We start from the raw sequence: 72,089 nt of genomic DNA, 5'->3' as shown, positions 1-72,089 counted from the left end.
TAAGTTTATTAAAATCACATTTTGCTAATAAAATAAGTAATTTAAAAAAATTATGTGTTTGTCTAAATTAATTTGTTTACTATTTTTAATCCCTACTTAAAAAAAAAACTTTTTTTAAAAAACATTTTTTTTTTAAAATCAAACAAATTGGCCCTAACGTAACATATATGTTAATGCCACACACTCCTACAACTTAAATGCACCTGGCTATGGCAATTTCAATTACCTTTACATGCACTTGTCATATCAAAGGGTTACTAACATACTATTCCAACAGCAATACACATCAAATTTCCCAATTTTGCTTTAAACCAAACCAAGCTATATGAGAGAGATTTAATGGAGTCCAATAACAAACACAAACATTATTTCTTATTTTTTGCCCGATCATATTTTTCTTTTCATTAACTAGCTAGGCAAGGAAGAAATGAAGTAAAATAAAATTTTATTATTACAGTCTATACTAATGAATTCTTTGTTGCTGATAAAAAAAATAATAAAAATTTATTAAACTCAAATTGAATTGTTTTTTACATATATAAAAAATTAAATTATTATCATTATAACAACTAATCTGTGGACACGATCATTTCCACACTGCTTGCTTAGCCCTAGCAATTAGTGTGGTACTGTGTAATCCAAGCCAAACAGCGATTTCCATGAGTCTTGTCGTTTGACCCTTTCATGAAAGAAAACTCCCTGCCGACTTCACATGGAAATGCAAACTAATATTGACTTGTATTCTTTGTAAGCAAAACCTTATTAAGGTTGCAAGGAAGCTTCTATATTAATTAGCATGATCTTTGAAATTTAATTCAACACATCATGAAAATTACCCACAGCATGTGTCTTATGTAAGCAGCTTCGTAATTAACCTAGTGTTTTAAATGCACTTAGACATATTCATGTGCACCCTTGTATACAAAGACAAACACTAACAATATACTAGTATACTACCTATTTTTGAAGCACACATTTTTGTCATTGGTTTATTTTATTCTTTAAAAACTTAATACTACCTTACAACTAAATTGGCTTTTTAAAAATGAATTAAAAAAATAGAGTATGAAAAAGCATGTTATCAATGTTACTAATTTTGTGGAAATAAAATAATATATTAGTTGTTATTTAATACACAAAGAAAACACAAAAAGGACACGTACGTTACTACTAATTTACTAGTATGTACAGATGAGTATCACCAGTTATGACACATACGTTCAAAGGCTGTGGGGCAAGGTATGGTTGCCTACTCTTTCAAATGCCATTCATGGAATTTATTATGAATGCCACAAAGTAAAACCAGTTTGAGATGGATTTGGTTTTCCATCACGAAATTGCTTGAAACAATTGCTCACAATCGCCATTTATGGCCATGCATTATATTCATGGCCCGGGGCAGGATCCACGTACGAAGGTCAGATTGATTGGCCAAGCACCAACTCGATCTTGACTCTTGAGTACCGATCATATATATTCATTCATCATGCACAATTGTTTAATATTCTGAACACCTATCATAATAAATGAACTTATACAGGACTTCGGCATTTGAAAATTGTGCACAAATAAAATTTCATAAATATAAATGAACTAATTCCGTGAACAAGGTAATATATAGTTACAATACCTAACAAACAACAAAAAGTTATAATTATACTATTAGTGTTGGCCTGAGGACCATCGAGGTGGACGAGCCCTCAGGATCTCATTTTTAGAGGAGCACCAAATTTTTTACTTACTCTATATAAATATTAAAACATCTTTTTATATATGACGTTACAATGTAGCAATGGTAATGTGGGCTGAAGAAATGCTTTTGTTCAGTTGGTTGTAAAATGTAAAGGGATTAAGTTCAGAACATTAGAAAATAATAAAAGTTGAAACTTCTCTATAATATAATAATTTATGATCTTTATGGTGAAATTTTATTTAAAGAATTAAAAGTCATTAGAGAAGTTTTAATAATTAAATCAAAATCAAGCTTTATAATATTTGGTTCTTTTAAAATATTTAATTCTTTCCTAATGCATATTTAACTTATAAAATAATATTAACTATTTATGTTATCGTTGCATCTACTAAAATAAGTTTATCTAAATTAAAAATGTTAATATCCAATTTGCAATCTATGCCACAAGATAGATTAAAAAAATTTACTATCAAAAGTGATTTTTTAAATTGATTATGAACAGATTATAATAATTTTTTACAAAAAGAAGAACAATATATTAATACTTATAAGGGCATAATTTTTTCAACAGGACACTAAAAATCTCGAGGCCAACACTGTATATTATTGTCCCAAAAAAAAAAACCCTTCACATTAAGCACATACAGAGAAGAAAAAAATTATGATTAATGTCAAAGACTTAGAAATATATATCGAATTGAACGTATCAACACAATTAATTGATGAACTTATTGATAAGTATTTTGAAAGAGAAAGGGGTGATTCATTCAGATGGATCACATTTGACTACTGTTCACAAGCATACAAAGAAGGGCATAATGATAATAGTAGTAGTATGTGAAAGCTTTGGGTTTGCTAGAGTCACCAACAGCTTTATCTAATTAACATTAATGTTTGCTGAGGTTAGAGACTTTAAACTATAAGCAGTAGATCATAATAGAGGTTTCCCAGTCCATCCACATTGAATGCCCCCACGCGGTTTTGAGAAGCACGAAGAGAGATAATAGAGTGTTGGCTCCGAAGCTGATGAGCTGACTTTGGCCTTCAAGAGAAGTTAATGCTTTTGCTGTCAACTTTTGACTATTTGCCTTCCCTCTCTCTTCCTTCAGTCAGCGACCCTTCACACACTCTCTTGCTTTTTTTGCCCTATTTATACACCCTTCATTTTGACTCTTTGCCTTAGAGCAAAATTGCAATTAGTAAGAGGAAAACCAAAAGAGATAAAAGAAGAGAGGGAGATAGATATTATAGCTAGCTAGATAGAGATTAGAAGCTATATAATATACATAAAATTGTATTATAGTGAACTAAAAGAAAAGGGTACAAGGGAAGATGGGAAGGCCACCATGTTGTGATAAAGAAGGTGTAAAGAAAGGACCTTGGACTCCTGAAGAAGACATCATTTTGGTGTCTTATATTCAGGAACATGGTCCTAGCAATTGGAAAGCTGTTCCTGCCAATACTGGTAATTAGTGAATCTTCTTCCACTCATGTTTTGTCTTGTTTTTAGCTAGTTAGGGAAGAAAATTCTGAATTATTGTTTCAGCTGTGATCTGATATTAATAGTACTCTCTTTTTGGTTTGATTTTCAGGGTTGTCAAGGTGCAGTAAGAGTTGTAGACTTAGATGGACTAATTACCTGAGACCAGGAATCAAAAGGGGTAACTTCACAGACCAAGAGGAGAAGATGATAATCCATCTTCAAGCACTTTTAGGGAACAGGTAAATTCATCTTATAGCTTCTTAAACTTCTTTTTTTGCCATAAACACCTAGTTATTGAATTTGGTACCATATATATAATACTAATAATATATTTATTTATAATAATTTTTGAGTTTTTTGTGGGAATTTAATTAAGTTCTTTGGTTTTTATTTTTGGACTCACATGCTAAACTGAAGCACATTGATTATGGTGCAGATGGGCTGCAATAGCTGCTTACCTACCACAAAGAACAGATAATGACATAAAAAACTATTGGAACACCTATTTGAAAAAGAAGCTGAACAAATTGGAAGCAGGTTCTGATCAGGGACATAATATTGGGGTTTCAGTTTCTCAGCCAATGTCAAGAGGCCAGTGGGAAAGAAGGCTTCAAACAGATATCCGCATGGCTAAAAGAGCACTTATTGAAGCACTCTCATCAAACAAGGCATCATCATCATCTACCTTGTTATTAGCTGAATCAAATTCAAACCTCTCCAGTGAAAATAGCATCTTCTATAATAGTAACACTAATAAACCCACAACACAATCTATGTGCTATGCTTCAAGTGCTGACAACATAGCTCGTTTGTTGAAAGGGTGGATGAAAAATACACCAAAATTAGCCTCATGTGCTGCCTCAGCTGTGACTCAAAATTCCTTTAACAACTTGGCTGGTGCTGACACTGCTTTTAGTGAAGGAATTACAACAACAAAGGGAAGCACAAGCACTAGTACTGTTGAGTTGTCTGAGACTTTTGACTCCTTGTTTGGTTATGAGTCTTTGGATTATTCTTCAAATTCTGAGTTCTCACCATCTCTTTCTCCCGAGGCTACTCCTTTCCAAGATGAGAGCAAGCCAGATATAACTGCAGATGGAATAGACATGCCTTTCTCTTTGCTTGAGAAATGGCTTCTAGATGATGCTGCTTGTCAAGAGAAACTTGGCTTCTAGATTATTAGTTCAATTTGATATGCTTTTTCTCAGTTATAGGAGACTAAGTTGAATCTCTGACTTTGGCCTTCAACCCCCTTTTGGTTTCTAGAAGTGTATATTCCAATCCAATGTTAACATTATTATATTATAATACTACTATCCTATATTAAATGCCCCACTGGGAAAGTTTGTTTCTCTTTATGATAAAGTTCAATGGAGTTAGATTTTGCTTTTGAATTGGTTTGTTTCATTCTTTAATTTGATCAGGAAGTAAAAGTTTAAGTTGACTAATTCTTCCTTATTTTAATTATGAGTGTGAGCCAGTAGATTATTGTTTAATTAAGCTATTAATTGATCAGATGAAAAAGAATGAAATGATCCCTGAATGCTTTACGGCAAAATCAGATAAGTCAACCTAATAAGTCAACCTAATAATCCAAACTTAAAAGTATAACTAATTAACAATAAATTTAATTAGTTTATGATGCGACTTGAGAGTGTACGTTCTCTATTCATCCCAATAAGACAAATAGTATTTTTTTTTTTCATATCTACTTAGCAGAAAATATTCGAATTTTGTTTGTTTTTGCTTATAAGAAGAGTTTGTTTCGTAAATCAAATGGGATTGGAATAAATCGTTTCATGTTAGCTTCTTTAATTTTTAAGGTTAAATTGCAGATTTTTTTAAATAAGAGAGTCAAATATCTTTATTTTAAAATAAAGAAAATAAAATTGTAGATTGAATAAAATAGAAAGAAAAAAATTACATATAAGTCAAATTTTAATTTTGTATAATTTTTTTTTTTGAAAATTTGGTCTCCTTTAAATTTTTAATCCGTTATTTTGTTCACCTTCGTTGAAAAATTAAGAATTTTTTTTTAATTTTCGATTTTACCTACATTTTATTTTTTTTATTTGGATCTAATTAAACCCTAGACCTAATACATTTAAAGTATCATAAAAATAATTTAATTAATTAAAATATAAAAATAAAATAAATAAACATATACAAATTGAGGATTAAATCAAAATTATATTTTTTTTCTAAAATAAGAGGAAAAAACAAATAAAAAGACTAAAATCACAAATAAGAAATTAAAGGTGGACCAAAATATGAATTTGCCTTTTTTTTTTATAAGTAAAATAAGATTATAAGGGTATCTTAGTCTTGATACATGTCAAACTAAAGGAAAGTGTCGTCACATGCAAAATTCTATAACAAACTGTAAAGTTTGTTTTGTTCATCCACAAACCAATCAAGTTGTTCATAATTTAGCTAGGGTAGTTAGATTTTATGTTGGTCTTCATTGATTTTCATCATTTATCATCTTGTATTGCTGAACAAGTTTCTTTGAAAATAATATGAGCTCATTCTTTTCGGAAAAGAACATCTTAATTAACTGAATTAAATCCCATTTATATAAGAAAAAAAACATTGAACATTATTTATTTGGATTTATATCTTGTCCACGAATTAATTTGATCGAGTTTAAAACACCATTAAAGTTCGAAGAAAACTCTTTAAAATACAATTTTGTTACACCTAATGCAAGTAGACCATATCATAGCATGCCAAAAATAATGTTAAACAGACACAACTTTTTCCTTCTTTAAAGATAGCTAAATTATCCATTTGTTGTTAAAAAAAAATAGCTAAATTGAATATAATGAGTAGAATATCATTACCCAAGTCATGCATAAACTGCATACCAAAATTTGGATTGTCATCAAGCAAGATAGCAATTAGTGACTATTAGCTTCCTCAACGAAAAATAACATATGTTTTTGCTTGAGATAAAAAATTTCTTTTACCTAAGTTAACTTGAGTATCTAAAATAAACCGCTAATATATCATTAATTAGCACTTTAATTTGAGAGGTACAAAACTCTTCCAAAAGTTTTTAAAAATAATATGGAAAAATTCCTAATAGTAGCTGAGTTTGTAAAAAAGAATAAGTTGATTTAATGGTAAAAAAAGTTGGAAAAATCCTCCTTCCGCACCCATTGATTTGGCAAGTCGCTACATAAAGAAAAAAGAACCCAAGACATTTACTAGATCTACCAACAATAACTCTTCTTCCTACAATCCTACACATAAAATCTCCCCTTCACCTCCAAATTCAACTCTAGTAATTATAATACCACTCTCTCATTTCAACAACATATATATACAACCTATCAAGTGAGACTTGATAAAAGTGAGAAAAAGGAATGTTTCAGGCTAGAATTGTCAATTCAAATGTGTTGCCAAAATGAAGCCTCTTCCCCATTTATGACCTTTCTTGTTACGCTTTATATAAACCATGAAGTTTGAACATGATCAATTAGCAATATATTCTCTATTGAGCACAAATTCCTCTACCGAACCGAACTTATAGAAGAATCTTATTAAGAATTCCCTACATGCTAAATTCCTATGTTACCATACTTATGAACTAAAATTGGATACCCAACAATGACAAAATCTACTACAAGTTGCTACCTCCATTTAGCTAATAAACATAGGTTAACAAGTTTTAATCAAGTCCTTTCCTATTAAATCACTACAATATTTTAAATAAGAAATTTTGCCCCATCTAATTCCCATGCAATTTCAGGACGACCATCTCCATGGACCACAAGAAAGTTCTATGTAACTCTTTTAAAACACTCAAGACATCTTTTAACATTTTGTAAAATGAAAGACAAAATAAAGGTAAAATAGATAATATAAAATTTACTAGTACAATGAGGTCACCTAAAGACAATTTCTTTCATTTCCATTGTATCGAAGCTTCATTTACTCTATAATCGATGACAAAATACAATCTTTTTTGGATTTGCACCTATCGGTAATCCAAGAAACTTAAAAGGAAGGTTTTCTTTTTGTACCGTAGTAAAGAAATTAGCGTTGCTTCCAGAAAAAACACTCAAATAAACTATATTTTAAGCATAAAATATGTTTTTAATTTTTTAAAAATTTGAAAGTTCAATTTTAGTCTTTCTAAAAAATTTTATCCATTTTTTATCGTTTTAATTTTAAAATATATCACTTTTTATCTTTCAAGTACTATTTAAATCATTTTCGTCTATTTATAAAAAAAATACTATTTAAATTAGTTTGAAGATCAAAAGAGGTGTATTTCAAAATTAGTGGAACAAAAAGTAACAATTTTTTTATAGAAAGTAAAACTGAACTTCAAAAAGAGAAGTTAAAAATATATTTTACCAAAAAAATTCTTTAGCCCAGAATAAGTTTAAATCCTTGAAAAATAGCCTTTAAGCCCTTAAATTTTCCATTGGTGGCTCTTCAACCAACAATGTATCATCTTCATACAGTGACAATGAAATTAATATTGACCGCCCCATTAATCGAGAATCTAGAAACAGTAGGAAAAAAAGGTGGGTAAGGATCCTCTTACCTTAATTAAGCCCCTAAACATAATTATTTTCTTCATTGAACAACCATTAACGAGCATAAAAAAAGTGCCACATGGAACACACATGTTCATATATATTCAAGTTCTCCATCTCTCACAAAGGTCTAGCTAGCCTCCATAAGTTTTATACAATTTGTTATATGAATATTTTGGGACAATTTTTTTAATATATATAAAATCTTACAGATTTTATTCAAAACACAATTATTTAATGTCTACAGAAAAAAGATATAAATTTTTCTCATGACTACAATGTAAAAATCTCACATGGAAATGTCCATTTTTAATATATACAGGATGGTTAAGCCAACGCCACACCTTAAACTTCTTGTAGTTGATTTTATCTTTGGTTGTAGCTAGTGTTCAACTTTGCATTAGCGTAGAAAACTATCAGAAGCATACCAACTATTTTCTTATAATAGTGTGTCGTATGCAACTTTCAGGATCAAATTGGTGTATTTTAAAAAAGAATTATAGACCAAAATGAATTTTTTAAAATTTTAGACACCAAATCAAATGTTTTAAAATAACTTAGGAATTAAATTGATAATTAAGTCTTTAATAAACTTTTCACATATGGCCTGATCTTTATTAATTAGGGTCTAATTTTGTCATATACGTGCATGTTGAGTTTTAATGAGTTTAAATTTCATTACCACCTGACCCCTGTGTGTCTTTTTTCAGTCATTATTTCCAGTAACAATGATTTAAAAGTATAGTTACTTTCTAAATAATTGATATTGATGAAAATTACAAGCTCATTTAACTCTGTAAAGGCCAAAACAACTTATCAGCTCTATCAATAGTCATAACCAACACCAATTATTATCAAACCACTCTTGCATATCAGTCATATAAGCACCCTATTAAGTGAGACTTGGTATATACGCAACGAAAAGAAAGTTCTCATCTAGCATTGTTGATTGTGACAAAATCAAACATGTTCTCGTTTTTTACATTTTTAGACACACGTTGGGAAAACCAAAAGCAGTACCACATGATTAATATCATCCACCAAGTTGAAGTAGAAGAAGTTTCAATCAGACTCTACATTCTTATATTACAGTATTTTTAGGATAAAAGTGAAAGTAAAAAAAAAACCATTAGAATCTACGAGAATTAACCACCTACATTTAATTAATAAGCTCAAATAAATTTTTTTTAAAAAACCTTTTATCTCTAAACCACCACAAGAATTTGGTTCACCAATTTTGTCCCACTCAACACATGCAATTTTAGGAGAATCATCTCCACCAGATCATGGAAATTTTGTTAAAACTCTTAAAAATAATAAAAACATTTTGAACATTATGCAAAATAAGCTAAGATAATATAGAATATATAATATCTATAAATAACTATTAACACAAGTAATAACGACTTATATCTCATAATCAAATCATTTAGGATTCGAATCCTAATTAACCCTTAGGTGACAATTTCATATCAATACTATGATCATAAAAAAATATATACAAATGTTGAATACCTTTGTAAGAAATTAATAGACAACAAATCCTTATTTCTATATTTATAGATAAAAAATTGGTGTTGCCTATCTATTTATAGTAAATAATAGATGAACAAATGTTCTCAAAAGATTTAAAAGCTATTCTATAACTGTTAAAGTATATCATAAACAACAACAAAATTAAAAGTGAGCACCTAAGTATCCGCATACTCTTTATTAGATATTTTCAATATTTTTTTTATCTTTTTTAAATATGCATTTTACACTTTCTACAACTATTTAAAATCTTTTTCTTAATCGTCTCAAATTACATTTCTTTTATCCTTCTCAATATATCCGATTGTACATTTTAACGGATTATACCTTTCAATCTCCTATCTTCAATTTCTATCTCAAATTAAATTTTTATATTTTTAAAATGATAAATAATTAAAAATAACATTATATCACAATTTTATTGTCCAGTTAAATCTAAAATCTAAAATATATGAATGTACCCGCATTTGCGTGCATGTAATAAATGTAAAAAAAAAATACAAGAGATATTTTTTATGTTGATTTAATTATGCTTGCAACCATTTACACCACGATCTCATATAAACATTTATCAATTTTACAACCGTGTCAACAAAACACATCTATCAAAGAAAAAAAAACCACAAATAAAATGCAAATATAACACCATCCATTTCACTCTCTCACCTTCTTTAACTTCTAACTATCTATATTCATATAATATTTCACTAGTCCACTCAATTTTGTGGATAACATTGTAAGAATTGATTTGTCACAAATAGTCACGCGTGGTGTATTTCCTCTATGATTTTTTTGCCCGTGCAATTAGCATTCATGCTGTAATGGGATAAGAAAAAATCTTAATTCCCTCTTCTTCATTCCTTAAGACTCATGTGCACGGTTAAGGGAAGGAAAAAAAAATAGAAATTGAATGTGTCTTTTTTACTATAGTACATATTATGTCTTTTTTCCAGTCCTACCATCCTACCCCTATGATGCCAAGACCTATTCAAGATGAAGAGCATTACCAAGTAAAAGAAAAGAAATTTTCTTGTATTTTAACACATGATCATGTAACAATATTAACATTAAATATACATATGTATAATGTCTCTTGGCATACACCTTGCTTCTTGCATAGGAACAGAAAAACCTAGAATTATTGTTTGTAACTTTTGATTTTTCATTCACCTAATGTTACTTAGTAATTACACAAAAATAGCAAGCTAGAGAGCTAGGAAGTTTCTTTTCCATCTTATATATATATATATATATCTAGGTATTTTTCAATAAAAAATTATAGACTAATTCTATAAAATATTATTTTTTTTAACTGCAACAACTCCTCTCCCCCCTTCTACACCACCCAAAGTTTCCTTGTTATCAATTTCCCGATTTGTCCCTCCTTCACGTCTCTCCCACACTCAATCTCCTTTAAGGACATATCAATCTTTTCACATCCAAACCACAACACATGGAGTGACGGACACACTGCAATGCTCGCAAGGTGACATGTGAAGTGGGACTTCAATTTATCAAACCCATTCTTTCCTTTGTTCACACCCTCATCAACGATCATCGTTACTTGCCTCGTCCTTCACCAATGCTTGTCAATTGATTTCATTTTCTCTTTCTTGTTATTTTTTTTATCTTCTGTATGTATGGATCATTTTACATTTCTTACAACTATTTAAAATCTTTTACTAAATCCTCTCAAATTACATTTCATTTATCTTTATCAATACATGTGATAGTCTTAATTATACCTTTCAATATACTTTCTATCTCAAATTAAATTTTAACAATTTTTAAAATGATCAATAATTAAAAATAACATTATATCAATTTTAATTTTCTAGTTTAAATCTATAATAATATACATATGTATGTGTAAGTGTGCATGTGCGTGCGCACTCATGCATGTGTAATAAAAATATTTTTTAATGTTGTTTTCATTATGCTTGTAACTATTTTACACCATGATCTCATATAAAAATTGATCAATTTCACAATCTTTCCATCAAAACACATCGATAATAGAAAAACAAAACTAGAAATGAAATGCAAACATAACACTGTCAATTTCAGTCTCTCACCTGTTGTAACTCCTAACAATACTCCTAACAATATTCATATAATATTCCTTCCGTCCACTCAATTTTGTGGATAACATTGTAAGAATTGATTTGTCATAAATGTTCATGTGTGGTGCATTTTCTCTATTGTTTTTCTTTTTTCAAGTTAATTGTTTAATTTTAGAAGAAATTGAAGGTGTCTTTCTTACACGGACCATTTTATACTAGAGTACATATTATGTCTTTTTTTCCAACCCCACCTTCCTACTCATTTGATTTCAATGCCCTATTCAGGATAAATAAAATTACCAAGTAAAAAAATTGAAATTTCTCATATTCAAACACATCATTGCATGTCATTATTAACATGAAATATAAATTTATTGCAAAGGAGCAAATAATTCAAGAATTATTGTTAGTAACTTTTGATTTTTTAGTCACCTAATGTTACTTAGTTACGCAAAAATAGCTAGCTAGAGAGAGCTAGGAAGTTTCTTTTCCAATTTTTTTTATAAATCCAGGTATTTTTCTTAAAATAAAATTATAGACTAATTCTATAACATATTAAAATATATTTTTTTGACTGCGACAACTCTCCCCCTCCACGCCACCCAAAGCTTCTTTGTTACATCAATTCCCTGATTCTCCCCTCCCTCTATCACCCCTTTCCCACACTCAATCTCCTTCAAGGGCAGACCCCATTTTTTCACATCCAGATCACAACACATATAGCAGAGGATACACTGCAACTCTCACAAGGTCGTGTGTGAAGTGGGGTTACAAGTTTATCGAGACTCATTGGCCCTTCCATATCGATGGTCATCCTTCACCAATGTCCGTCGGTTGGTTCCATTTTGTCTTTCTCAATATTTTATTTAACAATGAGGGCAAAAAAATAGTTATAATTCAGTTTTAAAAAAAGGATTAAATATGTTTTTGGTCCTTGATAAATTAATGAATCTTGTTGGGGGTACTTAATATATTTTTTGTATTGAATCTCTAATAAAATAAAATAATTATTTTTAGCCCTTGTTATTTTATTTTAGTTCTTCTAATATATCTATTTTTTTCATTTTTGTTCTTATAAAATTTTGTTCATTTTATATTAGTCCCTTTGAAAAATATATTATAGTGACAAAAATGAAAAATTAGATATATTAGGAGGACTAAAACAAAATAACAAGATCAAAAATAAATTTTTTGTTTTTTATAGACTCACTGCAAAAAATAAATTTATTAGGGACCCAAAATAAAAATTTATTAATTTATCAAGTACCAAAAGCATATTTAAGCCCACTATAAAAGTTCTAATTTGGTTGATAAATTTTCCTTAATTTATTTATTAGGTTCAATTTGGTCAATTTATTTTTAATTTTTCTAATTAGATCCTTTTTTTAAATGGATTAAATTTTGTGTCATCTAAAATCAATTTTGGTCTCATTTTTCCCAAAGAAAAATGGAATGAAACTGAACTAATTTTAAAAAATAAATTATCTAATTGAACCTTTTCAAAAATAAAGAGATCAAATTGAACCTAAAAAATAAATTAGATAACCAAAATAATAATTAAACCTAAAAATTAAAAGGATAAAGTATCAATTCATTTTCTCTTTTTTATTTTTTAAATTCATTTTTAAAAAAATTACCTTATGGGGACAATACCTACTTTTTAATGGGGGAAAATAATTTTTTTTACACATATACAAATAAAAAAAAATCTTGTGGAACACACTCACACATCATCCCCCTATTTGTATATGCATTTTACACTTAGAACTATTTAAAATCTTTTACCTAATTGTCTCAAATTATATTTCATTTATAATCTTTATCCATCTATGTGATGGTCTTAACTGTTTGTACCTTTCAATCTACTCTCTTCAATTTCTATCTCAAATAGATTTTAATATTTTTTTAAATGATAAATAATTAAAAATAACATTATATCATAATTTTAATTTGCTACTTTAAATCTAAAATAATATACATATGTGTGTGTGCGTGTACATGCAATAACATGCATGCGCCCATGTGCACGCATGTGTAATAAACATATTTTTTTTCAAGAGATGTTTTTAATGTTATTTTCATCTTGCTTGCAATTATTTTGCACCATAATCTCATATAAAAATTAATCAATTTCACAACCTTATTAACAAAACACATCTATAAGAGAAAAACAAAACTACAAATGAAATGCAAATATAACACCATCAATTTCACCATTCCACCTTTTGTAACTTCTAACAATATTCATATAATATTTTCCCAATCCTCTCAATTTTGTGGATAACATTGTAAGAATTGATTTGTCATATATGCTCATGTGTAGTTAGTGACAGATTCATAAATTTTTTTTAGTGGGAACAAGAAATAATTTCTAATATTTTTACAAAAAGTAAAATATCACAAGGTACTGCAAAATATGTAATATCATGATAAAAGAAATCTAAAGTACTTAAGCTTTTACATATTATAATTGTGGTCTATGTATTTTCATACTTGAAAAATGTTCTGAGTTTTTCATTGTAAATACTAATTTAGTATGTGAAATGTCACACTCTTCATTAAAATAACCAACGCTAGAACACCATTAATCCGAATTTCTTTATATCAAGAACACAATAAAAGAAAAATGCTCATAGAAGATTATACCATAGAAGTTTTTAAAAAGTACGTGTTTTACTCACCCCTTAAAGCAAGTAACTCGAGTTCCTTATTTTTGCCTCAGCAAAATTTATTCGCTTTCCTTCCTCTCAATCATTGAGCAACCCACTAATGTCAAGAAAGATTTATTTGTATGATTTTAAGAAAATGAATTGTCTATTCTTATATCAACGTTATACGTAATTTGAAATTATATTTTTTGATATTTGTTTAACTAATCTTTCTTAATTTATCTCTTATTTTTATTTAATCAAATATATTATTATTCTAATATCTTTTCAAAAAATATAATAATCTAATATATTAAAATAATTTAATCTATCTTTTCTTTCACTAAAAGATATATTTAGATAATCTTTATCTAAATAATTATTGGATTATTTTTGTGATGTTACATGAAACGTGTGCTCTATATAATGTGTAGTATTTTTTTATTTTTTTTGTGTTACTATAACAATTATGAGAATTGGGCTAAATGATTTAGACATGTAAGTTTTGTATTGAATGTGTTACGTTTGTTTGGACTTTGGGTTAAAAAAATCTTATGGGGACAATATATAATTTTTTTTATGGAGGCTATTTTCTTTAACAAATAAGGTGCATCCACCACTGTGTGTGGTGCATTTTCTCGATTGTTTTTCTTTTTTTAAGTTAATTATTTAATTTTATAGTTTCATCTTGACAATGGAAGTAACATCCTTGTTGTAAAGGGATAAGAAAAACATTGAGTTCATCTTCCTCATTCCTCAAGACTAGTGCATTATTATGGGCTCATGCATTATTACGGGAAGAAAAATTAGAAATTGAATGTGTATGTCTTTCTTACACATGATCATTTTTAACTATAGTACATAATGTCTTTTTTCCAACCCTACCTTCGTACCCCTATTATGTCTTTTTTCCAACCCTACTTTCCTACTCCTATAATGCCAAGAACCTATTCGGGATGAAGAGCATTAAAAGAAATGAAATTCTCTTGTATTCAAACACATCATTTTGTGCAATTATTAAAATGAAATATAAATTTATACAAAGTCTTTTGGAGTGTACCTTGTTTCTTGTAAAGGAGTACAAAAATCTAGAATTATTGTTAGAAACTTTTATTTTTCAGTTACCTATTGTTACTTAATAATTATTCAAAAAATAGCTAGCTTGGAAGACTAATTCTATGAAATATTAAAATTTATTTATAAAATCAACATCTCTTAACAAATATTCTTTCATATAAATAGACTTAGCTTGAAAATTAAAGTTTTTACCATATATGTAAAAGATATAATTATCTGTCTATTTTGTTATAAGGAAGTTTCCATTGCAGTCCTTAAATTAGGTGAATATCAGATTTGGTTACCTTTGGCCCCCACTAAAATGACTTGAACTTTAATTACATTGGAGGTATGGCATCCTGCAAAATAATAAAGTTCCACCTAGCATTATTGGTTTTGACCATTATTGGTTTTAAGTGAGATGAGGTTTTCCTATACACATATATTGTGTATATTGTACCCTTTGAACCATAGAATATGTACAACTACTTATATATCCGTGGCTAGTAGAAATAGAAAAAGAAGAAAAAAAATGTTTATATATCATGAGAAATCCTTGAGCATCTTTTTCAAGTTGCCAGCAAGAGCTAACTTGTTAACGACAGAATCATGTGCCTCTCAAGCATGACCTTTCTGAGCCCAACGATCATTTTGCATTTAGTGCACCATGTGGATGCATGCTGCTTTGACAGCTTGCATTGCCACTCACCTAACTATAGAAGAAAAAGACACATAGTATACACAATTAAATGAAATAATCGTTCCACATAAATTCTCTGGGCATTAAGAATTGAAATATTAAGTAGAAAATGTGTTAATCTTGTAATTATTCCATGTTCAATTAATTGCTTAGGTACCCGCAATTGTGTGAACCTTTCTTCATAATTTTTAAGTTGTTATTAGCTTATTGTTTGTGGTCTGTTTTAATTTGCTTTTCTAAATAATTCCTTGAAGCATGTGCAACAACACAAGGACCAAGTCTTATTGTTAGATGTAAGATCATTAATAAATATTCATTAATAAGTTTGATCATATTAGGATAATTGTACGTACTTTGATATGGTATTAATGCTTCTATCTATAAGTAAGTCGGAGTTCGATTCTTACTACATATTTTTCTTATAAGTAAAACAACATTAAGAAACATGGTACGCATTCTATTCTAATATTCATAAATAAAAGTCTACAATATCAAATTAAAAAGATAAAAGAGCACTACTCATCTTGACTTTAAAACACGTCTACAATCTATCCTCAACTATACAGTAGAGAATTGACGACTAAAACTTAATTATTATATTAATTCTATTAAGTTTAACACAAATTAAATTTCTCACATATTTTTCACCGGATTTTGGAAACCACGATTAGAGAGATTGCAATGGGCCAAGCCTGGACATGCAAATGCCATTGCCTACCCTTCATTTGGGCATTGCTACGCCCACCCAGAAAAGTTTTTGGTACACCCAGCAATTGCGAGATTTTCCCATTTTATCCTTCAGATAAAGATTAGCTAATCCGTAAGTTTTTTTTTAATTTTATTCAAAAATATGCTTTACAAATTAATTTAAAATTAATGACTCAAGTAGGAGTTGAACCAATGACTTTTGCATTATTAGTATGACGCTCTAACCAATTGAGCTAATAAGTCAATTATATTATAAAGTAAATAATATTACTATATATAATACTAAAATTTATAATGTATATTTACTATACATGTGAATTTGAATAATAAATTTTTTGACAATTAATATATTATCCCAATCCATAAGGCTCATACGAATTACAAATTAGTCAATCTGTATCCCTTTTACGAAAGGGCAAAACAGGAAAATCACATAATTGCTAGATGTACCAATAATTTTGTTGGGTGCACATAACAACGCTCCCTTCTTTTACATTATCAATGCATCCCCAACTACTTTTGTCTTCTTGAATAATCACATAGGCACAACATCAATTTTATTTGTTTAAATATTTTTTAGACTCATGATAAATGATTGATTTTTATTATGAATTTATAATAATTTTTTTGTTACATTAAATTTTTTATATATTTAAATTTTTGTTTTGAATACTTATAATTAATTAAGTAATGGTGTAATAATATCTCATATGCTTATTATATTAGAAAGATATGTTCATGGCGTGTCATATCATCATTTAACTAAAATCTAAAATTGAATGCAACAAAAAAATTATTAAAAATCTAAAATAAGAATTTATCATTTATCAAAGAACTAAAATATATTTTAATCTATTTTATTTAACAATAAATACATAAGTTTCGCTATCACTAGTCAAGTCATGCATTAACTTCGTTCCTTAGCAAGTGCAACCATTAGAGTTCTCTCTGTTCCTCCTTTTGCTGCTTCTAGATACTGATATAACAACTATAAGGCATGAAATTCCAACACATGGCTGCATTTTGAAAAGAAAAAAAAAACGATTCAAAACAGACATGCGTGGTTGTACTTTCTTTTGTGCCTAGCCTGAACCAAATTAGTCTGTCTTGCGGTGTCGTTCTAGTCAAAAAGCCAATCTGTCATTACAAATATACATAAAGGGTCGATTATTATGCTTAAATTATAGTATTTCTTTTGCTTTTATTTTAATGAAATACTATTTTAACTCTATATATATGTGGTTATTATGAAAAATCAGAATTATCAACCCTACAACATCTTTGCAAAATGGTCAATTTGTGTTGGCCTCGACATTGATCACTAATGCAAATTAAGTAACACCAATCGTGATTTTTTTTTATAAAAGAAATTATATATTTCAACTTGCGACAACTAAGCTGATGCTACCTAATTTTTCCTTTTTTTTTCAGAATAAATCTAAAAGTGTCAACCTAGGCAACGCTACTTCATAAGCTTGAGAAATTGGATGCGAAGATTGTTTTCCTATGGTGAACTTGAGGAGAACATGTGTAATAGAAAGGCTCTGAGGTATTAGGTAAAAAAGATTATGTGTACTTGTTGAAACTATGTCCAAAGCAATGGTGAAAGAGATATTTGACTCATTTATAATTTCTTACAATTCTAAGAAATGCAACTATGATAGTTACATTTACTTCTTAAATTAGTGTGTTGATGTGTCATTTATTTATCACTTTTATATGTTGAATGCAATCCAGGATAAAGAAGAAATATAAAGTGTCAAAACTCATCTCTGTATACATTGTGGTCTACAATTGCACTACCCACTATTAACACTAACCTTGTGTTTGGATTAGGAATTTTAAGGAATTTGAAATGTCTAGAATTTGAATTACTTTGATTTTAATTTCTTTCATTTTTCAAATGCTTTGTTTGGATAAATCAATTCAAATTTCTTTCATTTTAAATTCTTTGTTTGGATAGGACAATTCAATTTCCTCCATATGCAAAATTTCAATTTTATATTTTAAATAGATGAAATTTTAATATTAAACTTTATAGAAAATAAACACAATCTAATTTTGAAATATTAATTAAAATAATTTAAATTTTTAATAATTTATAAATATAAAATATTGATAATTTTAACTAGGATTGTTTTGTCTGACCACAAACAGTGATATTTTTAAACCGACATCAACAAAGGCTATTTTTCGGTCGACATCAAATAAGATTTTTTTTTTGTCAAAGTATGCCGGGAATATTTGTCAGCTGACGTCAGCAGGAGTCATTTTTTGTCTAACGTTGGTTGAGTCTATTTTTCAGCCGATGTTGCTAGATTTTTTTTACCAACGTTGACTAGGGTTTTTTTGGCCGACACCGGCTAGGGTCTTTTCGAACGACATTGACCAAGGCTATTTTTAGTCAATGATTTCTTGGTTGTCTAAATTATGTAGGAGAATTTGTCCCATATTTAAACAACATTATCAAACCATTGCATGATAGGCTAAAGAAAAATTCGTCTTCTTGGTCTGACCTCCATACTCAAACTGTGAAAAATGTCAAACTCAAAGTCCAATCTATAAAATGTTTGTATCTCCCTATCCCATAGGCATTCAAAATTGTTGAAATTGATGTATCCGACATAGGTTATGGTGGTATCCTTAAACAAAGAGTCCATGACCAAGAACATGTCATTGCATACACATCAAAGCATTGGAATTCTACACAATTATAATATTCAACTGTTAAAAAAGAAGTTTTAGCATTTGTTTTGTGCATTTCCAAATTTCAATCAGATTTGTTAAATCAAATTTTTTTAATCCCGATTAATTGTAAGTCGGCTAAAGATATTTTATAGAAAGATGTCAAAAACCCTGCCTCAAAACAAATTTTTGCAAGATGGAAAGCAATCTTAAGTGTCTTTGATTTTGAGATAGAATATATCAAGGGCACCTCAAACTCTCTACCTGACTACCTTACCCGTGAATTCTTACAGAAAAATGGCGATGCCTCCTAAGGCAACAGGAACCTCCTAGAGAGGAGGTCGGAGTACAGGCAAAGGTTTCAAATTGGCTCTACCAGAGCCAAAAAATATCAAGAAAAGTTCTTCAATATCCTCTAGGTCACCAACCCAGGCTGGGTCTTCCATCCAGAAAATTAAAATTGAAGGGTCATTGACCCAAATCATCTCCATCAAACCTGAGTCATCCACTCAGGATTCTCCCAAACCGACAACCGCCAAACAGACATTGGTCGACTATGCTTGGTCAATTCAAACACTTCAGGCCCTTCAAGAAATGGGTCTGACCAAAAGTTCCTAAATTAAACAAAAAGACCTGGGCAGACATTGCCTCAGAATCCGATGATGATTCTTAAACAAACTTACAAGACACTATTCAAAATGCAAAAATTTCCAAAACGACCATCAGTTCCAAAGGGAAACAAGCCTTAACCCAAACCCAAACACCATCTACCAAACACACTAATAGTTACATTTATAAAAACAAATTTTCAACTGTTTTGCAGATGGAACCTGAATTTTGGGACAAAAACCCATTCAAGGCGACAGCCAAGGCTTTTCCGTCAGGATTTTATTTCAAACCAACCGCAATCAATAAGACAAGAACCTTTTATGAACTTATACTGGTAGACTCAAATTCAGTGTCTATCAAACACTTCAAGGACTCAAAGGACCAATCGTTGAATACTCACTCAACGATCCAAATCTTTAAAGTTCTTCAACCAAGGCATTTTGGCCCAGACCTAAACAAAGGCAAAAAAAATTCAGTACCATTTGATCCTGTAGGATATACCTACTGGGATTATGTTGATGCTTGGACCAAGGTATTTTGGCACCAGAATAATCGCTACAAGCACTTATGGCTGATATACTTCATGACTAACGTAGTCTACAACTTCCCAAACTGGTTTTTTCAATGGAGGGATTTCTTTGGCCCAATACCAGAGATCTTCCCAGAGCAGGTTCAACAAGGATTTGCTCAATTCAAAAAACAATACAATTCTCAAGAATCACGCATTCCAACAGATCTTAAGTATTTGTCCAATTTTGCTCTGTCATGGATTTTTTCATGGTAATATCGATATAGTAAAACTGAAAAAACAAATCAATTTCCATCGCTATAGAGGCATACCTTTGTGAAATGGTGGACACAGTTTGATTCATCCAAGGCTGACCCAAAACAAGTCAAGCTTTGGTTCCAATCTCATCCGAAACTTCTCAAGGCAGCCGATCCAGAAACTTCTGTATTTCTCAACCAGAAGTCTCAACTTGCTACGTTCCTAACTGGCTCAAGGTCTAAAGAAAGCTTGGCCAAGAACCTTAAAGAAGTTCTCCAAATGTTATAGCAAGAAGATGAAGGCTCTTCCTCAAAGAAGGAAGAAACCAGTTCGTCAGGAGAAGAAGGAGAAGACCCCTTCTACCAAAACGAAGATGATTGTTTTGGTATTTCTCTGGATGATGATTAAGATTGTTAATTGTACTATCGGTCAAGTAACCGGTTGTATGTTTTAATATTTCCGGTCAAGTTACCGGAACTGTAGCAAATAGTGAAATTTTTTACTATAAAAGGAGTCCTCGTCATTAATGTGAGGCACCTTTTCAGATAGCTATTTCCCAAGTCTTTAGAGAGAGGTGCTCTGCATAGGAAAACTTTGTAAGCTCTTCTTTTGGTTTCAATAAATTTAATATTTTTACCATTTCTCTTCTCCCTCTTTGTCGATCCTGTGCGACTCTACCGTCGCTTTGGTTTCTTTATTTCTGAAAACCTAGGATTTGTAAGCCTGCAAAGGTGTGCCCTTGATATTTGTTTTTGATATATATATATATATATATATATATATATATATATATATATATAATATGCGTACATTATCTTAAACCGCATACATTATCTTAATCCACGAACATTATCCTCACGTGTACATTATCTTAATGCGTACATTGTCTTTACACGTGTATTATCTTATCTTAATCCATTTACAATAATATGCATTCCATGGGGGCTCTTCCCTCGCACCCCCAACTCGCTTCATAACCCAAAACAAGTACCCTTACGCCTCACTCCAACTTTGTCCTACCCATAAAATGAGTCATGCCTAACAATCTCCACCCTAGCAAATACTCAGCCTTGTGGAAGATAAACGACAGATCCACTCCATAGTGCTCTGGGTTGGGGGTTCCATCACATCTAGAATTAAGCAACATTCAACAAGTTTGAATAATGGTTGAACTTATCGATTGTGACTGCCTTCGTTAATGTATCAACTGCATTATTTGAATCGTGAACCTTTTTAAGCAAAACCTAACCATATGTCATCAATTCCCTGATTTTGTGGAACCTCACATCAATATGTTTGGTTGTAGCATGATACACCTGATTCTTTGCCAAATCGATAGCATTTTGACTATCATAATGCAGCTGGACTCCACCTTGCTCAATGCTTAGCTCCTTCACTAGCCCTATTAACCACACAACTTCCTTGCTAGCCTCTACTACTGCCATGTTCTTCGCTTCAGTTGTTGACATTGTAAAAAAAGAATGAATTATGGACTTCCAACAGACAGGACCACCTCCAAAAGTAAAGACATACCCTGTTGTAGACCTTCTAACATCTACATCACCAGCATAGTCAAAATCCACATATCCCACAATTGAAGGATCACCTGTTGACTGCCAAAGATAATATCATGACCTATTGAACCCTTTAGGTACCTTAAGATCCACTTCACTACTTCCCAATGTCACTTTCTTAAGTCATACATAAACTTGTAGACTTGGCTTACAGCATGTGCCAAATTCGGTCTAGTGCACACCATAACATACATCAAGAAACCAATTGCACTGGAATGGGGAACCTTTGACTTGTATTTTGCCTTAGCATATGTCTTCGAACCTTAATCTATAGAAAGCTTAAAGTGTTTTGCCAATAGAGTACTCATGCTTCACATTGCTCATGTTGAACTTGTCTAGCACCTTTTTAACATAGCCCTGTTGTTAAAGCCACAATTGTCTTGATTTCTTGTCCCTGTGAATCTCTATCCCAAGAATCTTCTTGGCAGGACTTAAGTCCTTTATGTCAAACTCTTTGCTCAACAGTGATTTCAACTCATTCACATCATGCAAATTGTTATCAACAATTAACATATCATCAACATACAGTAGCAGAAAAATAAATGAGCCATCATCAAGGATCCTCACGTAAACACAATAATCATACTCACATCACCTGTAGCCAATCTGAAGCATGTAAGGATCAAATCGCTTGTACCACTGCCTTGGAGACTACTTCAATCCATACATATACCTCTTCAACTTACAAAGCAGCTGACCCGGTCCACCTTTACTGAACCTTTCTGTCTGCTCCATGTAAATTTGTTCCTCTAGGTCACCATGAAAAAAGTTTTTCTTCACATCCATTTGCTCTAAGTGTGTGTCACAACTGGCTACCAAGGCTAGCACCACCCTGATAGAAATGTGTCTTATGACTAGGAGAAAATCTCAATATTGTCAACTCCCTTTTGTTGTACATACCCTTGGTCTCCATCAAGTTCCTTAAATCTTTTAAATATGGTCTCCATCTCTTCCTTGATGGTTACTTCGACCTCACATAACCCTTGGTCTGAAAAACTAGTCTCCTCCAAAACATATGGATTGAATCGAGTGGGATGCTACCAATAACATACTTAGATAGCTCACATGCACAAGGAAGACCATGCGTGGTTCTCATCACACAACCACAAGAAGAAGGATTCTTGCTAGCATAATGTACTCAGCAGCAATCTCATTTAAAGCGTACCTTGAAATCATTCCAAGAAGCCTCTTATATAAAGTTTTTTTAAATACATGTCCAACCAAATGTGTACTTGTTTCAAAGGATGCTTTAATTTGAGTGTGCTGCAGTGTGATCATGTTATTCATGGCATCCCAAACACTACACTGGTCTCCAAGGCTATTATGTAATACTCTTTTTAAAGCCCAATGAGCAAATTCAACCCTACATTTGAAATACACAAAAAACAATAAACATATACAACAGTTAAATTCCATGAAATAATAAACATTACTAGAAAAAATTTAACATTTTAATACCTGTTTGTTGTTGTGTTGCCTAAGTGCATCACCTTATTCATCCAGACTGTAATAAATTTTTCCTTGTGTGGGACTATCCATGTTTCGTTAACATAGTCAACGAACATTGGTCAAGGTGAACAAGTCATTTGAAACTTCTGAAGGCACTCAGTGAATTGTTGTTCAGAAGGACAATCAACCAGACTACCCCAAGCATCCATGACATACTCTCAAGCATTTTTTTGACCAATTAAGGATTTGCATTTGGCCTTGACATTCTTGTCGATGTGAAACCTGCACAACAAGTTTGTACACTCCAGGAATACAGTTTTCACTGCATTCATCAATGCTAGGTCTCTATCAGTCACAATAACTATAGGGAGGCAATCACGTCTTAAAAATAGACCTCGAAACTGTTCTAAAGCCTATACAACATTATTAACACGTTCACCCTCCAGATATGCAAACCCAACAGAGAATGTCATACTCGTTGGTGTCACCCCAACAAAGTCAAGTAGTGAGAGTTTGTATCTGTTTGTTTTATAGGTATTGTCTATCAAAAACATCAAATGACATGCATTGCATAACTTCACTGCATCAAGGTGACACCAAAATAGATCACGTAGAATCCCACAGATCAACTTCACCATCCAACCTTGCCCTCCAATCACTGGTTTCCCACGAAGCTTGAAGGAACAACCACATTTCCTACTCCTAGTGGCTCTTCTAACATTCTTTCTTCCTACACTTATATTGACCACTCCTTTCACAACCAATTAACACAAATGAACTTCTTCCTCTACTACCAATATGTGTGTCAGACCTCATATCAACATGTGCAACCAATCAAGCCCACTGCAAAACATCATCTCGGGTACCAAAGACCTACAATGTAACCCAAACAATTTATTTTTTCTACAAAACATACATTCAATCAAATGATTCAAAATAATGAACATTATTACCTGGGAAGTATTAAAAACATCCGAACAATCAACATGTGGTTCATTCACACCACATTCTTGTTCATTTTCATAATCCATATCAACTTCTTCAGACATTGTATTGTCATACATCCATTAATCTTCATCCATCTTAACAACAAATCAAAAAATTATAAATCATACACAAGTCTACATAATCTTTTAGTGCACACCATATTAACAAAACTAAAATTCATAGTCATACATATCAATAAACAAAAACCATATATTAGTCCCTCGTAGTACTTTATATTTAGTCCTTAACATCAAATTTTGATAAATATCATCAAAATATGTTAACTACATACATATTATCAACTAATACAACTACATTCAAAATTTAGAACTAAATAATTTACTTAAACTAAATAAATATTTTGCACCTAAATAATTCCACTTTTTACTTATACTATATTTAATTTGTAATAACTAAATAATTTATAATTTCTACAAAAAATTACACGATAAGGACTACAAAAACAGAATAATAAATTTTTTTAGGAAACATCTAATTTAACATAAAAATACTTCAAATAAATACAAATTTTGCACCTTCATAATATCATTTTTTACTTACACTATATTTAACTTGCAATAACTTAATAATTCCTAATTAACAAAAAAATTTCACTATAGGGACTATAAAAAAAATATAAAATAACTAGCAACTAAATTAACATTTTACTAATTCAAATAAATACAATTATTGTACCTAAATAGTTTAATCTTTTACTTACACTATATATAATTTGTAATAAATAAATAATTCACAATTTCAAAAATATGTTATAAAAAATATAACATATTATTAATAATATTATTAAATCTAAATTATTCACAAATTAAAAAATAATCTTAAAAAAATTAAAAAACAAAATTTACAGATGAAGTACATCCGTATAAAGCAACATCCGTATGCTTTATACGGATGAAGTTCATCCGTATGCTTTATACGGATGTAGTTCATCTGTAAGCTTTTATACGGATGAACTTCATACGTAAGCTTCAAATTACAACATATGGATGAAGTACATCCGTATAAAACTTACGGATGAACTACATTTGTATTCTTTATACGGATGAACTACATCTGTAGGTTCAAATTGAAACTTACGGATGTAGTTCATCCGTATAAATCATACGGATGAACTGTATCTGTAAGCTTTATACAGATATACTTCATTCGTATGTTGTAATTCTTACTTACAAATGTATTTCACCCGTATACAATTTACATATTTAGTTTATCCATATGTTAATAATACCAGATCTACTAGAATACCAATTACCTAGAAAAGCCAGAAAAGTGTGTACCTCCGCCGAAATAAAACCACCAACGGTAAGACTTTCACCTCCACTGAACCGCTACCTCTCCCAACACTTACAAAATGACCACCAACAAAAGAAACCGGACCACAATGACAAAAACCAAACTTTCAAACATAAAAGAAACACAGCAACTAGTGCCAATTTAAAGAAAAACAACAAGGGGCATTATTGGCATTTTCAAAATGTGCTGGGTGCACCAGCAATAGTGCTAGGTGCACCTAGCAACACATTTCTTTTTGGACTTTTGGAATGGCCAATCAAAAGATTAAAAAAATATTCTGAAAAGAGTGCACGAAGCAACAATCCAAAAATTTTGTCCAAGTCCAACCCAAGATTCTGAATTAAATTTAAAAGATGTTATAACAAAACATTTTTTAATTTTATTTATAAAAACCTTCATATTAAAAGATATAATACGTATGTTATGATGGGTTGGCCACTTTTATTATCTTTATTTATATCTATTTATTTTCCACTTTGCCTATATATTTATTATTTCTTTTTAATATTTGATAACGTATTTTTAATAGCTATATGTCAAGAGTGGGGATGTGATTCGAGAATGTGAACTTTTTTTATATTATAAATAAATTTTGGTTGAAATAACAATTAATTTTTCGCTGTATCACTTAGAATATTTTAGTTACAAGCAAGGAGGCAGTACATATTCAATCGTATAAAACAAATAATTTACTAGAATTCTATTTCCAATCCCATATTACCAAACATCATCATTTCCATTTACGGATACCTAAAAATTATGTGAATTTTTTTTCGGTGAGTACAAATTATGTGAATTTGAAGCCAAAGATATCGAACGAAAAAAGAAAACAGAAGTCAAAGATCACCATAACGGGGGCTGGTCTTTTATCTCTGGCTATGTTGGGTGTTGGCCGATGCATTTCCCCTCAAAAGAAAATTACCATAATCAACATTGTCATTTGTACTTAATCATTTACTAATTTAATATAAAATTTCCATTTAAGGCTTCAAAACAAAAGAAACACACTTTACAATACACATAATTTCTTTCACTTTTTTTCCTAACAAGTTAACAAAAGATATAACAACAGCGATGTAAACAAATTATTTCCTACTAGAATAGGTGTAATTGTGTCTAAGCCAAAACAATCATTGCCTATAACAAGATCAACTCGTTCTTCAAGGTTGTGCCCACATTGTTCAATATTGTATAGTCCATAATTTTTTTAAAAATTATGGTAAAGATTCCAATCATCATATATTTCGGAATATGAACAAATGAGCTACATTGCATAAATTTACTAGAATAAGAACAGCATGACGGATATTGTATAGTTTAAGTCAAAAGATAAGGTTGACTTTTGTAAATGAAACTGAGTGGACTAAGATTCAAAGAAGGGTTGTGAGCATGATTCAGTTAACCCTTGCTCCCGAGATAAAACACAATGTGTTGGAGGAGATAACATTGAAGGCCTAGTGGGAGAAGCTCTAGAATATCTGAGTCAAAGTCTCTAACCAATTGCCTTTGTTTGAAGATGGAGTTGTATCAACTCAAAATGAAGATGGGAGGAGATCTCCATGATCACATCAACAAGTTCAATCGGCTAGTAAGTCAACTGCTGAATTCAGATGATAAACTCTCTGATGAGGAGCAAGTGTTGTTGTTGTTGGCCCCACTACCAAGGTCCTTCAAAGCTTTGGTTCAAACGTTACTTGTGGGGAAATTAACTTTGAATTTGGATGAGGTGACTACTGCTCTTAGAGAAAATGAGAAAATGATGAGAACTGAAAATGTTAATGATGAATACAATGCAATAGTTGTGGTGGAGTCTAAGCGAGGGAGGAATCATTCAAGGAGACATGATGGTTCAAGAGGAAGATCAAAATCGCAATCACGTCCGCAACGAGATATGAGTAACATACAATGTTACTATTAAGGTGAGAATGGTCATGTGCAAGTGAAGTGCAAACAAATGAAGGAGGACTTGAAGAAATTAAGAGATATGAACAAAGATGGTGCCAACTCCCAAGCTAATGTAGTAAAAAGTGTTGAATATGAAGATGATGTGTTTTTGGCAACAAATGATGAGGTTGCTAAAACAAAATGACTGATGGATTTTGCTGTCTCAAAGCATATTTGCAGAGATCGAGAGATGTTTGATACTTTGAAAACTGATGGAGAATTCAGCCATTTCAAGTTAGGGAATGATGGAAAAATAAAGGTTGAAGGCATAGGGTGCGTGAGGATGAAGCTCCATGATGGTGCTATTCGAACTTTCTCAAATGTGAGGTTTGTACCTTTTGCTGTTGTCAATATGATTTCTATGGGGAGATGACATTACAAGGGTACAAATATGTTGGTTCAAAGTGGGGATGCAAAGTGTACAAGGGGAGACACTTGGTGTTGCGAGGACAGAAAAATAAAAGTAACCTTTGCTATTTGGATGATCAAGTCTTGAAGAGGAACCATGATAGCAAATTGAAGAAGAAAGTGAAGTTTTCTAATGTTGTGAAAGTGTTGGAAAATACTTTCGTTGGAGGGGAAATTTGTTTACTTTCAAATTAATTGAAGGATATTTTTCTTTTGGCTTGAGGGGGAGAATTGTAGAGTTTCAAGCCAAAGATAAGGTGCATGTATATTGGGAATTGAATTTTCATCACTAAGATTTAGGTGGCTTAAATCCAAAATGAAATATTGCATTTTACTATATGAACCTTAGTTGAATGAATGCATTGGAAGTTATTTTTGTTTCAACTTCCAAGAGAGCTTATTTATTATAGTTGGTGACAATCTTCACAATAAATAGGAAGAGAATTAGTAGAGAAACACAAAACATGAAGAGAGAGTGTGTGAGAAAAGAGATTATGAAACAAAGTCACTTTGTTGAGAGAAAAATGTTTTTGTGTGAGAGTATTATCATTTTTTGTAATCATTAAGTGAGGTACTCAGGTTTGTAGAGTAATACACTATTTGGGGTGGGTTACAATCTTGAAATCATTTTGTGATAGTGAAATACTTTTTGAGTCGGTTCCATAGTCGTAAGCAAAAGTGTTTAACCACGTTAAATTCTTGTATTTGTTATTATTTTTCCTACAGTATGATCTTTGTGTGTGTTCTCACGATTCTTTGTGAGTGTGAATAATTTTATTTGTAAGAGCGTTGATTACCTAACAGTGGTATCAAAGCGATGATTACCTACTAGTGGTATCAGAACGTTGATTTCCCAACATGGATGAATGAGAATTAGGTATGGCACGTGTTTATAGTTCTCACGCATAGGTAGGTTCCATAGATTAATCTCATATCTGTCACTAAGTTTGGAAAATAAATAATCTATGTATCAACTGAATTTTAATTTATCGACAATTTCCATGTGAAACATGAAACATCTATGTATTGCAGAGACAATAACAAAAGCTAAACTTAACAACACTTTTTTATAGATATTTTGACATCATTGCCACAAGCTTTTCTCCACAATCTCGTCCTAGTGTGTGTTCCTACCACATCATGGCACATGTTGAAGGTGTGACTATCTGTTATATATATTTTATTTATATATGTGCGTGTACACAGTAATAGTTAATGTTATAGATAGTAAAAGAGTGCATGCTTAGGTGAGATGAGCTAATAATCTAGGCACAATTAAAGTTCAAAAGATACTTATCATTATTCATTACTTTAATACATTCTTGTTAAGCTTGTAAGTTAGTTGTGTACCTATTATCACTCTGCATATGTGAAAATTATTCTTTGAAATTCTGAATGTGGTTTCAAAAAGGTTTCAAGGCCTTGGTGGGTATCCAAAATGTTGTATCTCTGATCGATTAGGAATCAGAATCAAGAAGCACCAAACTACAAAGGAAGCATGGGAATTGCTTCAATTGGAGTTTCATGATACTGATAGAACTAGGCTCAAGGCTTAAATTCAAGGAACTGAGTTCGAAGATGAAAGAGAGATAATTTTCAGAGTTTTCCGCAAATTATGTTTTGCATGAATTGAATCAAATAATAAGGCTTTGGAATGGAGTTGAATGATCAACGTGAAGTGGAAAAATAAAGATTGGTAATTGCATGTGAGTGTGATGATATGATAGAAAACAATTTTTATCTACTGGAAATAACCTAAAATACTACTACTAAAACTAAAGAGAGTAAGTAAAATAAGATAAATAAGATATTTCATTCATTGATAATAACAGGTAAAGGTGAACACATTTATATAGTTTTAAGTCATATCAATTAATGGATAATAATTATTCAAATGTCAACATCATATTATTTTAACACAAGTAAAATAAAAATTATAATTATAAAAATATATATTTAATTTCATCCTATCTATTTATATATTTCTTGGACCATTTAATTTTGGACTTAGTTAGAGCCCATCCTATCATGATATATACCAAAAGAGTTGTTGCTACTAAAACTCTTAATTTGAACTTTTAGAATGAGTTGAGTCATGAGTCTGTTGATTTCAAATGAGTTGTTGTGAGTGTGTTGATAACAAATTAATGAGTTGTTGCTGCTAAAACTCCTTCAGTATAAAATTTGTCCCCGATAAGTTTTCACTTAAGTAGGAGAAATAAAAGTTCTTAAGTTTGGAACAAATGATTAAAAAACATTATTTATTCCTTGCATTTTGAAAATGTGACACCACCACATTGTTGATCCCATGGCTAACTGGTTAACTATGATGAGTTGATGTCTATTAAGATGTGAAATAAAAGTTCTCTAATAGAGTGGAATTACCAAACAATACCTTATGCATGTTTTTCCATATGTTGTTGATACTTCAAAGTATGCTAAAAAGGTAAATTTGAAGTCTCAATTAGGTAAAAATCAGATAGAAAAGTAATTCTCCAAAAGAAAGATACTATTAAAGACAAAGGAGAAATTCATGAAAAATATAGTGAGGTTTTAACGATGGATTTCTCCTCTAATAGTAGTATCTCTTAATGTGAAACTTTTGTATTCCATCATATCCCAAACACTCACGCATTGTGAAATAAATAGTTTGGACTTTTTGATTGATTTAAGTAGTTTAAATTATTAATTTTAATCTAATAATTATATTTAAATGATTTCATTTCTTACTTTGATACCCTATTTATGACCTCTTTGCTTATAAATATTTTTCCTCATTGTCAATTAACACAGGCCTTTGTTCAAAAGATCTTCATGGGGCTAACATCAAATGTAACACTAGAAATGTCCACACTTAATATAAACATATTTGGGTTTGAATCATAATTTTTTTTTATATGATAAATATTTTCCTTAATATTTATATTTTTAATTTCTTATAACAACATACCTATATCGACACAATTAAAAAAATCTTATGTTATACTGCAATTCATTAATCATTATGCTTTCATCTTATCACTATTATATTGTGTAACATTTTATATATAAAAATAAATATTGTGGTCTTTAGTTCAACTACGGGTAATTCAAAATGTCTTCGATCGTACTTTAGATGGATATGATATACATGTATTTAATTCCTACTCTTAAGATATAATTGTCTTATATTCCACCAAAAGTAGTTAATTTTCTATGTGTTTGGATCAAATAGAAGGATCTGTCATGCTTAATACAAAGAGATATTTATAACTATTTGGTGCTTTCTTTTCACTTATTAGTTACACAAAAAGGTGTAAACAGTATCGCCTCAATTTCTCTTTTTTTTTAAAAAAAATTGTTAAGAAAAAATAATAATATTGATTTGAGTACAGGATCTCTCTCTCTCCTTTCTCTTAATTAGCTGGTGAAGATAAGAGATTCGATCGATTTGAAATACCATGTTGAATCAAGTTATCTCATCAGATCATTGTCTTCCTATACTATCTAATGATTGAAAAGCAAATTGCAAAATACAAGCTGGCACAAGAAAGTTTTTAGCAATTGGAGAGAGAATAAAATTAAAAGGCATTGAATAATTAAGTTGATTAAGATGTAGTTAAAGAGTTGATGATAGGGACTTTAGCATGATGGTGTTTTGGAAAGATACAGAAAGATGAAGTTATTTGCTACTCAACAACCCAACCCATGTTGTGATATCCACCGTTTAAAGGACTAATCATTATGATTTTGGGGTCCTAAATAAATAAAGCATCTTAAGCTAGCTTCTTAATTAACCACAAATATCGTGTTTTCAAATTGTACTAGCTAGAAATTATTGATGTAAAACCATTGATAAAGATGTTCATCAATAATGCAAATCAAAATGGAATCATGGAAAATTTATGTGAAGATCCGTATAAACTACTGAAAATAAGGCCCTGAATTCATACCCCTGACACCAAAACCTTACGTGTGTCCAGACACTAAATATTGAAAGCTATTGTCAGATCCCTTCATGCAAAACAATCTTGCCTTGAATGGTGTAGGGTTCCTTTCGTACTTGGACCACATAATGGGCGTGGAGGGTCACATGTTATCCAAAAAAGCTTGTAGTATCTATATAATTCTTTCAAAGGTCTTTTTAATTTTTGGTAAGGCAAAAATATATTAGATGGTATAAGGGGTATTCTTGCCCGTTATTTCAGTGTCTGTGAGCTGTTTAACTACTCCCCGGTCCATCAAATTTTCAATTAGGATCTTGATTTTTTTTCTCTTTTAATTGAGTATTAGAATTTGTATTTATTTATTAATTGGGTCTATTGAAAAAAAAAATTAGGGACCTGTTTAAAAATGATAAATAATTTAGAAACTTAATTAAAAAATTGTGAATCTCTACATATCAATATTTTCATCCCTGCACGTTCTAAACTAGTTGAAAACCCTAAGAATATTGAGTTTAGAACCTACATAAATGACACTACGTACTGGTTTTCAGAAGTAAAAATACTTACCTGTAAAGGTTGATAGTTTTGTTTTTAATTAGATCCTTAAACTTGTATTTATTTTTTAATTAAGTCCAGTAAAAATTTGATAAAAATTCAGGAATATGTTGAGTAATTAAACCTATTTAAGCAATATCAAACAAAACACATATTTTTCATTTAAAACTTTAATTCATAATTAGTTTCTCACTTTTACAACTTCCACCACCTAGGCTAATTTGTGTTCAGTTGAGAAAAGTTAAAACACATTTTATTTCTATGCATATATATTGATAAAATTATGCACATTCAAATAAGTTTTAAAAATTTGATCTCATCCCTCTTTGTTGTCATTTGAAAGAAAGATTGTCATCATTTATATATTTTTATTTTGTCCCGTAACAAATCAAATTTGGGATGCAATCTATGCATGGATGGATTGATTAGACCAAGGTCCTACTAATAACATATTTCATTATTATATCTAGTATTTAGCTTACTTCTATATATGAATGGAAAAACTATGTAATGTTTGTCATCTATTTTGTCACATTGTGGTATGGTCTACTTGAATTATGTGTAACAAAATTGTATTCCAAGATATTCCATTTGAACTTAACGATGTTTTAGACTTGATAAAGATTAGATCTTAGTTTAGTTTAAGGCAAAGAAATGTATGTAGTGTTTAATGTTCTTTTCTGACTGGTGTATCAAGCCTACAAGTTATCTTTTTCTATCCTTTTGATAGGACCTTGTGATATTTTGTATTTACGTTAGAGTACCCATTATACTTTTATTTATTAACAAACTTTTGCTTATAAAGAAATGTCATTTCTAGTGTCATTTCTTGTGAAAATGAAGTTTTTAAAAACATATATATAGTGAATGATTATGATGTACTGTATATTCATTTAAATGGAACGTATTTATATACTCATACCTACAATTGTGGGTCTTTTAGCATAGATTACACAGCGGGGGAAATCATATATACACTTTTTTTTTCTTCTAGACAAACCTTCACTAAAAGGAATTTTACGCAATTTAGTAACATTATACTTCTGATTCCAAATAAAGTTCTGCATTATTTGGCAGATAACTAGAACTAAGTAATCAGTATTAGTTCCTACCGTGCATACGAAAAAGTTTAATTAGCATAGACAAATCAGCCCACTTCAACTATAACTATTAAAGATAAAAAAAACTCAGTTTGAGTTTACACTTAATGTTTTTTAAGTTGTGTGAATAAAAATTAAAATAAACTTCTAATTATTAGATCGTTTTTATAATTATTACATCATTTTTATAATTTAATATAAAATAAATTTTTTATTGATTTAACCGTTAAATTATATTTACAAATTAACAAAGATTATTTGTATTAAATTTTATCAAAATTAAAAAATAATAAGATGATAATCAAATTATTTATATTTTAGTATATTTTAAAATATTTATATTACGTTAATTTTAATTTAAATTAATATAAAATTTTATATATATTTTTCAATCTAACGGTAAGTATATATATATATATATTACTATTTGTAACTGAACCTTGATTAAGTCAAAACTTAAACAACAAAATTAAGACAGATATCATAACGTTTAAAAGAATAACTTTAGATGGAAGGGGTTAAAGTCATAATTATCATGCAATTTTCAATAACGCCTTTGTAATGGATAGGAAGACTGAAATTTGAGCATACAACGTGGTACTTTATGTACCTGTTATAATCTACATAACGAGACTTTTTTCATTAAAAAAATTGTAATAAATGTTTCCTAATTAAACATCATATAATTAAAGTTTTATAAATATATACGCGATAAATTAATAATGGCTCTAAATTAAATTATTATTATTATTATTATTCCGGTTTACTTGGACTAATTTACAAAATTAGTAATTTTGATAAATTAATAAGATAACAATTTTAGGATTGTTCTTATTATCTTATATATATAAAATTATAGTTCCGTCAATATCTTAACTAGGAAATAATTTTCTAAAATTACAAACTATCTAGAATAATTAAATTAAAATTGTCGTTTATTTTTTTCCTGAAATTTAAATCTAGGTGAATTTTATCTATAATTCCCTTATTCCATTTAAAGATCTAGCATCGTGTTTCCAAACTTTAACAAAAATTGTAAAGAGTTGCTGCTGCTAAAAATGTTTAGTTTCCTTTCATGTGATTGGTTCCAAAGCTATTTTCTTTATGCTATTTGGAGCTATAAACATTATTTGCAATCTAACAAGTAATTGACATTAATTTTATTGTGGTGTTTCATCCGCCAAACGAATTTTACTCGTGTTATAAATAATTTATTGTTGTCTCTTGTTGATCATTTTATCAGCCAAAATAAAAGTGCAAAATTGATGGCATATAAAATATTATCTTTTTTAGACTAAATTGTCCCAATTCAATCTTTAAATTGATAAATTATTAATTTATCAATTAATTGGTACCTCTCTCAATTAATAAAGTTCATGTTTCCAATATTATTAATATGTAGATATTTTATTTCATAGAGTGAAATATGTTTTTGGTTTTTATAAAAAAAAATTATATTCAATTTTAGTTTTTATTTTATTTTTTATTTTTCATCAGTTCTAATTTTGAACTGCGCTATTTTTATTCTTGGTAGGGGCATTCGCGGATTGGATTAAATCAATTTTAAAGAGAAAACCTTTCTATCTAATTTTTTTTATTTTACTCTTACTTTTATTTTTTTAGAAAAATATTAAATAAGAGATAGAATACATATATATAATAATACATATTATAAAAATAATTTAAATATCAATGTTACTATATAACTAATATTATTATATTTATCCATCTTCACTTAAATAGGTTGTAAAAATATTTTTTTACCTGAATGTATTTTTCATAAATAGGTACAAGTCATATTGTAATTTTACAAATATATAAGAAATACCAAAAAACAATATGAGTGATATTATAAATTTATGAATAAAAATATATACATGTATATAAGTCTCGTTTGGATTGGATTGGATATGTTTTTATATTTAAATATGAAATCCGATCCAATCAAATAAAAAATTTAATTTTTCAATTTTTTATCCATTTGATTTTTGGTTTATTCAATTTTTGGTTTTTGGATTGATTTTTCGGTCCACATTGGATTGAGTCGGTTTATGAACACCCTAAATCTCACAATGATTTAAGTAGTGCTTAAGGATAAAAAAAAAGTTATGCATTTTAAAATTAGGGAGATGAAAAATGGATAAAAACTTTAAAGTGAACTTTGAAAATTTTAAAGAGACCATGTTTGTACCGAACAATTAGAGAGGTTTTTCGTTTGAGAGTTGATAAATATCTCCTTCTAGCCTAATTTTTTTATTTAATTATCATTATTATTTAAATTTAAAGTTGAAATATATATCACCTAAAATAAAAGTTTAACGACCAAACTACCTTTTGCATCCTTGTGTCATCACGAAAAAGAGATGGAGTAATGGTGATGTCGGGCACTTTTGTTCAATTTAGGCATAAAAGAGCATCTTACGAGGCAGTTGAGGAACAATTTTCTCACATGGTGACCAAAAATAGATAAGGGAAAAAAGGGAGTCCTTTTACTTTAGTCTTCCATCAATATCACATACCAGCATTACCTAACCGAAGATATCAGTCAGTTAAAACATTAGGAATTTTTGTCTTACTATATTACATTGTTATTCTTTAGTTTTGAAGAAGCTAGCTATGCCTAAGAGAACATAATATCTTTTTGTTGGATGCCCCCTTTTGAATTTTTATAAATGTAATGTGCTTGGATGTTTTTCGAAAAGTTTTCAAGAGAAAAGTTAAAGTAAATCTAACATGTAATGTTTGAGATTTTTTTCAGGGGGGGAAGTGTGCATGTTTAGCTGATATTGCTGTCATACAGAAAATGTTAGGATATTGCATTATTTTATCGTACGTCTTTGCCCAATCACTTTAATCTCCAATTGATCTATCAAAAGTATCATTGCTCCTACATCCACCAATAAGTGTGTTTAGTTTCCCATTAGCATATATACCTTATTTTTCTTTCTATAAGTAAAAAAAAAAATTATTAAAAAATGTACAACGTGTACATATATAGCTACAATGTCTTTGACTAACAACATTGAAAAATACAAGTGTACGTGTAATTAAGTTCCATTTTCCATTTACGTATATATATTCCATTTTTTCTTTTCTTTTCATAAGTCAATTTATTAGAGTGTACAATGAGTATTTTAACCCATCTGCATAGCTACAATGTCATTGACTAACAAACATTGAAAAATACAATTAAGAGGAGTCATACACCACTTAAAAACCGACAACAACATTATATCTGTCTTAACATAAACCACCGTGATGTAACTTTAATAATATCCAATATTAAGCTGAGCAAATCAAATGTAACACGTGAAACAAAATGTTGTTGCACATCAACCAAATTCACCCATTTACAGTGTGTCAAAAAATGTATTGGAATGTTAAGTTCAAGCCTAATAAAACAGTATGAATTGAACTGGATCTATATCAAACACATGAATTTGTGCAAATAATTCAAAATAATTAGAGTCAATCTTTCTGTACCTATATATAGATTTGCTTGTCTTTAGGGTGTTTCTTCTTGCCCCTATAAATATTAAGTAGCATTTTCTTTACATTTCGAAAAGTAATTTTGCATTTTGGATTTGACTTTTGATAATACAGACGGGGTATTGTTTGATATTTACGGGGGTGCAGGAAATTTTTTTTATATTAAGAAGAGGGTAGAATAAGCTATATCCAACATAATACATCAATCGGGTTTTGTGAACTTAAAAAAAAAAAAAAAAAAAGACAAGGATAAAACATTTTTTTTAACGGCACAAATCTAAAACAATTTAGCATTTTTTTTAAGTTCACAAAACCCTGGAGCTAGGGTTTCCTGCACCTTGAATTATAAAGTCTCAGATTCTTATTTAAAGGAAAAAGAAATGTCACTTGTATAAATTTATGTATGTTCACATGTATTACATAGGTGAAGGCAAATATATTATAATGTTTAAGTAGAATACTATGGTGCGCTATAATTTGTATACCTTCACATTACAGACACATAATAAAAATCATTTCTGTACCTAATAGCATAAAGTAAACTGTGAGGAAAAAAAGTTATCATTACCAGACAAGCAAAAATTAAGCTGGACAAACTCCCTAAACCAACCTTATCTATATAAATATTACAGTACAGCATAAGAAAACATTACTGTACAATTCCTCCCAAAAAGATACAAAAATTTATAGTCGCTGAAAATATTTGCTAAACATATTTTTATGCACGAAATGATTTTGGTACGGAGCAGGATCGATTTTGCATATAATGCGTTATGTGTTCCTATCTAACTTTTGTCTTAGAAAACAAAGTTAGGTGGCTGAATGGTTGGTCAATATTTGGTACTAATCTAAAACTGAAGTTACTTAACTAGGTTAAAAGGTTTTAGGGCAACCATAAACGGAAGCTCTGGTTCCCAAAATGATTGTGGCATTGTATATCACAAGTGACTAATTAATTAATTTTCCCACAACGTAACATGTTATTTTGATTTGATTAATGAGTGATGATCAAAACGTGAAAGTTCAATTCCTAAACATCTAATTAAGGATGGATCCTGTATGGCTACATGTACTTGCAAACAAAGGAATCAAATATTGTGAAAAGTTTTGTTGTACAGGTTTGGCAAAGCTTACCTATCATACTCACGTTTTTAGGTCAAGCGCTATAGACAAATCTTACTGGTATCGTATCAATGCACCCCACAAAATTGCCTTTTACAATCAAGTTAGGGGCCATGGTACGTTTGAGGCTTAAATCTGGCTTCGCTGGTCATTCCAAATGAAACCCATCTTTATCGTTTTGCTAAGTAAACCCATCACTATTTAGGTGAAAAGGAAAAAGTTTTCCAAATTAAACCCATCACTATTCAGGCCTTCCCTCATATATGCGGGGAATCATTTTGCATTGCTTTGATTTTTAATGTTACCGGATAAACACGGAATGAATTAGGTGAATGGAGAAAGAAAAAAGTAAATTAATTACATCAAGGTTTATCAAAACAACCAACTGCATTCCCTTTTATTTTTTACCTTTGTTTTTATACTATTAATTAAATAAAAGGTTAAAATCAACCTACAAAGAGTGTAATTTGTGATCAAGTATGAGAAGTACTCTAATCAGTCAAACTACACAAAGTCAAATTAACTATTTCCTAACGATGTTCTTTAATAATGAATTGGCACGCCAATCTAAAAATAACATATTGGCTAAAACTATTAATTTTAGCAAAAAAATCACGGTCAAGACCTAATCTTAATAAAGTCCATTAGCCTAACTAGATCAGATGAAGCCTCCCTAAAAAATTACTTTCATTATGTAGCAAATTTGTCAAACCTATTTGACTAATTTTCCCGGTGAGTCCTTCTAGAGTAAAAAAAAAAGAAAGAAAAAAAAATGTCCTACCTGCTATCATTGAAAGTGATTCGACTTTATATATGAGTCATCATATATATAATCGTCTTCTACTTCAAGTATATTTTTCATATTACAATTAATGTAATTTCTTACTCTTAAAACTATATATAAGAATAAAATTAAATAAAAGATACACTAAAAAGTATAAAGCATTTTTAATATAGTGATCTAATCAATAATGTTTATATATAATAAATTTGTTCATTTGTATTATAATTACTTCAAAAATTATTACTATTATATTTCTTAATAATTTACTGTGAAAAAAATGACATAAAAAATATATAAAAATTAAACTTTTATATAGAATAATACATTTTTATACTCTAAAATTATATTTAATTTCTATATCAACCAAAACCTTCATTGGTTAACTCTTACATGATTGAAAAGAAGCTAGATACACTAAAGAGAAACATATATAGGTCATTAAAACTTATGAGTGGGTCCCACTTGTTAAAATTTATTGATAGAGAAGATGAACTTCATCTTTTATAAATACACACCCTAGGGTTAGGGCTCTGCATATCCATTGCAAGTAAGTTATACTCTCACCCCTCTCTCCCTCACTCTCTCTTCCTCCTCCGATTGCTTTCTTTCAGTTTCTGATTTCAATTCACCAAGACCTCTTGGAAAATTCTCATGCTATGTAATATCTTTGCAGGGTTATTTGAAGAATCTGAAAGGTACTAGCTAGCTAGCTAGTACTTCTACACTGTGAGGTAGCATCATGAGGAAGCGCCAAGTAGTTGTGAGAAGAGAGGAGCCTCAAAGGAGCGCTAGGACGGTGAAATACGGCGAGTGCCAGAAGAATCACGCCGCGAATGTGGGAGGGTATGCTGTTGATGGCTGCAGGGAGTTCATGGCGAGTGGCGCCACCGGAGAAGGAACAAGTGCTGCTCTCACTTGTGCCGCCTGTGGTTGCCACAGGAACTTCCACAAGAGACAGGAAACCGAAGTGGTGAGTGAGTGCTCCTCGCCTACCTCCAATGGAACTTAATCAGAGCTAGCTTCGTCATAATGTTTATACCTCAACAATTATGCTGCTACACTCCATATCATATCCCTTGTAATATATTTTGTGGAATTTGCTTTTGCTTGTTATTAATTAAGAATTGGGGTTTTAATTAATTAAGCATACTACTGAACTAGTATGAATGAATATTCTAGAATTGTTATATATAGTAATTCTAGAGTGGTAATGTATGGTGATGATTTTGAGGTTGATGTGTGTAAAGAGAAAAAGGGCAATCACAAGTTGTTTTTGTGATGATGAGTGTGCAAAGTTTTGACCATCTTCTCTTCTTACATGTTTGGTTTAATTAACTTGTTTTGAAGAAATAATTGCTTGTTTTTTTTGTAAAAAGAAAAATTAATTATTTCTGAGAAATAGTGTTTCCAAACATGTAAGTAATTACTCGGTTAAACTAGGCTTTTATTGTTGCTTTGTTTATTTATGAGCTTATGTATGTAAGTTGTGTTATGGATTTTGCTTTGTAGCTACACAATGTAGCAGTTGTGATCAGTTTGAAATTTGATGAGGAAAATTGGTATTGGTTTTGGTTTTGCCTTAATTAATTTTTTTGTCTTTTCGTGGCATGCTGATTTTGATTCCTTTCCAGATCATATCATTTGAGGATTCCACGCTATACCAAACCCCGCTTGTCTATGCCCACTCTTTCCATTTGCCCCCCCCCTCAATTTTGGTATTGTTTTCACTGAATTATATTTCCTTCCATGATCAAGACAGTGTTCAGGAATTCAACATCATCACTTTTACTATATATCATGCATGCCAGTTTCCCTAGTGTGCTACTATGTGTCGTGTGTAACAAAGTAGCAATTAAAGCCGTTATACAAAGAAGTTGCATTTATATGCTAAGTAAAATTTTATGATGCTAACAACAACTCGCTTACCTGTTTCACTCTCCCTTAATCCCCTAAAAGCCACTATCTGGTTTTGGTTAAGTTCTACAACAATGATCACAAATAAATCTCCAATCCACTAGCTAGTGTCGTTTGAGACCGCTTTGAATAGTTTCACGGTCCACATGTCTAATCATGTTGGTTGTTGAAACAAAAAGTTTCATTAACTACTCATTAAAAGTTGATTTAATCTAGATCAAACTAGCTAGGGTCAAAAAATATAGGGTTAAAAAGAGAGAAAAATTATTTACACAACACTTTTTCACAACTCATTTTTAATTTTACCGCTCTACGGTACACCATTCATCTTAGCTCACATTTTACTCTTTTCTATTGTTATCTCTCTCTTTTTATTGTAATAAGTATTGTGAAAAAATTAAAGACATTATAAGTATAACTTTCTACTAATTAGACATTAAAATTCATGTCAAAGACAAACACGCTGATAAGAAAAAAATTGAACACATTAAATATGATTTATAATTGAACTTTATCTCTCTACTTAGACATGTCTATGTAGACGACAATAATGCTCAATCCTAAACCATATTAAATTGAAATAAAAAATAAAAAACATTGAGATATAACTTGCCTAACCAAAAGTAAAAAAACAAAAAGAAAGAAAGAAGTTACCTAATCGTGTGTGTGTTTGTATGTTCCTATTATTGATATAACACATGAAGGAGTTCCATATGTTCCGGTAAACCCTGAATGCAAGTGTAGAAGTAAACTAATGATCATGATGAGAACAGAATCGTGCATACCTGATGATAGACAATTTCATGTAACACTACTGGAATTGAAAGTCACAAACACTACTACTCGTTTTTGCCATTCAACAAAGTGGCTGTTAACTAAAATTAACATGTAGAATGTGCAAAGGGGAAGATATTTAGAAGACACTTATTGTGCCCTATAGCTAGCTTTCATAAAAGGAGATAGCAAAGTACCACTTTGGTATGCATAGATATTATCTTCCATGTGACGTGGTGCAAGCATAAGTGGACAAGTTAGGCATTGAGCATAGAAGGAAACAAAGTTTCAGGTATACGTTAATACTGAATCAGGTACATGTCTATTCCGAATATATTCCAATCAGACCAAGTAGTCCCGAGCTAGCTACATATATGAAATAATATGGATAAAGGAGATTTTATCCATTTTCAAAAGAAAGATCTTTCCAATATCTTACTAAGATGGAGTGTTTAAATTGTTGAGCAAAGGTAGAAATTAATGTTATGTCTATTTGCTTTCATATAAATGCATGTTTGATTGCGCCAACATTCTAACTTACATAGAACAATAATTGTGTATGCACCCAATAGTACTACATTTGGTTAATAAATAAATATCTGAAGGAGAATGGCGTTGAAGTTGTGATGTTGTGACAATTCTTGGTATGAACCACTCTATCTAAAAGTTACTTTTAAGATTTATAAATATAAGTCAGTTTGAATAAATTTTCAACTAATATTTGTAAGAAACCAATAACCTAATATATTTTGCTCATAGAAACTAATAACCTTAACAAACTAAACTTTTTACTATCTTGTGGGAATTTTAAAGTTTGTTATATTTCGGCTTCTCTTTAGTCTCTTTCTCTCTTTTAGTTGTAAAATTTGTAATATGAATAATATTTCACTTACTAAATTATGGTATAGATCCCTCCATTAATTGTTGCATCAATATTTTTTCCTTAGTATATTGTTGCCTGATAGCAATTTATGCTCGATCCAAATATTATTTGACTTATTCACCAAGCAATCTAATTTCCTTTTTGGTAAATTTGTCTTACTGCAACCTAGCACCATTCCATTAACACCTTTGCCTCCTCATAGATTTTTTTTTTGTAAAGTATTCCCTTTGATCATGAAAAGTGTTAGTTTGGCTCAAGGTTTTTTTAGTTTCTCTTCTTAAAATCAAAAGTTGCAAACTATAAACTATTTGATTTTTATAGAAGAAAAGGAAATTAGATATATAACTTTTAAAATTGTTTCTCTTCTCTCTTTCTCCTCCTTCCTCTCTTCCATGTTCTCTCTCTAATTTCTATTGTCTCTACCTGTCCTCTCACATCTCTCACAATTCTGGCCCCTATCCCCTTTCTCTCTTTGCTCTCTTTTATGTTACCCTTTTAAAATTAAATTAAATGAAAACTATATATCAAATAGCTTCCAATTTACTTTTTTCTATTGGACTTCTAATTTACTTTTAAAACTTTTATTGTTAGTTTTTAACTTTAGAGTAGTTTCCAAGTAACTTTAATTTTTTAAGATATGCATTCTTAAATTAGTAACACTAACAACATAATGCTACATGACAACATATGGGGAATTGCTAAAAAAATCTATTAATCTAAACCACACGTTAACCAAGCAATCTTCACTATAAAATCCATTTTAGTGAAAGTGTCTCATAATATATATTTAATGCGCATGTAAATTTAAATAATAAATTTTGTGATAATTAATTTTAATATAACTCATACGAATTATTTAATTCGTATACTTTTTTATAAATAAAAGATATTTACTATTTAAAAATTTAATATATTAATAAATTATAAAAAAAAGTATTTTTTTAAAAAAACTTACGGATTACGTGATCCGTATGAGTCATACAAATTAACTCATACGGATTACATGATCTGTAAGTGTTTTTTTTTCAAAAATATTTTTTTTAATTTATTAATATATTAAATTTTTTAATAGTAAATATTTTTTATTTATAAAAAAAGTATACGGATTAAATAATTCTTATGAGTTATATCAAAATTAATTGTGACAAAATTTATTATTTAAATTTACATGCACATTAAATATACATTATAAAATTTAATATTATGTATAACAACATTATTTATTTTATAATATAATTGATTTATTAACTTAGTTGGTTAGAACATTATATTAATAACCTAAAAGTTATATGTTCGATTTTTACTTGGATCATTAATTTTAATTTAATTCGTAATAGATATTTTTTTAAAAAAAATTAATTAGGCTTACGGATCAGTTGATCCGTATCCTGCAAAATGGGAAATTTGTGAAATTGTTAGGTGTACTAACAATTTTTTTGGATGCGCTAGCCGTGCCCGAAAAATAATGTTTGGGTCCTAACCATCCTTATGGGCAACGAAGGTATCTTACTCGTTTACCCACTTTTATTTTTTGAAAGAAACTCGTTTACCCCCACTTAAAAGCTTAAAATAAGGAGTATTTATTCAGTATAGTTTTAAATTGTTTTTATCCACAATCGATGAGTTAAAATGTTTTTTTCATTTTTAAAAATTAATTGACTTTAATTTTGGCTCCTATTAAAAATTATTGGTCTAAATAAGTTTTTGATTCTTGCAGAATTTCATATTTCATGTTTTAATTTTTATAAATTCTTTTGTTTATTTTTAGTGTCACATTTATTTTTATTGCTGATAATTATTTCCAACGAGATTTATAAAAATAATTATACTATCAATCTATTAGAAATCATTATAACTATAATTTTTAATTAGTTTTTTTATAAAAAAATATCAACCAATTTATCATACATTACCACCAAACACGTGAACAGGAGTGGACAAGGAAAATTAGTTAGCGGGCAAAAATTTAACACTTTAATTAGTAGTGATCTATAGTTAAAAGTATTTTTTCTTATATAATTTTTAAAAATAAAAGTAAGAAAAAAAAGTGATTTAAACCTACACATAATTGAAAATTATACCAAAAAATTAACCAAATTAAAAACAATTAACGCATACAAGTACTAAAACTATATAACAGATGAAATAATTAGTGTTGCAATAATTAATATAAGAAAAAAAATAATTTCCTTTTAAAAAATAAGATAAATAATTTATATACAATTACATTAAATACTTGAAGGAAGAGTTTTATCACTCATAATGATCTTATTCAATTCGAACAGCACTAGAAAAGATGAATTTAATGTCAATCCAGTTAACATCGACTCTAATGAAAATCGATGTTAACAAAAGCATGGTGTCATTTTTGTAAATAAAGTATCTTTGTTAACATCAGTTTTAAAATAACCGATGTTGTGAATTTCCCTTAACATTGGTTATTTTGAACCGATGTTGTGAGTGTTAAATTAACATCGGTTTTATTAAAAACCGATATTGTTAATTTTTTAAATAATAACAATTTTCATTGTGGTGTCATTCTCGTACTTAAACGTCTCACAAGTCCAAACCTCTAGAGCCCTAGCCTCTCGTCATTGGTGTCGCTGCCTCTCATCACCAGTGTTTTCACCTTTGTTGTCGTTGTTGTTATAGAAGTCCCCATCCTCCTAAGCCTCCCTCTTCGTTGTCCTAAGTTGTGCCCTCCTGGCATCGCCTCCTTCATCGATGCCGTAGGCACATCCCCAATCTCTCTCTTCTTTCTTTGTTTGACACGAAATTATTTATAATTTTACTTATCAATTTCTAGGCTGGTGTGACTAGTACATTTCCAGCCTTGGCAACCACACGCACAGGCCTATACTCTAGAATAAGTGTACTTGTTATACCCAAGCACAATTGTTTAGCCTGAAAAGCAAAAATGAGGTAAAATTAAAGAACTTAAAAGCATAAATCTATGCCAAAGGTGACTAAGGCTAACAAGTGATATCAGACAAACTTTATTTTACTAACTAGGTTAGACCAAGGATGCAAAAAAAAAAAAAAAAAAGATCAACACACAAACTTTATTTTACTTCGTTCTTAAATTTGGTCAATCCTTGTGTTGAGCTTGATGAGAGCCTCTTCACAGCAATTTCCTACCCATCTGTTAGACTTCCCTGACAATTTTCAAATTGATCATTTGAAAGAAATCAAGAATTGTTCATTTTATTCCTCAATTCTTAATGTCATAATAATCTATAAGCAAATTACCCTATATACAAGTCCAAAATCACCTTCTCCAATTTTGTTCTTGACACTAAAGTTGCTAGTGGCCGTAACTATTGTTGACAAGTCAAAAACTGGTAGGTCCATATCATCCACCTGCATTCCACTATTTTGATTTGATACTGAAATCTGATCTCTTTGACACAGTATAAGTAAGTGGTTTTAGATTGTGATAAACATTTCAGCACATTTCTTTTAATTTTAGAAAGGACTATAATAAAAATATTAAAATAAAAATTTCCTATATCCTACTCTTTGTTATTCCACTTTCCCTCCCTCAAATGCAAAGAAATAATTAAGGAAATAAGAGAGCTAGTACCTCCAAGTAGAAACTATACACAAGAAAAAATATTACAATTTTAACTAAGTTAATTTTGAGATAATCAATTAAAAGTTCGTTTTAATTTACCTTTTCCAACACATTATCCAGACAAAACTGAAAAAACAAGAGTCCTGCGCATAATATGATTAATCAATTTGTTGCAATCATAAATAGCCTCCATTGAAGGAAGAATAACTGTTTATCATGACTTTTCAATGTCCATAAAAAATTTTATCTTGTTATTTCAAACTAAATTCAACAAACTTATCATTTAACATGTAGTTATTGACTAAAGAGGGTGAACCAAATTAACTATAGTGAAACCTGTACACTATTTACTTCTATGATTTTTGTTTTCCAGATCACTATATGGTTGTCAAATAATATGCATACATCTAATACAATACTACAAACATTAATAAAGCAATACAAAGAATTTTTTCCTAATGAGAACAGGAACTAAAATGTGAATTTTACCTTTGAGAGTGCAACGTGATTTTTTTCTATAACACCAACTAAGTATTATTTTTTGAGGTCGGTTTAGCTTACCAAGTTGCCAACTATGAGCCAATAGAGACGTCCCTTCGTACAATGCATGATATGATTTATTAGCAAGCTTTTCGTGTCATCCTTGTCATGAAAGCAACTCGGGGATCATTATAAAGTATATCTTTTCACACGAATTACACTGCAACCAAAATTAACTCTCATTCCTACTCCTCTCCAAGAGCTTGCTGCTTTCTAGCTGTTGCATTGCTCAGCCATGGTAAACTATCTGCACATTGTGTGCAAAATTTCAGAGTTAGACTTTATTCATAAAAGGGTTTATAATTTGATTAATTTTATATTATTATCTGTTTATCTTTGGGGCATGCAAATAGTTTAGAAATGATCTTGCATTCCCATTGTTTACAAAACGACTAGAAATGGTTCATTCATTTGCTTAAATGTGTCTTTTTACAATGTAGGATTTGAAAGCTGAGGCTACCGTTGGAGATGTTGAGTTCCAAGCAGTGAAGATTCCGAGACAAGGAGGATATAGAGCCACATATTTTATCTTTGGTGGGTAAACTATATATGTTCCGCTCATTCACACCTACTTTTTTCTTTTAATAATTAAAACCAACCTTGATGAGAGGCTTTGATACTACCCTGTGCTTGTTTCCTAAGAATCTTACTATCAATTCTTGTTCAATTGATGTTGTTGTTCTTTCCTCTTTAATTTGCTTGAACTGAATCTTGTGATTGTATTAAAGATAATCAAATTAAATCTCGTAAAAAATGAAGTAGCTAGTCTAAAAAGCTATATAATTAAGCACTATGTTAGTATAGACATTGCATTACATTTGCTCGTAAAAAATGAAGTAATGGTAAACAGAACACAACAGTTTTACCAAATGCCAAGAAGGTATGTTAGTTTGTTGATGATCTTCAAATCATATCTTCTGAAATTGCTAATAATATTGGTTTATTAAGGTGGGGTCAATTGCTGGAAGTAAAGAGATACTGGAGTTTTCAGCTCCAAATGAAGACTTGCTCACTCTAACTTACCACCATTCTCCCAACATAAATTAATTCATTATATTATTAACATACAAATAATATGTCATATTGAAGAGTTGAAATCGAAACAAATTATCTGATAGCATCGGTTTCTCATATAGGGATTCTATGCAATACATGTTTAGAGTTCATTGTTTACATGCCAAATGGAAATTTATGATTTTTCTTATCAATTTCTGGGCTGGTGTGATGGGTGATATTAGGCCTCAACATGACTTAATAACATCATAATTTCTCGTGGTTGGGCCACGATATCCAGGTCAAAGGCACTAGATGCCAGTATACCTTTGTAGGATTTTATGATTATTGATGCTTTTTAAATTGCATTCTTGTATTTGTTACTTTCAAATTACAACCTGTAAATTGGGGTTTTTTGTGTTAACAGGGTCATATTATAAGATCATAAGTATGCTCTCAGTCTATATTGATCCCCAATCAAAGATATTCTTGTCATTTTCATTATTAACCTAGTAGAAATGGTTGTACACTTGCATTGGCAATGGTCAAATAAAAAGGAAAATTATTTGGCCTGATTATGCAACTGATGTGAGTAAGGTACAGTTGCAGAGCTAAGTTATGCTAAGCTTGCAAGAACAATCCAAGTTTAACAAAAAAAAAAAGTGTTCAATCTGATGTGAGTAAGGTATTCCTAATGAGTGCTATTTTTACTGGGACTATTTACTATCTTAAGCGGAACTTGGCATCCTAAATTGATGTTGGAAAGGATTTTTTCACCCTTTACAAGAGGGAGTCTGGTGAGCATTTCCAAAAGGTAATCTTTTTGGGGAATTTTATCACAGACCACAAATGTGATAGCCATTATTATGCTTTGAGATGTTAGAGTTTTGTCGTCTTAGTTCCTTTGTCCCACATCGTTTGGTTTGTAAAAATTTGTGTCTCATTAGTGTTATATATAGAGACACTTGTAAGCTTTAAAATGTGCAAGTAATAAGAAAGTTTTCTAAGTGTAACCATGGACGTAGGTTTAATAATCAGAGGGGCAAAATGGAGATTTTTTAATATTGCTGGGTGCACCAGCAATGTTGCTGGGTGCACCTAGCAACACCCATAATTGTGTGGTCCACTATTGACTCCATCGATCGCAATAACTGGTCCAATTTCCACAAATTTGTTGCTTTGCTTAAGTATTCTTTCTTTTTATTGATTTTTCCTTCTTTTTTTATCCCGGTTATTTTCTTGAACATATTAATTTTAAGAATGAAAAAAAAGTGCTTTCAAAGCCAAGGAGAATTGCACTTTAGATAAAGTAAAACCGAAGCCAATTAACCAAGATTGTTATTTCAGTGGCTCTAGGTAATAACATTAACATGTTAGTTTCAATATTGGTATGTGACTTACCTATATATTTACTGCTACTATAATGATGGAAATTTTGATATATTAATAAGCAAACTCATCAATCAAATGGAATGTGTTAGGTATTATAATGTTAGTGGGGTATTTGTAACGGGTACAACATCCGTTCCAGATGCGGGGACACGTGACCTTAAACTAAAGGCTTTGCTTCATAAATCGGATTTTAAAGTTGGTACCTTTTTAGGGAGCTAATTATAATTACTTGATTCATTTTCTAATGATTAAGTTAAGCAATTTTGGTAATATTAAAAAAATTGTGCAAATTAAACAGAAAACATCAATAAAAAAGTTTAATTACATGTTAATATCAAAAGTTACCAGCCAAAATATCAAATTTCACTCGAAGTAAAAAAAAATCTCATATTTTCTCTTCTTCATCCCTTAATCTTGTATCCTACAAGTTTTGTCAAATTTTATTGATTTTTCACTAAATTTGTTTAAGTTCTCAATGTATATATTATATTTATTTTATAATCCAAATCCAACATTCCAAATATTTAGATAAAAAAAAGATTTTAAATAGAAGAAAGTTCACAAAGGAACTAAATTCATTTAATTTTAAAAGATATACATAATTAAATTAGACAACTTAAAAATAATTAAAATCACACATATATAACTCAAATTCAAATTATACAACTAAAAAAAAAAAGATGTATAGTAATGTAGGCTTTCCGCGATTGCAGGAGCTTTCTTGAAAATGACTCCATGCCATGCTAGATAATAAAATTTACCCAACCTCACAGATGAGGTTAAAAGAGAATCAAAGCCACTAGATATAGTGCCATTCCCTTGTAAAGGACACATAGTGACACAAAGCAGAGTACTAATTAAAGAGGGACACTGACAATCCAATGAAAATGGCTATCCATATTGATATTGTGATCTAGGCCACACAGTCCTCTTATGCCCTAAAGGTTGAGATTATGATTATCATACCAATTGTGCAAATCTTTTCCTTTTAGCAAAGGTTTCCTGCGAGAACTGTAACGGTTTATTTTAGGAAAGTTGCCAACTCCTCTTAAATAGTGGCACATGGAGCATGTTCTAATGCAAACCACAGTTATAGTTCAGCCCTAATACAAGGTCATAATCTTCACCAAATGGGATTTCACTTTGGGAAAATTTGGTTAAGGAGACATATACCACACAGCACCCAAGAATTTGTTTGAACTTTTGTGGCGTGCGTGGTACATTTTAATAGAAGAAAACGCCAAATTATTAATCAAATTGATGTATATATGTATAAAAAAGTTATTAAGTTATTATTAGAAAAAATAAAATTAGCAATAGGAGACTTTGAATATAATTTTTAGAAAATTCATCAGTTAAAATTTAGCAATAAAAAAGCAATTTTTTGTCACTTAATTTAATCACAAATTTATTATTTTTATTTTAAAAAAATCATACAAATTCTTTATGATAAATAATCATATTCACGCTAAATAGGATCATTATGGTAGGAAGGTACTAAAAATATCCTTTTAAATATTTAACATGATTGTATATTTAATATTTAAATTTGAGAATATTAATTGTTAAAATAATCACATTGATTAACACATTTCATTATATTAATTTTAATGAGAGTTATTCAATTACTTTTTTGAATGAAAGGTTATTTAACCTTCTTTTTCTTTTAAAATGTTGATCTTGGATTAGACAAATCAAATTCATATTTTAAACCCTTCATAGTTTTTCGCCCCTTTTGCATTAGGAATGAAATTTGCAGCTGCAGAACATGACGTCGATCGCAGAGTTGCAATGTATTTTCATATACAACTGCATAGGAATAGGACGAGACACGAGAGGGGAATTAGTACTTGGGGAAAGATTTAGCTAGGCGCTGTTTCTTTCACACGTCGGGTTTAGTGTTCATGCTTGGTTCTCACTAACACACTTTATGGGAAACTTTTCAAAATGTCACTCATCCTATAATTACTCTAAGTCAAGCACGCTTAATTGTGGTGTACTACCGAAAAGTAGATGCATCTTGTTGGTATATGTAATACCAATTAATTTCTTTAAGTCATCCTCAATTGTACAATCTCATACCTACAACCTCTAGATCCCTATCTTTTTGGTGTGATTCGTTGGGATGTTATAAAGTATAGAAGGCTTGGGGATTTTGTTTTGCATTGGTGCCCTTTATGATTGGGTGCATCTTTAAAGGTCAATGTAGATGGAAGTTGGAATTAGAGGCTTGGTGTTATGGGATTTGGGGGTGATGCTTGAGACTCGGTTAGGGGTGGATTATAGGGTTTGCCAACAACTCTACTTCTCAGGGTGACCCTCTACATGTGGAATTGTTAACTATAGAGAGAGGACTTCATGTTTGCTATGACCTAAGAGTCAAAGAAATGGTGTGTGAATCAGATTGAATGGATGTTATTCGTGCCACTCAAGCAACTGATGAGTTTAGTGTTCATGGTCACAAGGATATTGGTATAGTGCGTAGAATTCGGGTTTTCACACGTCGGGTTGGAGAGTCCTCTTCTTGGCAATTCCTCGTGAAGTGAATGTTGTTGCAGACCAATTGGTTTAGTGGGGCTATTTCTATCGTTGTCTCTTTGTATAGATATAGTCTTGATCATGGTTAATTCAGCTTGATCATAATGTAACTAAAGTTATCTTAGTTAGTTTAGTTAATTGCAAGTTAGTTACTTTAGTAACCAACTCTTGTAATTTAATTCATTCTATGTTAATCATAGCTTTCACTATTCCTTTTTCTTTAGCTTTCTTTGCAAGTTTTCTTCCATCCATGGTAGACATGAATTATGTTATAGTATTAGAGCTCTTCTCTTGAAGAGCTATGCTGCACAACTCATTGTTCATGTTTCCTCTTTCGTTTATTCGATTTCTTCCTCTCATTATCCTTCATAATGAGTAGCGATCAACCACAACAAGATCAATCACTAAACATACATAGCCCATACTATCTTCATCCAAGAGAAAATCCTACAATGGCACTGGTTTCTCCATTTCTCAATTCATCAAATTGCAATTCGTAAAGTCATTCAATGCTTACAGCATTGAGTATGAAAAATAAAGTTGAATCTGTTGATGGTTTGATTCAAGGATATCCATCAAATCATGCACTTCATGCAGCTAAGAAGAGGTGTAATAACATAGTGGTTTCTTGGCTTGTTCGCTCAGTCTCACCTTCAATCAGACAGAGCGTACTTTAGATGGATGATGCACGAGACATATGGAAAGATCTAAAATCAAAATACTCACAAGGTGATTTGTTGAGAACTTCATAATTGCAACAAGACATGGCAACTATCAAACAAGGTGACAAAGCCATTACTGATTATTTTACAAGATCACGTGTTATTTGGGATGAATTGGAAAGCTATCAACCTGGTCCAATGTGTACATGTGATCAAAAATGTACATGTGATGCTCTTATTAAAATCAAGATGTACAAAATGTTGAAGTGAAGTTGACTTCTCAACAATATAAGGCTTTGATGGCACTGCTGCAACAACAAAGCTCAGTTCACAACAATTCACATGTGAATCAAATAGGTACAGTCACTAGTTCCAACAATGTAGACAAAGGTAATGTCTTATTCATTACTTGTAGTGTAAGCAAGACAAGTCCAAATGAATGGATCCTTGATTCAGGTGTTACAAATCATGTCATAGCTTTCCTTCATTTATTTTCTTTCTACAAGAAAATAAATCCCATAACTGTTAAACTTCCTACTGGCCACTCAATCACTGCAACTCATGCAGGCATAATGTAATTCTCTTAGTCTTTATACCTTGAGGATGTTCTATACATACCTAGCTTTCAGTTCAATTTGATTTCTACATCTAAGTTGCTTTCTTCTTTGCCTCGCAAGCTAATTTTCATGAATGATAAATGCTTTATCTAGGATATGCAGAACTTGCAGAGGATTGGTACAGTTGATATGGTGGAAGGTCTTTATAGACTCAAGATGCTTCCTTCCAAGCCTCCTAAGGAGTATAATTCTAGTTCTATTACAGCTTTTGTTTCTGCTAGTGTTTCAGCTCTTTCATGTAATAAAGTGCCTATAGACTTGTGGCATTTTAGGCTTGGCAACCCATCTTTTGAAAGGTTGTTATTGTTAAAACAATCTTACCCTTTTCTTACAACTGATAAAGAATTTGTATGTGATACTTGCCATCATTCAAAACAGAAAAAGTTGTCATTTCCGGGCAATGATTCTCATTCTTCCTGTGTTTTTGCTCTTATACATGTTGATATTTGGGGTCATTGTAATGTGACTTCTTTAAATGGTTACAAATATTTTCTCACTATAGTAGATGACCATTCAAGGTTTTTTTGGATTTTTCTTATGCATTCAAAAGCTGAAACACAAATACACTTAAAGAACTTTGTTGTTATTGTTGATAAACTATTTGATACAAAAGTGAAAATGATTAGATCAGACAATGACTTAGAATTCATTATGAGACAATTTTATGATGAAACTGGAATTGTACATCAAACTTCCTGTGTTGAAACTCCCCAACAAAATGGAATTATAGAAAGCATCAACATTTGTTTAATGTTACTAGATCCTTGTTATTTCAATCTAATTTTCCCTCTATTTTTGGTCTTATGCTCTAGTTCACTCTGCTGTTCTCGTTAATTGCATACCAACTCTTTTTCTTGGTAATAAAACTCCCTATGAAAAATTATATGGAACCTCCTATGATATTGCTTCTTTAAGAGTGTTTGGTTGTTTATGCTTCTCTAGTACCTTAATTGTCAACAAAAAGAAATTTGATCCAAGAGCTACTACTTCTATTTTTCTAGGTTTCAAGCCAAATACAAAGGGGTATATCACCCTTGACCTTAAAACCAGGGCCATTTCTATTTCTAGAAATGTCATTTTATATGAAGGTTGCTTCCCTTTCACTGCACAAGATAAACCTGATCCCATTACTGTCTTGCATGTGCCAACCTCTTCTTTTGATGGTACCATTGATCAGTTTGATGACTTTCCTTCAGAACCACCAATTGATCATACCATTGTTGAACCCAATGACACTGATCTTAATCCTTCTATCTCACAAAAAGCCACTCAGGCACCTAGACAATCCATGAGACAGATACACAGGCCAAGCAAATATAAAGACTCTCACATCACATATCCATCATCAACTATTGCCAATCTCTCTACAATTGAACCTCAATCATACAATGGAGCCTCTAAAGATCCCAGTTGAATTGAAGCTATGAATGCAGAGATTAAGGCATTAGAAGTTAATAATATTTGGATTCTTATTGATTTTCCACAACATAAGACTAACATTGGATGTAAGTAGGTATATAAGATCAAGCACAAGTCTGATGGATCAATAAAAAGATATAAAGCAAGGCTGGTAGCCAGAGGCTACACTCAAATAGAAGGCCAAGACTATCTAGACACTTTTTCTCTAGTGGCCAAGTTAACCATAGTAAGACTTTTATTGGCTTTAGCTGCTATCAATCAATGGCATCTAAAGAAATTAGATGTAAACAATGCCTTATTACATGGTCATTTGAATGAAGAAGTGCATATGGCTTTTCCTCAAGGTATGCAGTTAGACAAGCCAGGACAAGTTTGTTAGCTTCAAAGGTCTTTATATGGTCTGAAACAAGCAAGTAGGCAATGAAATGTCAGACTGGATTTTTTTTTAATTTCACATTAGTACAAATAGTGTGCATCTGATTATTCCTTGTTTCTCAAGCATAGATCCAAGTCTATTACTGCTTTACTGGTTTATGTAGATGACATTGTTTTGCGTGTTAATTATTTGGCTGAGATTCAAAGTATTACATATATATTAGACAGTGCTTTCATAATAAAGGACATAGGTGATTTGAGGTTCTTTCTAGGCTTTGAAGTGGCTAGAACAACCACTAGCATCAATCTCTGCCAAAGAAAGTATGCTCTGAACATTCTCAGTGACACTGGCATGCTTTGTTCTAAGCCAGTGTTTACTCCTTCTAACTATACCACAAGGTTGCATCAACAACATTCAGGATCCTTTTTTTTCAGTTGAGGATGCATCTTCTTACAGGAGATTAATTGGAAGATTGATTGATCTAACTAACACAAGGTCAGATATCACATTGTTGTGCAACATCTGAGTTAGTTTGTTGTTGAACCTTCCTCAGCTCATTAACAAGCTGCATTCAGAATCCTTAGATACACCAAAAGGTCCCAAGTGCAGGGATTTTTCTTTCTATTTATTTTAACATTCATTTAAAAGGTTTTAGTTACTCATATTGGGTCGGTTGCATTGATACAAGAAGGTCTATTACTGGTTTTGCCATATATTTTGGTAATTCATTGATTTCATGGAAATCTAAGAAACGAGCCACTGTATCCAAAAGCTCCTCAGAGGTTGAGTATAGAGCATTGGCTAATGCTACTTGTGAGCTGCAATGGCTTATTTTCTTGCTAAAAAAGTTCAAAATCGATTTTCAGCACCATGTTGCTTTGTATTGTGATAATAGATCTGCTCTCCACATAGCTATCACTCTTGTTTTTCATGAGAGAACAAAACACATTGAGATTGATTGTCGCATAGTTCGAGAGAAGATGTTGAATGGCCTTGTGAAATTACTCCTTGTTTCCTCTACAAATCAACTTGCAGACATCTACATTAAGGCTCTAATGCATGGTGCCTTTCCATTTCTGCATTCCAAGCTAGGAATGTCAACATTTATTCCTAGCTTGAGGGGGGCTCTTAGCATAGATATAGTCTTGATCATGGTTAATTCAGCTTGATCATAATGTAACTAGAGTTAGCTAAGTTAGTTTAGTTAGTTGCAAGTTAGTTACTCTTGTAACCAACTATATAACCAATTGTAATAATCAACTCTTGTAAGCTAATTCATTCTATGCTAATCATAGCTTCCTATTCCTTTTTCTTTAGCTTTCTCTGCAAGTTTTCCATCCATGGCAGACACGAATTCAGTTATTCCTGATGTGTTGTGGGAGAGTCCGTCAACTTTTGTGTATTTTGCTTTTGATTTCTTCTTGTACCAAAATAAAAAAATTAAGAGAAAAAACAACGTATAAAATGTCAAAGTAATGAATGAGGAAGATAACAAACATAATAAAAAATATATAAATAATTGTAATATAAATAAGAATATTAAATACCATTCTTAATTATTTGCATATTATTATACTGTAGTAATATTGAACCATTGAAACAAAAATAATATATAAAATAATCTCCTGACATTTCATTTGATAATGCATTGATTGCAAAAGAAATCCTTAAGAGACTATATGATAATAAAATAATTCTCTCTCAAAAAAAAAAGAATGCATAATTATAAAACAAATCCTTAAGATTATAGGATTATAATATACTACTATACTCTACATTTATTATGAAGAAAAAAATCTAGATCCTCTTCAATCAAGATAGCATAGTCTAAGGAGGACTTTACTTGATTGAATTTCCTTGCTTTGTGTGCTGGGACTTCCCCTTAATTAAGTTGACCTTTGCAACTTAGCTTCCCCCCATACCACACACTAGATGCTCATTAAATTTTTCCCAGTAGTGGATCCAAATAACAATAGAATGCCACATTTATTGTATCCTTTGTAATGCAATAACTATGGTCCCTGAACACCCAAAGAGCCCCTACAGATATTTTCTCTGGTTACAACTACCAATAAATTATATTCTGCACTTACACAGAACCTCATCATTGTTGAAGTTGAAATTATTTGCCTCGATGTAGACCAGTAGTATTTCCAATTTTCCATCACAAAACATATCTTATTGATCTAAAATATTGTGATTGATTATCATAACAAGGTTTTTTTTTTTATGAACTCAATGAATTATTGACATAGCAAGAAATGCATGCTAGCTAGCTAGTTCTGAATAAAATTTGTACTGAAATTACTTTACGAAGTTACTACATGTGCATCGATTAAAGATGCTGACTCTGTACTTCAATTACCTGTACAGGTGAGCTTTATGCCAATAGACTTCTACGTATAATTTTTTTGTGACTTTTTCATTGTTTTTTGTCAGTGCATATATCAATCACTAGTTGTATGACAAATGTCACCTCTCATATTGGATATGTTAAAAAACAAAAACAAAAAACATTTGTCATTTTCTTCCAATTAAATTATTATATTACAAAATTACAAAGTGCTGAAGAAAAGATGGATACAGAGCTGAGGAGAAAATCTTCTGCCTGCAATCTAGAGGATTCTCCAATCAGGTAAAGTTATATATAAATATTTGATTTAGTTTTTGAATCATTACTTGAATATTATAACTTGTAAGACTAATTTTGTTTAGAACATTAAAAGTTAAAAGACTTTTAAACATAATGTTAATTTAAATTTGAATTTTTAAGTAATGTTTTGTATTCAAGTTTTTATAAATGAAAAAAATATATGTAATTAAAAGAAGAGATCATTAAAGGTGATAAATTAAGTTTATCAACACAAATCTTTACTTGAATATTGTAAGACTAATTTTGTTTAGAGTTTTAAAAACTTTATCAACATTATGTTTATATGAGTGAAACTTAATTTAAATTTTTAAAATAAGATTAAGTTTGAGCTTTATGAATAAAATTAATATTTTTTATATACAGATGATTAACTAAGTTTATTGTCAAAGATTAATTACTATCAAAATTAATAGATATTTTGTATATATAACATCATAAAAAAAGACTTAAAAGCCTTTAAATTACTTATTTAATTTTGTTTATTATTAAAAAAAACTTCCTGAATCAAATATTTTTATATGAAGATATAATGTAAAATAAGTATATATAAGAAAAGTTTGGCCTTACTAGGTACGATACTGTCACATGTTTTAAATTTAAAATATGTGAATAACATAACTCCTATCGTATTATTTGATTTTATTCCTGATTTTGGATCTCTAATTCTGCCTAACGAGGTGAATTTAGCTAGCAAATGTAGGTGTTTGAACTTTGAAGCTATAAAAACAACACTGTCGGGGCACGTGTTGTTAATATGTAGCGTGCACGCACGTTAGAATACAACAAGACTGAAAGAGAGAGGGGTCTATCATCTACAGAAAGAGCCATTAGAATTAGCAGCAACTATAACCATTTATATAAAATAATGTGGTTTAAAAAGTTAGAAGATACATGAAAAGTTAATACACATATTCAAGTGATTTAGAAAGTCACATCATTTATCGCCATATGTAATTTTTAGGTAGGGACAGAAAGCTGCCTATCAACACCATGACATGTAGGGTGTTAAACTCGGTTTTGTTGGCACCCCAAAATAAAGTTAACCTCCATATTAAATAAAATTGCATTATTAAGATAACTGTATTGCACCATATATGCATTATTTTCTTAATCAACTATCATCAATCATAAAGCAATGTGTATGGAATTAACGCATGATGATGAGGGTGTTTCTATATGAGGAATTTAACATATTGGCAAATCAATTTTCAGTTAGTATGATTTTGAATTAATTTATTTTGGCTTTATAATTTCCTGAAAAACGTTATTGAAAAAAATATATGTTTCTAAGCATTATATTTACCTGAAGTACAATTGTATACTTTGATAGACCGTGAATGGGGTTGAAATGACAGCCTTTGTGCATTTAATTATCAGAGAATGTTAATTGTTTTATTGAGGCACATGAAAATGCTAAGATAACTATTGATAAAGACAGGAGAATAGGGAAAGAATCTTTTTGTACTACCATCCTTATCATTAGTGTTACGGTAGAATTTTGGGTAAAAACCATATTTACATCTAATTATCCATTTATAAGATATAGTAGTTGTATCGTATACAAATCAAATAGTACAATTGAAAGAATATTTATATAGTTAAAACCAATAACATCAGAGTCATAAACAAAATTAAAATTTTATGTAAATTTGGATCAATTTTTTTAAAAAAATATTTATAATTTTGTAAAGGATTTTTAAAAACAAACAAATGTTTTTTTAAATATATCAAAACGCACGCGCACACACATTGTTAAAAATTAAAAAGATATTATGATGCCCTGATAATTAAATATAATACCTTAAATAAGTTACTAAATCTTCACTGAACACCAATTTTTAGATTATGATTAAAATTAAGAAAAGATAAATTGTGTAATTTTTAATTAAAAAGAAGTGATACTTTCTAGTTTCTCCCTTCATTGATTCTCCCTAAGATTATAGCTTCACATGGAAACATAACTGATTATGCAGATTTTTTCTTTTGAATATGATCTGGCTATTCATATTTTTTTATCTGGTTTTGCAAAGTAAAAGGAAAAAATTCAACATCCTTAAACATATGTGATTTAAGATTTAATTTCTAAATTTGTGTAATAATGCAAACTCAAATGCGACTTTGGTTCCTGTTGTCTTATTGACAAATCATATATAAACAAATATTAAAGCTTTCACTAACAATCTCCTCTTTTCTAAACCTTTTTCTTTTATCAACTGAAAATATGAAAAGAAATAGCATGTACATTTTTTCTAACAATTTATTTGTTTAAATTTCAACAAGCTCTGCTCATCAAAATCTTTTTTCTCAGTGTTTTTCTCCTTGATCCATTAAATAAACGTTTCAATTTGAAATCAAAGTTCCCGGAAAAATATTAGTTATCAACCAAATCAACAAATATTTCCTGCTTAGAACATAATAACTAAAGATTCAATGAAACCAATATGATTAGTTTAGTCCCGTAGCTCCAATAAAGAAACCCAATTTACTCAAGTATTACAGTTTACAACTCATGCTGTTAGACACCAGAATGTCCATGGGAGGTGGTGAGGTGTATGTGGGAGGAAAGTGAGCTAATGAAAGCACCATTGTCAAGTAAGGGAAAAGCTATTCTCCCATTACTCCTAATTCTACAAATAATAGAGATAAGGATAACATTTCTGATGGTTCATTGATATCCTTCAATTGGGATTACATAATATATATAGAGAAATATTTTAAATCCCATCTAACAATTATAATAGATTCCTTCTAGAATCTACCTAAATGAAATACTATTATCCATATTTATCTATTATTGATAAAAGACAAATAAGAGATATTAATGATGGACCTAAGAGGGCACAACACTATTAATACTCTATTGGGTCACATAACAGTATATTATACTATTCATTTCACATGCATAATGTTGAACCAACTAAATTAAACTTCCATTATATAAATCCACACATACAAATGCACCTTAATTACGAAGAAAACCAGACCCAAAAATTTCAAGTACATGTCTATTGTCAACAGTAGTACAGCGCAAATGCACTCTCCTAATAGAACTTTATTATAAAGTAAACAGAAAATGCAGATATGATTCGAATTTCTAAGTGTACTATGCATTTGGAATCAATTGTGGGCAAAGAAGACCACTTTCACACAGTGGATTACTGTTTCATTTAGTGGGGGAGGGGGAATTGGTTTGATAAAATTCCTCATCAAACTGCACAAAATATCCCAGTTTTTAAGGGGCAATTAAGGGCATAGGACCAGCCCATGCCTTGGTAGTTAGGAGCACCATGGCCACTTCCTATGGACCCCAACACCAAAACAAAAGATTAGTGACTTCATCAATAAACCAAACCAAAATCCAAAACAAAAACCACCGATCACCATAGCGGACCCATAACCAAAGTAATAAATTAAAATAATAAGGGGTTACCAAAAACAAAACGCACCCATAATGTGAGGGGTGCTAGACACAATACCCTGTGACCTGTCCCTCTCTCTCTCTAATCTTTATCTTTCTCTTTATTATTTAAATATTCATTATTAATTATTAATAAAGTGATCTTCATCTACTTGCCTTAAAAGGAAAGAGCCTACAAACATTTCCAAGATCACATGCAGTGTGATTATTGCATAAAATATGGCTATTTAGTTACAAACTATTAAATAGCATTATCTTTATAAAGTAGGATTAAGATTCTCCCAAAACCAGAACTCTAACAAGGAAACTAGCCTCTCATTTTTAACATAAAGGATAAAAAAGGATATTTGTAGGTTGACTGAAAGACTTGATTAAAGAGAATAATTAAAAGGATAACAAGGTTTCTCTTCTTATAATCATTGGCCACATCATCTTCATCATCCCCCAAGTACATTTTCCATTTTCCTCCTCTCATACGTAACACACTTGGATTACCAAAACCTTATTACACTCCCCTAATATAATATAATTTGTTCATGCTTCCTTGATTAACTTTCTTCTTAGAAGAATATAGAATAACAACAACATTACCAATTAAGAACCGCCCTTAACACTTCCTGCCTCTATCTCTCGGACACAAGATATGAAGAAAACAATAATTACTTATTCCATGTCAGAGCATAAAAAGGGCACAATGCTTAACAATCATCATCATCTTCGCAACCAAAAAGAAGAGTATAATAAAAATAATACACTCCCAAGCCAGAGTTTTTCGTAGAGCAAATCCAATCCCAAAGACCAAAAGTGAGAGAGCAAGAAGAAGAAAAGCCAAGCCAGCTGCTAGCTGATATGCCAAAAGAGAGAAAAAGAACAAACAAAGAATAGAACAGCATACACACTCAAGAAATGAGATTGGGGTAACAGAAGCACTAATTAATTAATTAACACTAAACATTTAACTATAATTAAGCAGCTGAATCAAACAAGAACTCTACATTCCCTGCGGATATCAATATCATCAAAATCAAATCTCTCTCCCATGTTAAGAAGGTGATCACATCATCGTCATCTCATCTCATCTCATTAATTAACAAAAACTAAACAATTAAATCAAAATAAAAAAGAAAGAAGAAGAAAACGACTAATTAAGTAATTAACGGGTACCACCTCTTAATTACTCTATCATCTAAACACATCATTATTCTCTCTCATATTTTTTTTTTCAAGAAGAAGAAGAAGACCCATTAGTACCGCCGCCGCCGTTAGTCCCACTATCATTCTCGTACTCGTTCACATCCCGGGAACCGAGGGGGTTGTGGTTGTTGTCGCCGCTACCGTTACCGTTAATTCCTCCGTGTTCATGTTCGTGGACATGAACGCTGCTTCTAACGGTAGCGCTGCCAACGGCGCCAATGGGAGCAACTCCGTTGGCACTGACAATGGCAACGTTACCGATACTGTTGCCGTTAAGGTTGTCTTTTTTCGCGAAAGTGTTCTTGTTGTTGTGCATCCACACTTTGAGAACTCCTCTGTCGACACCAATCTCGTTGCAGAACTCCATAACCATTTCCTCGTCGCGCCTCTGCATCTTCCAACCAACTTTGTCCGCGAACTCGTGCATCTTCTCCTTTTGTTCTTGGGTGAACTTCGTCCGGAAGCGTTTACGCGAGTGGTGCGGCGGCGCCGGCGCGGCGGTGTTTTCCGGCGCGACGGAGAGGCCGGCCCCGCCGGAGAGGGCGAGGAGCATGTGGGGCGCCGAGGGGTAGGATGAGATCGGCGGCGGGGAGGCGGAGTTGGGACTCCGGTGAGGCGGCGGAGGGTGGTGGCGGTGGTGTGGCCTGTACTCGAGGACGTGATGTGTCGCCGGAGAAATGGGTGACTCCTCCGGTTCGCGGCGGTGGAAGTTCCGGTGGCAGCCGCAGGCGGCGCATTTGATGGAGCTGGGGTCGTCGGCGGTGGCCGCCGGCGACGGCATGAACTCGCCGCAGCCGTCCAAAGCGTGGCCACCCAAGCTCGCCACGTGGTTCTTCAGGCATTCCTTGTAAACCACCGCGGCGCGGTGGTTTACATGGTGGCGCTTCAAGACGCCGTTGGAGAAAGACACCGGCTTTGGATTCGGGTTCGGGTTTTGATGGATCCGGGTCATCGTCTCTATGTCGGGTTCTGGCGATTTTGCGGTTGCGTTTGTGGCGGTTGCTGTGGGTGTTATTATCTCCATCCTTGTAATAATAATAACAACAATAATACTAATAATTAAGCCAAAACCGTTGCTTTTTGTGACGACTTCATCAAACTGTTGCTAAAACTGAGAGAGAAATGTGTGAGTGAGTGAATGGTTAGGTGTTTGTTGTTGTAGTTTATGTTGTGTGTAGGGCTAAAATTGAAGAAGAGAAAAAATTGAGGGGGAAAAGAAGAAGGAATTGTTCAAGTGAAGGAGAGGGAGGAGAGAGGAATAGAGGAATTGAAGAATTGAAGAGATGTTGATGATGGTTTTTGAGTGAGGGACTGTTGATAATGAAAAATCCGGGTTATGTGGTTGTCCCTTCTTAACCACTTGTTTTTTTAACCCTGGTTCTAATCTATGGTTAAGTTGTTGACCCTACTTCGGGGCTAGATGTGAGTAATAAATATACCCTCCCTTCTCCTACGCTACTATTTATTACTTCTACTTATTATTCAGTCAACGTAATAATATTAATATATTTATTGTATGAATTACAGAATTAGTGATAACAATAAAAAAAATTATCAGAAGTTACGTTAGAAATACATTCATTAAATTTCACAATATATATATATATATATATATATATATTAAGTTAATTAGTATAAAATTAATTTTATATAATATAAAATAATGATGATTAAGATTTGATAGTGTAAATTGTGAAGAATTAGTTGTGTTTGTTGTTATTAAAACAATAGTTAAAGTGATAACTAGTGTAAAAATTGTTAATATTATGATAATGGTTAAGATTATTCTTATTTAAAATTAAAAAAATATTTTGATTTTATATGTAAAAATAGTAAATATTTCCTAAAAATATATTATTTATTAAAATTTACATATTTAAAAAATTACAAAGGAAGAAAAAAAATTCAACCCTTCTAATAGATTTGTGGATTCATGCCTCTATATAACTTAAATAGATGCTTTTGGTATCATCCTCTTATTAGAATTGGAGTTTTATTTCAATGATATATGTAATAAAATTTAATTAAAAACTAACATAGACTATAAATACAACTAAATGCATAAATCAATTAATATAAGATTGTTTCAATTTAAATATTAGTTCAAGTCCTACTTAACTCAAGTGGATTTTTTACCCACCTACATACTCTCCTCCTCAATATTTTCAAAATACACTTCTTTTTATTTTATTACCCAAAGTACATTAGTTTTCAATGTATTGAGAAGTCACGATTGGTCACCCCGACTTTTGGGCATTGACGCTTTTTAAATAATAAAAATATTATATTATATAAAAATATTTTTAATTGATTTTAAAAATATTTTTTATTAAAATAATTTTTATTTGTTTAAGAAAATAATGTTATTATGTATAATTATTTTTCTTATATTATTTAATTTATACAAGACTTAATTGATTATAGACTTTGTTTGATAATATTTAATTTATATAAAACTTTTGACGAAATTAAAACTCTCAAATAACAATTAAAAATAATAAAATGAATTTGAAAAATAATAAACGAAACATAATAAAACGAAAATAATGCAATGTAATAACAATAACAATTTCAACATGAAAATGACAAAAATAATCTTAGTTTGAAAGGTGTTGTGTTTTGAAAGGTGTTGTCCAGTGGACATGTCTTTTTGCAATAATTGGATTATTGGTTTGTTAAAAATAGCAAAAATTTCTATTAGACAAAAACGCTTCCAGTAGTTGAATTCTATTAGCACCTTTAACACGTCTTCATTGGTTATCAACTCTATTATTTGATACTCGATTAATTTTTCTGAATATTTTGTATGTCCTGGTTGTCGAAAGAACAATTGTCTGACCAATTGAGATTCGTGAATTCCATAAGGGAAACCCCTATAGGTGCAACTTGCTTGATGACGTCCTTGAGTTTTTCATGCTACATCTCAAAAGAATTTAAAATCTTATTGGGTTTGTTCCAATGAAGGAGTAACCCAAAATCACCTTGTCGTGGTATGTTCCACTTGCCTTTGTAATACAACATTGCATCATGAGCAGGAGTGATGGTGGATCGAAGTAGGTTGATGGTACATTGTGCGAACATCATCATCATTTTTCAATTGCTGAGAATGAGTCAAAGATTGTTGACCTGCATCTATGGATGGGATGGTTGTCAGCTTGGTTGTGAATGATTGATCTATTTAGGAAAATGAATGCTAATCTCGAGTTAGAAATGGTCTGAGTTCGTGTGTCTCCTAAGAAAGTCATAGTATTGAGATTGAATATGGTTTGTGAAGGTATGTTGTGCGGAAGTGTGTGACTATATTGAGGGTGTTTTGTGTTATTTATAGTTGTTTGAAGCTTCACCCCATTGATGTTTATCGACACATGTCATTATTGTAATTTTGCTTTTATCGATATAGTGCATAGTATTATGAATTTTCGACTGTGATTTTATCCTATTACTTGGTGCACCAGACCGTCCATTATCACTTTGAGAATTGAATGCAAATTGTGAGTTGTCAAATCAATGTCAGTTTTGTTGGTGAAGCATCTATTGTTTTTTCAGAGACTTGGGTAAATTATAAAGCATTGTCAATTTCGACGATGATATTACTCAACTACTTGGTACATCAGACCACCCATTATCACTTTGAGAATTGAATGCAATTTGTGAGTTGTCAAATCAATGTCAATTTTGTTGGTGAAACATCTATTGTTTTTCAGGGACTTGGGTAAATTGCAAAGTGTTGTCGATTTCGATTGTGAATTTACCATGTTGTCTGATGCACCAGGCGTTCATTATTATTACTTTTATACTTAAATTTAAATTGTGAGTTGGCAATTCAATGTCTGTTTTGTTGTTGGTGAAGCATATATTATTTTTTCAGAGATGTGTGTAAAATTGTAAAGTGTTGTCAATTTTGAATTTGATTTTACTCTGCTACATTGTGCTTCAAACATCCATTAATATCATTTTGAAACTTAAATTTAAATTGTAAGTTATCAATTCAATGTCATATTTTTTTGTTGTGAATAATAGATAATTGCTTAAACGTGTCTTTTGGTCAGTTGGTCTATGCATCATTAATGAGTTTGCATATTGCAAACTCATAGTACAAGTAGATGGTACATGACTTGATGGAAAGTATACTGACACATTATTGATAGTAGCACAAGATGGAACTAATCATATCTTCCTGATTGCCGCCTACGCACGCCATTATAAAAGCAGAGACAAATTTAGGCATGGGATTTTTTCCTAAAGGATTTGAGAAGGCATGTTACTCCGCAAATTAACATTTCTCTCCTTTCAGATAGGCACCCCTCGATTATAAGTGTCTACAACAACCCAACTAACTTATGGGTTCAGGACACATCCCATTTCTCTGCTTGCGTCACATTGCACAAAATTTCCTTCACGGTAACTCAAATTGCAAACATTTGAAGAAACCATTCATGGCGGGTGAGAATCTATTTTTTTCTTCGTTAAACTTTACTTTGAATCAAATTTCATAACGTAATAGATTAATTAAATATTTACAGATTGCGCATACATGGAGAAGATGCATTAGCGACATCTTGGGGATATTTGTGCGAATAAGCCAAGCCAAGTGCAGCTTAATGGCTTCAGTTACCCCCACAAAATATTGGGTATAATGCTTTGATGAGGGGAAACATTGGGGACATATGACTACAAATTTGTCTGAGTCGGTAAACACAAGACATTTGTTGGTGTCATAGTTGGTTAGAGAGACGTACTTTAAGACCGCAAAACTCTTTGCTATTAGAGACTGACAAACTCAAATAATGATCAACTCCGGCTTGCAGTATTCCAAAGTCATCTCCGAGGCAATGAATAGCGGTTAACAAAAATCAAATACACACATTGTTAACGAATTAACAATTTGACAAACATAATCACACATTTATTGTAAAGACAATTCTACTGCCACATGAATCAATGTGGCAAGAATATGGAGATCAGTGGGGTCCTAATCCGAGAAGAAGAAAGATTGCAAAAGGTCATTCGATTTCAACTCACATTTCTACTGAGATGGACCAAGAAGAAAATGAACGGCATATTAGAAAAAATTGTGGAATTTGTCGACAACAAAGTCATAATAGAAACAATTGTTTCAACATGTCTTCATCTTTAGTTTTTCCTTACACAAGTGTCATTGTTTAAGTATTTTATTTATAATGTAATGTTCTTATATAAATAAATTGTTAAACAAAAAGTATTATCATTTTTTAAAAAAATCTAATGACATAAACAAACAAATTATATTTAGTAAAATAATAATATTAAAATTTTTAATTTTGTATTAAAACAAAAATATTATTAGAAAAAATTTAGATTTTAAAAAAAATTAAAATGTTAACTTAAAAAAGTCTTGTATAAATTAAATAATATAAGAAAAATAATTATACTTAATAACATCATTTTCTTAAATAAATAAAAATTATTTTAATAAAAAATTGTTTTTAAAATCAATTAAAAATATTTTTATATAATATAATATTTTATTATTTTAATAATTTAAATTAAAACATAAATTTAAAAATAAAATAAAAATTTTTAGAAAAAGAAGGCGCCAACTTCCAGAAGTCAGGTGGTCAATCCCGACTTCTCAAAACACTTGAAAACTAATGTATTTTGGGTAATAAAATAGAAAGAGGTGTATTTTGGAAATATTGAGGAGAGAGGATGTGTAGGGGGCTAAAAAATCCTAACTCAAATAATATTGTCTTCAATAAAAACTGTGGTTTATATAAAAAAAAATATAAATTAATTTTTGAAGTAAAATTCTAATTTTATTTGAAAATCATATTAAAATTATCAATGAAATTGTATCTAAACTGTGACTTTATTGTGAAAAAAATACTACTATGATAATTTATTATTAGATAACTTTATAAAAACTTTTTAATTTAGATAATTTACTCTAATTTAAGAAAAATTGTGGTTAATATTTGACATTATTATTATTGGTTGTTAGTTGTTACAATATTATATTATTATATTATATAATGTCATTTAAATGAATAATTACTATTTTAGAAGAATTGATTGGTGAGAAGGAAGGTTTGTGGAAGGAGGGAGGATATGAAATGATGAATGATGAGTGGAAGAAACAATGATGAGTTGGCACGGACCTTAAGATGTTCCTTTTTCAATTGTTCATGAGTTGTCCCTTGAAAATCATATAATTTTAAAATTAAATTATAAAATTAAATATTAACACAATTACATGAAGAATAAAAAAGAGCTAAAAGAAAATAACAGAAAAACCAATTTCTTCAAATTGTGCTAAAGTTAGAGCCCACTGGCTGTAACCCATGTAAAATTTGTCAAGCTGGCAAGAAAGGGCAGGCTCCGCAGTTAATTCATTATTGTGCTGGTTTTAGGGAAGCCAATGCAAATATGTTGTAAATGTAAAGGCTATATACTTATTTTTTATTTTTGAAATTATGAGAAGAAATAAATTCATCTCTTAAAAATTTAAGATGAAAAATTTAAATTTTATTTTAGAATGTAAAAATATAATAGATTAATTTTATAGATAATTTATTAATAAATTAATTTTTAAATTTTCTAATTTAATATCAAATTGATCATTGAAAAAACTTATATTTAAATATTACAATTTGATGGTAAAATAATCTAATAAATTTAATAATAGGATCACACTTTTTATATATTCCTTATCTAGATTTAATTTTTTTTATTTTTCATAAACTAATTAATTACCGTCTCATACTACTAAAGAACAAAATGAATATTTATCGTAATGTAAATCTAAATGCACATTCATTTATTTACTACTACTACTTTTCTTTTCTCTTTGTAAGAACTGAACTCCACTTTGGTTAATGCAAACGCATGTAATCCACATTTTCTTTTCTCAACCTTCTCACTCTTCAATGAAGAGACATAGTAAAAAGGGTAGTGACATGCTCGGTAATTTCAAGCAAAAAGAGGTGGATGCACCACATTACCTTTACTCTAAAAATTGAAAGGTGACAATATTCCGGACACCGTGCAATGTGAAACGGGGTGCGTCCACCACCGTGACAATATTATACTAGAATATTGAACCATAAATAAAACTAAATAATATAATCATATTTTTATTTGCTTATTTAATAAAGTCAAAAGCATCTTCTTCAATCAAGATATTTTCAGTTATCAATAAGTTGGTTTGACTAATCTTGAGTTTGATTCACTTAAATAGATTTTGAGTTTGAATTTTATAAATAAAAAAAAAATTATTCGAATGAAAAATCCTATTAAAAATGATCAATCATATTTTATAATAAAAATTAGTCATTAGTCAAAGTAATAAATACCATGTATCAATTATGATGATAAAAAAAAATTATTGAAAAAATTCAATCTTTAATCAAAAAATACTAACAGGTTCTTCTTAATACACATTCTCTATGTTCAGAAGAAAAACTAAATTTACTATAGAAGATTCAAAAGTATAGACAGACTAACTCACCAACATATTTTTTAGTGTCCTCATATCATGAATAGTTTATAAAACATATTGATTGCATCTTATTTTCTTAGTTTTATTCAATTTTAATGATGTAAGCATAGTATTGTTTTGTGTACCCTGAGACCAGGAGATGTTCTTTCTATTATTTTCGGACAGAAGTGCCCTTGAGGTTGGGAAAAATTACTTTGTTGCATGAACCGGCATTGCTCGTCAACCGTAGTTACTTATAATCACAATTAGGGACGTAAGAAGGGTCCCAAATCACCCAACACGTGTTAAACGAGAGCCACATCGTGCCACGTGTGAGTCAGCCATGCAAGGATGAAAGTCAAAGTTACTAAGTACTGTAGTGGTTAAATAAAGAATAGATGGAGTTAATTACTAACATTAATGAAGTAATTAATTGAGACATAAAGAAATTATAAATAAAACTAAGAAAAAGCCAAGAGGAAAACAGGGTCCGTTATGGAGGGCACTGAGTTTGGAGCATGGGCAGGTACGGGCTGGTAGACGGCAAATCAATCACAGAAGAAAAAAGAAGTAAAAGTGTAAAACAAAACAAAGAGCATAGGTTAAAGACCGAACTTTTTTTTTCTCTTTAAAGATTTTTTTTAATACGTGTCTTTGTAAGTACATGTTTAAAAATATTAAATATGTTTTATTAGATATTTAGAATTATTTAAAAATAAATATTAAATAACTTATTATGTGATTTTTTTTTATTACTCCCTCTAATTCTTAATACTGCAAATAGTCCCCCATCTATTTTTCTTCAATAATTGTGAAATTGTTTTATAACATGTAATGTTATAAAAATTAGACTTGTACAGATATGGTAAGACGTTTAATTTTTTTCTATCAAAGTCGCTTAGGGGAAAGACATTAAAGAATGCAATTTATATCCTTCTAGGATATCAATTAAAGTAGTCAATATCCTATAGATATGAGTCGGGGAAATTTCAACATTAGACATATACACATTTAAGGATATTAGTCGAAGTAATGTCTTATAGGCAGCATGAAGATAAATTGGACTTAAAGATAATTAGTTATAATTTTTTTGACATTTAAAATTCTCGCATGTATAAGTTCAACTTAAAACTATTGGGACTCATTATTTTTATTTTTTTCACTTAATTACTTTTACCTAATTAATTAATTAATTAATGTGTGGTAGTCTTTTTCTCTAATTCTTATAAAAGAAAGAATGAATTTATCTTTTTAATTAACATTTATTATAAAATAATTAAAGATATTTTGATAAAAAAAAATAATTAATGCGAAAGATAATAAAATAATTTTATAAAGGGACGAAATAATAAAAAAAAAATATTGTACTTAAGAATGATGGTAGTAGCAGCTAAGTTTATATATCTTATAATTTACCTTCAAAATTTGTTCATTAAAACTTAAAGATTCATAAGGAGTTACACTTCAACAAAATCTTAGAAATTTTAGTGTCTTAAGATTTCTTTAATATGCTATTTGGTTCTTTTTGTTTTTTTTCACAACAAAAAGGAATTATTATTATCGCACAAGAAGTGCAGGTAAAATACAACGAACAAAACAACCGGAGTCTTAGCGTATACAATATATGCAGTGCATAAACTAAGATTCAAGCCATTACCACAATTATTATTGAATGTACCAGCTGATAATAGATAATAAGCACCCCAACCCCCATATATAAAGTCATTCCTACATCATCTGAAAAGCATCTATAGCAAGAGGGCACATGCCTATTGCATCAATGCAATATCTTCCATCCCAGGAACACACCACAAATAACAAAAAACAAAATTTCTTTCCCTTACAGTATTGTGTATCTTCCATCTTCACTAACTTGTCTTCTTGGTTTATTTGCTTAAAGTTCTTCATCCAAACAAAATTTATACATGTTCCTCATCATAAGCATACCTTGGCTAAGACTTACACATGTTCAAACAAATGTTTCTTTTTTCCAGCTTCAAAAACACATATAGTCATTATAGATGCATTTTAAGCTCGCAATGATCAAATTAGACACAAGATTAAACTCATACCATCATAGTCATTTCCGCATGAAAACACATTGTACATGGAATATCATGGAGAGACTAAATGTTCACCCATGATTCAAGCATATGCATAAATCATAATTAAAAAAAAATCAACCTTTTTTACACATTTCCAAATTAATTAAAACATTAGTTCAATTTTTTTTAAAACACTTAAATTTGATTATTAGTGTGTTAGGCATGACTACTAAATTTGAATTTGTGAATATCTGTTCAACCTCGCGTTGTCTTTTGATGATTTTTTTTGGCTTTTTTATTGAAGTTGAGTTTGAATATTCCTCAACTTGTGAAATTGGTTTCCATGCAATAATGAAATTTCTTAGCTTCATTTTGATTATAAAAAGGAACATTAATTGGTCGTAGGAATTTTATTATGTTTAATCAAATAAGATTAATGCATTCAATGATTGTGAACTATTTTTTGTTACTAAAAGAAAATTAATTAATACGTCC

General features: G+C 30.5%; 3 protein-coding genes across 3 annotated transcripts; 2 read left to right on the top strand and 1 right to left on the bottom strand.

Moving 5' to 3' along the window:
- The first annotated feature begins 2,848 nt into the window (after positions 1 to 2,848).
- Positions 2,849 to 4,534, top strand: MYB53 (MYB transcription factor MYB53). Its single transcript, NM_001354168.1, has 3 exons — positions 2,849 to 3,158; positions 3,286 to 3,415; positions 3,613 to 4,534. The coding sequence occupies exons 1-3, from the start codon at positions 3,026 to 3,028 to the stop codon at positions 4,349 to 4,351; spliced, it is 1,002 nt and encodes a 333-aa protein (NP_001341097.1). The 5' UTR covers positions 2,849 to 3,025; the 3' UTR covers positions 4,352 to 4,534.
- A 35,167-nt stretch (positions 4,535 to 39,701) lies between these two features.
- On the top strand, positions 39,702 to 40,425 carry LOC100305714 (mini zinc finger protein 2). Its single transcript, XM_006593611.2, has one exon. The coding sequence runs from the start codon at positions 39,886 to 39,888 to the stop codon at positions 40,153 to 40,155; it is 270 nt and encodes an 89-aa protein (XP_006593674.1). The 5' UTR covers positions 39,702 to 39,885; the 3' UTR covers positions 40,156 to 40,425.
- A 21,386-nt stretch (positions 40,426 to 61,811) lies between these two features.
- On the bottom strand, positions 61,812 to 63,421 carry LOC100814730 (zinc-finger homeodomain protein 9). Its single transcript, XM_003543741.5, has one exon. It carries the CDS (start codon positions 63,115 to 63,117, stop codon positions 62,122 to 62,124), a length of 996 nt encoding a protein of 331 aa, XP_003543789.1. The 5' UTR covers positions 63,118 to 63,421; the 3' UTR covers positions 61,812 to 62,121.
- Between the last annotated feature and the right edge of the window lie 8,668 nt (positions 63,422 to 72,089).

The sequence above is a fragment of the Glycine max genome, chromosome 13 (genome assembly GCF_000004515.6).
Source record: "Glycine max cultivar Williams 82 chromosome 13, Glycine_max_v4.0, whole genome shotgun sequence".
NCBI lineage: Eukaryota > Viridiplantae > Streptophyta > Magnoliopsida > Fabales > Fabaceae > Glycine > Glycine max.
This window is presented reverse-complemented; position numbering and strand designations above follow the sequence as displayed.

Bases quoted from the DNA above. Each gene is read 5' to 3' on its own strand.
- MYB53 (NM_001354168.1), top strand. From the start codon at position 3,026: ATGGGAAGGCCACCATGTTGTGATAAAGAAGGTGTAAAGAAAGGACCT. The intron at 3,159-3,285 runs GTAATTAGTGAA...TTTGATTTTCAG, and splicing joins AGCTGTTCCTGCCAATACTG to GGTTGTCAAGGTGCAGTAAG. The intron at 3,416-3,612 runs GTAAATTCATCT...ATTATGGTGCAG, and splicing joins CAAGCACTTTTAGGGAACAG to ATGGGCTGCAATAGCTGCTT.
- LOC100305714 (XM_006593611.2), top strand. From the start codon at position 39,886: ATGAGGAAGCGCCAAGTAGTTGTGAGAAGAGAGGAGCCTCAAAGGAGC.
- LOC100814730 (XM_003543741.5), bottom strand. From the start codon at position 63,117: ATGGAGATAATAACACCCACAGCAACCGCCACAAACGCAACCGCAAAA.